Source organism: Eucalyptus grandis, chromosome 7 (assembly GCF_016545825.1).
Source record: "Eucalyptus grandis isolate ANBG69807.140 chromosome 7, ASM1654582v1, whole genome shotgun sequence".
Lineage (NCBI taxonomy): Eukaryota > Viridiplantae > Streptophyta > Magnoliopsida > Myrtales > Myrtaceae > Eucalyptus > Eucalyptus grandis.
In genome coordinates, this window is record NC_052618.1 from 7,144,002 (window position 1) to 7,216,090 (window position 72,089).

General features: G+C 36.0%; 1 protein-coding gene and 1 long non-coding RNA gene across 2 annotated transcripts; one reads left to right on the plus strand and one right to left on the minus strand.

The window, feature by feature from the left end:
- Positions 1–46,261: 46,261 nt before the first annotated feature.
- LOC108954138 lies at positions 46,262–59,066 on the minus strand. The gene is made up of 3 exons (XR_001979837.2): positions 58,420–59,066; positions 48,607–48,711; positions 46,262–47,904 (listed from the first exon to the last, which is right to left on the minus strand). It is a non-coding gene; the product is annotated as an uncharacterized LOC108954138 (long non-coding RNA).
- Positions 59,067–67,382: 8,316 nt separating this feature from the next.
- On the plus strand, positions 67,383–69,093 carry LOC104454860 ((+)-alpha-terpineol synthase-like). Its single transcript, XM_010069742.3, has 5 exons — positions 67,383–67,510; positions 67,581–67,796; positions 68,075–68,213; positions 68,395–68,643; positions 68,791–69,093. Exons 1-5 carry the CDS (start codon positions 67,383–67,385, stop codon positions 69,091–69,093), a joined length of 1,035 nt encoding a protein of 344 aa, XP_010068044.3.
- The last annotated feature ends 2,996 nt before the right edge of the window (positions 69,094–72,089 follow it).

Consider the following 72,089-nt stretch of genomic DNA (forward strand, 5'->3'; position numbering starts at 1 on the left):
TAAGGTGTTACCTACAACTTTCATTAAGACATCGAAGTCAAATCTTCAACAGAAATCAACATGCAGACAAGAATCTAGCAAGAGGTCAGTGAAGATTTCGCAGATCTAGGGTCTCCGTATGATAGAACTTTTGACCCCACAAATCTCAATCGTTTTCTACGAAATTTCAGTATGTAATACTACAAGATGTTAGCTTCAACTTTCATGAAGACACCGAAGCCAAAATCGGACTCCAAACACACATGCAAGCTCGAACAAGCTACTGACTTCCACAAACCGAACAAGAACAGTCACACGGTTTGAAAGTAACCAACCCTTACCTCGGTTTTTTCGCACAAATCACACCTAAAATCGAACATGCAGCCAACAAAACAAACATGCAAGAGAAGTTAAGGACTCCACTTGCCTCTAAGATGAGCAAACGACGGCGAACAGCGGCGAACACGGCGGACGGACGGCGGCAACCCCTCGGCTCCACCTCCTTCCTCTCTCTCTCGGCCGCACCCTCTTCCTCTCTATCTCGCACGGTTCTCTCTCTCTCTCTCTCTCCCTTTCTCTCTTGGCCGAACAAGCCACTCTCTCTCTCTTTCTTTTTAGTGGCTTTTATATTGCATGTGGCCGCCCAAGATGGCCAATGGGGGCAGCCACACCTTGCACAACCCCCATGCCACTTGGCAGCTCGCATGCAAGGCTTGTGGGCTTGGATTGGGCCGGCAAATGGGCTGGTCGACCACTCCTTTTGGGCCTCTATTGGGCCGGCCATCTTGGCCCATTAAAGGCTTAGGCCAATGGGCCTAAGGCCCAACCCAATTAAAAATCAATTTTTCCCCTTTCTTATTCTTTCTTTTAAGAATTAAATTACTAAATTCCACATGGCCAAAATCTTGTAATATTTTACATATAGGAATTTAATTTATGAGGTGCATAGCCAAGCATAGATTATTAATTTATCCTATAGTCCTAAATTCAAAATTCATAAACACAAGCACAATAACACCTAGCCTTAAGAAAACTAATGGCTAACACATAGGCCATAGGTAATTTCATTACCTAATTATAGCCTTTAATTTCTCTAGAGGATGACTTGAATTTTGGGATGCCACAAGCAGATACAAAAATGCTAACCCCATTGGAGAGCATTGATTAGAGTATAGCCTAAGAAACAAGATTAATAACCTCATCAGCTCTCCAACCCCACTCCAAAAAGGGGGAAAAAAAGGCAAGCTCTAGAAAAGGAAAATGTACGAAAAGTAAAAATGGCAGGAGAGCTTTTGACCTGTAGTTCCACATCAGAGAAACATTGTGCATGTTACAAATGAAAAGCTGCTGCTGCATAACAATTTAACATTCAAAAAAGGATGATGCAGTAGAAAGCCAATCCGGCAATCCAGCTTGTTGACTCGCACACTTACCTTCTTTCTTCAGCCCTTATGACTCCAATTACACACAGATTCATCTTGCCTTAACTCAAATTTCGAGCACATGGTTGTGATCACAAGGAGATTTTCATATTACAGTCACATTACTTGTTTAATTTCATCGCAACTTCAGATTAAGGAAAAAAAAAAGGTATAGCTTCTCCAAAAAAGTAGCATAGAGCATGCAATCCTCTCAACTTCACTGAAAATCACATCACGTTCTCTCTCACAATTAATCAAAAGTACACCTCAATGAGAATCAAAAGCTCGGTCACTCACTCTATTTGAAAAAGAAAAAAAGAAGAAGATAGGAAGGTGAAATCTTGACTTAAATGCATACTGGAGAGAAAACTATATGGAGGAAAATGAAATATATTTGATAGACTGAAGTAGCCTTTCTCTTTCTCTTGTTTCCTACTCCTCACGAAGGATACTCTTTTGGTTATAACTATATGTATCAGCAAACGATAACTTCCATTATTCATCTCTGACTTTGGAGAAACTTCTTTCAGTCCAAAATGAAGTAACTAAATTTCTCTTCCATTCCCTTCCCGTGTAGTAACCCAAATAATAGAATCATTGCAGGTGGGTTCTCTTTTACCCCTTTCAATATTTTCCATCCAAGATAAGAGTTAGAGTAAATCACAAATACTTATAAGTGAGTTGACAAGCAAGTAAAAGTGGGAACTGAAAGTACAATTAAACCATGCTAATATAAATTTGTTTCAACTGTACTTAATAGAAGTCACTTTTATTTCATGTTGACTAGGACATTTGTGGTTCTTGGTTCTGTTTGGTGTATACTGTATACAAAAAGAAAAAAATGATTTATTTCACCAAAATCAATCTAATAAGGGTAAAAGTCAAACCAAACTGTTGAGTTAGTTCGTCATTTATGAGATGCGGCACTAAACCAATAACATAGAAGAAGCTAAGGAGTAACTTAGCACTTTAATCGTTAACATCAAGCAAGAAAATTATTTCCTTAGAGGGAAAATTGCAAACTGCAAAGACATTGAACGACTATCAGCTACAACATTTTTTATCAGGTGCAGGAAGGATCATAGCCTTATTGTTGACAACAAAATTATTACCTTAACATATATTATTGATTTGGTTAGGTTTATCAAGTTAACACAATAAAGGGAACCAAACAAATAAGTTTAATAGGAAACTTCTCTACAACCCGAGACCAAATTATCAAATCAGCCTTATAAGATAAAAGTCATCAATTTCTAAAATTTTTACCACCACTACGGCTCATTAACTATGCCAAAGAACTACATTAACCTAAAGCAACAAACTTATTGAATTGCTCATCTGGGAATAATTTGCCTGGCATCAAGCACCAAGACAAACTAATTGATTGGTTGATTGATTCAATCCAGAGACACTAATTGATTGCACCGAAATCCCCAGCAAAGAACAAAAATGATGAACAATTCAGCATTGTCCGACTACATAAGGAGCTCCTCTCGACTCAACTCAAGATGAGATGAACCATTCGTCTACCTTTTGACTCAAATAAGTAGTATCACGACCAGGAGACCGGCATCTAAGATATGTTAAGAAACTTCAATATTTTTCTATCCATATATTTGTATGTTGACAATCGGAAGGTCAGGTACAAGCTATCATAAGTCAAACTGTAGCACCTTTATGAGTCAACCTGACCAGAAAAACCTGCACCATCTTCAGGAATCCACTCTCTACTTCCACCATGCAAAACATTTTGAAACCGTTGTCACCAATCTTGATCCACTTTCAAAGGGAACAGCCATACAGCTATTTTCGAAACAACTAAAAATCAAAATCATTTAAAGCAAAATGCTTACAAGGAGGTTTTGGAGTATCAACGGAATAAGTTTTTGTTATGAGATTGAGATCTAACTAGTCAAGCATGCGGTTTGTTCCTACTGCCGTTACAGCTCACTACATGAGCATTCAATTATTCGGTACATTTCAAGTATAAAAAAAAAGTACTCGAAAAATGTTTTCTACGTGCTATATCTTCTCTTTCGATCTCTCTGTTACTTCTCTACCCTCTTCTTTTTTTGTTCTCATCGACTTAATTCAACTTTGCAATAACATAGATAGACAAAGAGAGATAAATTATAAAACAAAACCACAATATCTTTATTTGACAAGGGAATAGCTTCAGCTAGTAGAACTTACTTAATAACTCAACATGGACATAATATGAATCTAAACGACAACTGAAAAGTTTACTTGACATCATCACGATCACCTCAAGCAACTGCCAACACTGAATGCATGAATCAAGTACGACCTCAATCTGCCCAAATACTAAACAGGAGTCATGTTAAACAGGAATGCCTACCATCTTTCTGACACTGTTGAGGCATCGAGCAAAACCCCAATTAAGCTTGGATCTCCAACATACTCAGCAATTTGACCAAGCTGCACGTTGAACAACTCCTGACTATCAGCATCGCGGACTACACCAGTATCTCAGTCAATATCCCTGTCCACTAGACTCCCATGGACACGCTTATAACCGCTAGACAAAATGCAAACCAGATGCCCACGCTTGCGTAATGCAATCTCAAGATATTCTTGATCTACACCTTAAATAAGTGTTTTGCTCCCATCCATCAGTATATCATAAATCTTCAGTCCAACGACATCAACTGCCCTTCCCCTCTTCAGATATAATTTCTCACTTTTCAATCTGCCAAACAGGAATCACATGGGGAGGTGGGGTCCCCATCTTTTCAAGAGATTGAGGTGGGGACGATTTAATTTCAAGTGTGGGTTTGGACTCCACGTCCTGCAAAGAGGACGGACAAAAATTCGAGAGTGAGAATTAAAGTAGAAATAAAATAAGACAGACCAAAAAAAAAATATGTCAGATAGGAAACATCTTCCTTGGCATTCTTCCCCCACCCCTTTCCCCTCTTTCCATCCATAACACCCCTCTAATATACGTCGCCGCCACAAATTCCTCCACGGGCATGCCCTCGTACCCCTGATCATCCCCCAACTTCACCACCTCCTCCCTCAGTTTTTAGCCGGGAATCATCTACGCTACCCGATTTTTCCGGACGCTTCTGGATTGACCTCATCGTCCCCAGACGGCTCGTTGGTCTTCGGCGTGATAAGCAGCAGGTTTCTGCAGTTCGCTTCATCCGTCGGGGCTATCGGAGTGAATTGAATTGGGTGATCTGCTCGCGCGAGAGCTTCATGCCTATCGACGACGGCGGCTAAACAAAACCTAACCGAGCAAAAGAGCGATGAGAGAGCGAAAGTCGACTAAGATGTCGGCACGACCGAGGAAACTTTGGATTTTTGAAATGCCGTCCACAAATTTGAGCGTCTGTTGCAATTGGGTCCCGATGCTCTTTTTAGTTCCTTGCCTGATTTTTTTTTTTCAATTACGTCCTTTCTCCCAAACGTTCCCGGAGCAATTTTTATGTGCCTATCTCTAATATCATCAACACAAGGTCGAATAACACTTCTAGTAATTCTTCTTTAATATCATCACAGGGGATGATCGCCGAAACCAAAACCCAAAATCGTCGCGCGATCCTATCAATCAATCTAGACTATTTTCGAGGTCCCTATGTATTTACACTAAAAAAATTATTAATTCATCATTTGTTAGTACCATCTACTTTCCATTCCAAAAATATAAAAAATTCGAAACTCAACTTTTACAACCGATACGGCTCATCAACGGTGCCAAAGAACTACATAAACCTAAAGCGACAAACTTATTGAATTGCCATCTAGGAATAATTTGCCCGGCACCAATCACCAGGCACCAAGCACCAAGCACCAAGCACCAAGACAAACAAATTGATTGTTGACTAATTCAATCCAAAGACACTGATTGATTGTACCGAAATCCCCAGCAAAGAGCAAAAATGATGAGCAATTCAGATTTTTTTTTCCTTTCAGTATGTGATTAACCCCTGACACGAATGTTAAAAAAAATGATAAATCGCGTACTGTATAATAATTTTAAAAAAGAATACAAGGTGTATCTTTCAAAGAAGATGAATTAAGAGCCACCATAACATAGTTTGTGGGCTCATCTTAGTGGACGGGCTTGAAAGTGATTGGGCCTGCTCAGGCCCAGTGTTATCTCTGATTGGAGCTTTACTGATCAGGATTGGAGCTTTACTCATTAAGTGAGCATAAGGGTAGTTGCTTAACTAAGTCTTTCTATTCCCTTTTGTTCTGGGTTTACCCTTTAAGAGTTTAAAAATCAGCAATGCCGTTGTCATCGTTCGGAGGTCGTGTAACAGGAACAATTTCTTGAAAATAATTAAATGTCCATGGTTTATATTCATGTGTATAATTCTGGATCAAACATCAGCTCTACATATTTACTGCTCTTGAAGTAACAGAACAGAGGGAACAAAATTGTCTGACCCCATGCATGTCAATTGTCATTGGATTGAAGAAATTATATCTTAACTTTTTAGCCTTGAAAAAGCTTTGTCTGCATTGGAAGTAACGTAAGTCATTAACTTGAGAATAGCAAGTCAATCAGCATTAGATATTTAAAGTCATATTCACACCATAGGTGTAATTCCTCGACAAGACACTTTGTCCTAAGCCACACTCCAGAGTGATGAAGCTGTGGTTTTTGGTGGATGGTTTGCTTACATTGTGGGGGTGAACACCCCTCGCCTCCTCCATCCTGCATGCATATACTGCTGGAAATTCTTTCGAGGGACTATATGACAAACAAAATGCCTGATTCAGGAAGAATGTTTTCTGCTGAAACTCAAATGCTATCGTTGGTTTCTGGTCTTTACCTTGTTTTCTAATATGTATTAGCTGTGCAAGGCGTCGAAAAACCTAATGAACAATTATGAAAACCTGTATTGCTTGTTTATTTAAGTGCGTAGTTTGCTGTCTTTCCCTTACAATCGTGAAAATTGATTGAATAGGATTACAAGGCCTCTTGTGTGCACATGATGTGCAGAAAAGGAACATCAGCAGGAAGTAAATAGGAAATGAAAGATCAGAAAATTGAGAAAACAATAAACTGAAGAAAGACAGCGGCCCACTCAATATGCGTTAATAAGCTTTTGAGGATGAACTCGTAATTGTCTCGAAGAATCTTCTAAGTGTTTCCTATGCAAGGTCCATTTGATGGAAACCCCGGATAGGCGTGTATATTTTTTTAATCAACAAATCATCTTTTTCCTACCAGCTTTTCAACGATTCTTTAACTGATTCTTTATGGATTTCTTGAGCTGTCTGGTTGTTGTAATGGCTTTGACAGGCAAAACTCAGCTATCACTGATCTTATTATGTCTGGCTCCCGAAAATGGCGATTTTGGTGGAATTCCATGTGACGTGAAGGGTGTAATCAGTTCATATCAGTTGAGTCCTTTTGAGGCAAAAGTGGGTTGTTTTCTTGTTAGCATTTCATGCTGATTGCCCCATATTTAACATTATCTTAACTTGTAGAGAGAACCATACGCGGCTTTGACAAGTTATGGTATCCGTGAGTAATAATGTTTACTTACTGAGCACCTTACGTTGCCATGGACCGCTAGCGTATTTGACAATGAACCGCTAGCATATTTGACATCTGTTCATGCCTTTTCTCTTCCCCATCTTCCAAATTCTATAACTTTCTTTCATGAATTCTCCCTCATATTTTTGGAGGGGACATCTCATTTAAGTAACTAATGCATATTGGGCGATATGTCTACATCGAAGTGTCTTTTAGACTCCATTCGTTTCGTGGAAAATGTAGCATTTTTAGAAAATATTTTCTAAGAAATCATTTCCAAGAAAATATAATTATTTTCCGATGTTCGAGGCGAAACTTGAAAATGAAGTGGAAAATATTTGCTGTTGTTCGGGAAGGAAAATATTTTCCTGTATACAATCTTTTTCATTTATTTTATTTTTTTAAAAATCGATTTTTAATTATTTTTATTCTTTTAAAAATCAATTATTAAATTATTTTCATTTTTATTTTTCTTGTATATATTTTTTCTTTTCTTTGTTTTCCTCCTCTTCTTCTTGGTTGGTTGTTAGCCACATCGACGGCTAACGATTGGCCACAAGTGAACCTAGGTTCGCTGCTCGCCAATCTAGCAAGGCTTGAGTCCGGCAAGCTCAAGGCTCACTAGATCAATGAGCGCGACCTATTAGCAAGTGTCTCATCACAAGCTCGCGCTCACCAATTTGGCGAGTGGTGAGCCTAAGCTTGCTAGAGGTGGGCAAGCTCGAGGTTCGCCCGTGGCCGGTCGCTGGCCGTGGCCATGGCCGGCAATTGGCCAAGATAGAACAAGAGGGTTTACCAAAAAAAAAGTAAAAATAAAAAGAAAGAAGAAGAGGAAAACGAAGAAAAAAAAGAAAAAAGAAAAAATAATTCGAATCAAAAGAAGGAGAAGAAAAAGGGGGAGGAAGCAAGGGTTTATAGGGATGCGAGATAAGATAGACTAAGTGAGGAAAATGTTTTCTGCTTTTGAAAAGGGGAAAACATGTTTCCCTAGTTTAGAAGACTTTTTTTTCCTCCATGGAAAATGTTTTCCCTAAGCAATTCACTTTTTGTGAAACGAATGCTAAAAATTTGAAAAATGTTTTCCTGGAAATTATTTTTTTGCGAAATGAATAAAGCCCTAGCTGAAAATAGTTCTTTCGCAATGATCTCCTTTCTGCTGCTTTAAGGGGTATAGTTGTGTTTACGACCAAAGTGGACAGATATTGGCTTTGCTTGGGAATTTCTTTTGGTCTTTGTAGTTTCCTTTTGGGTTAATATCTTGAAAGTACATATGTGATAAATTTACTTTGAACTAATTTTTTTACCATAAAAACCCCAAACTTGTTATTCTTTCTTTTTTTCAAAACCTTTCCTTTTTTTTTTAATTTCATTGGTATATCTTTAACAAATTTATCCCAAACTTGTATATTTATGACAAATTTACCCTCTAATAGTTCCATTGAATTTTACTATCAAATTGCTAAGTTTGATGACACATGACAGTTGACTAGTGTACCAATTTGAGATTTTACTCTTCTTATGTCACAATTGTACAATTCGTGTAGTTTTTTTTTTTTGGTGGTATTATTCTAATTTAACAAAGCGTATTAGTTTATCTTATAGGAAACAACATTTTTATGGACTTTTTTTAGAAAAAAATAAAAGTCGAAAGATGCAAAGTTGGGATTATTAGTATAATTCCTCAAATGTCCATATTTCTAGGATTATAAATATATATATATATATATATTCTTTAACTGTACATATCCTCGATTGAATGATGTTTAGACTTATATATATTCTCTCTTCCACATATTTCTTCTCTTGCTATAGATCTTTTTGTGGGGAAAAAGATACATAAGTGCCATCAAACTTTTCAATCAGTTTGGTACTATATCGCCATGTTCGTTAAATATTGATTACTACAATGCTTCTCGTGAGATATTCTAACTATTTGTCTTATGTGGTTTTTTAAATTAATTTTTCAGTCTGGCATGCCATTTTAAAAAGAAATTGAATTCTAGACATAGCACTAGAGGAGGGAAAATTACCAAAACAAACATAAACCTATTGCAATATTTCAAATTCAGTTCTAAACATTTTTTTTCTAGCCAATTTAGTCATAAATTATAATGCAATTGCCAATTCAATCCATTCGCCCGGTGCCAACCGTTTGGGCATGGACAATTTTTTAAATAATACTATATTTTTCGAATTTGTTATTCTTTTTGATTTTTTGATTTTTATTTTTTTTCACCTTCTTCCTCCTCCCTCCTTCCTCTGGCCAGCTAGCCAGAGGCGAGCGCCGATGATGCTCGCCCCTGTCGGCCACTAGTGAGGCCACCCTTGTCATGGTTAGGTGAGGCCCTGCCTGCCTCTAGCCTAGGCAAGCCTCATTAGCCATGGGTAAGTCGTGGCGAGGCTCGATTCTCGCTAGATCCGGCGAGGGTGAGCCTCGCCCAACAACTAGCAACCCTCGCTGAGGCCTCCGATGAGGTCAAGCCTTGCCCATGGCTGACGGGGCTTGACCCTTGCTAGATCCAATGAGGGCGAGCCTCGCCAGCCCAGCTAACGGCTTGGGCGAGGTTGTCTGGCCATCACCAAGCTTCCCTAAGGCCAGTGAGGTCCCTCGCTAGCCTTGCCTTTGGTGGTGACTTATTAGAAGAAGGAGAAGGAAGTGAAGAAAGAAAAAGAATAAAATTAATAAATTTTTTGTGTTTTTTTTGTCAAATGTTCGAAAGTTTGGATAGAATCCGACTTTAACATTAGTAGATGTAATTTCACTAATTTGACAATAAAAATGGTTGTAGATCTATGCCATTAAAATTGTGACTTTGGTATAGGAGTCTCATTCAAGGAATTAATAATGGAGGGAGAGATAGTATGGAGAGGAAAGAGAGGAAGTTTTGAAAACTCTAATGAGTATGACTCATTTCGAACACGTGATATTAGCGAGTGGAGCTTGCGAGGAAAGCCACAACTATCCAATAATTTCTCACATTTGTTAAATCATTTAAGAGTGACATGGCATCTCTTCGTTTATCCTCAATGCATGTCACCTAAATTTGAGAGGTGGAAGCACATTCAATTGATATGTGGAACCTCTAACAGCTACTATTATTGGATGCCATGGGGGGGACTGTTTTGGGTTGTGAGCCAAATTTTGCGTTTTTTTTTTTTTTTTTTTTTTGTGAGACATTTGAAGGTTCTTAGAATCTGACTTTATCATTAGTACGTGTGATTTCACTAGATTGACAATAATTTTGCTCCTAGATCCGTGCAATTAAGATTGTGACTTAGGTATTAGACTCCTTCGTTATGCTTCAATTGTAGCTCATCAATGGACAACGACCTTGCATTTTGATTATGATTTCTTAGTCTCAATAAATCACAATCATCAAAATTTACATGTGCAAAGCAGCTTTTTATATTTGTTGGCGTTGTAAGACAATACATATGATGGAAAGGGAGTTTGGTGAGTCCTAGTTTGAATGTGAGACATGTTCTATTATTCAAACCCACCCGAACCAAACTTACATCCATTTTGTACTAGTGACACCCTATTGATTAGGAGCGGCTGGATTTTGGAGGCATTAGTTTTGGTTCTTTGAGGGCATTTTGTGACATTTACAATCTGCGGCAAACCTAAAAAGCATTGACACTCTTTGGGAGTTTTTGTGTCGTGTCTAACACTCCAACAGTCTTGTGCACTCTTCGACACTCCGTCAACACGTGTCGGAAAATTCAATATCTGATCAATTTTTTCGACGCTCTCTAATACTCGAGTTGAAATTCCAACTTGTGAGTTTCCGACATGTGATTTAGACACACGAAGTCAATTTTAAAAATTTTTCAAAAAATGAGGAGTCAATATATATATATATGTTAAAAAAATTAAAAAATAATGATAAAAATAATAAATGGGAAAGAAGAAAAGTTAGTATTCTCTTTTGTTTCGACTCACGCTTCCCATGATACACAATTCATCCCCCAAGTTTTTTTTTCTCTTCCAACACATCTGGCACGCGAATCCAGAATGTGAATTGCTTGTTTTTCTTTTTTCTCTATGTTTTATGGATTGTTGAAATGAAGTTGAATTTATCAAGTTGAATCAATGAATGATATTAATTGGCCTAGGCAAGGTCGTTTGGCCATGGCTAGGCTTCCCCAAGGCTAGTGAGGTCCCTCGGCAACCCTACCTTTGGCAGTGACCGATTAGAGGAAGGAGAAGGAAGTGAAGAAAGAAAAAATTATAATAAAAAAATTGTGTTCTTTTGTGAAATGTTTGAAAGTTTGGATAGAATCCAACTTTGACATTAGTATATGTAATTTCACTAATTTGATAATAAAAATGGTTGTAGATCCGTGCCATTAAAATTGTGACTTAGGTATAGGAGTCTCGTTCAAGGAATTAATAATGGAGGGAGAGAGTAAGGAGAGGGAAGGGAGGAAATTTTGAAAACTCTAATGAGTACGACTCATTTCGAACACGTGGTAATTAGCAAGTGGAGCTTGTGCGGAAAGCCACAACTATTTAATAGTTTCTCACATTTATTAAATAATTTAAGAGTGACACGACATCTCTTCATTTATCCTCAATGCATGTCACCTAAATAGAGGTGTAAGCACATTTCTGTTGATATGTGGAACCTCTAACAGCTTCTATTGATGGATGCCAAAAGGGGGGATTGTTTTGGGTTGTAAGCCAAATTTTGCGTTCTTTTGTGAGACATTTGAAGGTTCTTAGAATCTGACTTTATCATTAGTACGTGTAATTTCACTAGATTGACAATAATTTTGCTCCTAGATCCGTGCAATTAAGGTCGTGACTTAGGTATTAGACTCCTTCGTGACGCTTCAATCATAGCTCATCCATGGACAGCAACCTTGCATTTTGATTATGATTTCTTAGTCTCAATAAATCACCACCACCAAAATTTACACGTGAAAAGCAGATTTTTCTATTTGTTGGCATTGTAAGACGGTACGTATGATGGAAAGGGAGTTTGGTGGAGTCCTAGTTTGAATGGGAGGCATGTTCTATTATTCAAACCCACCCAAACCAAACTTACATCCATCTTGTACTGGTGACACCCTATTGATTAGGGGTGGCTGGATTTTGGAGGCATTAGTTTTGGTTCTTTGGGGGGATTTTGTGACATTTACAATCTGCAACAAACCTAAAAAGCATTGACACTCTTCGGGAGTTTTCATATTGTGTCTAACACTCCGACAGTCCTTTGCACTCTTTGACACGTGTTGGAAAATTCAATACCTGGTCAACTTTTTTGACACTCTCTAACACTCGAGTCGAAATTCCGTCTTGCGAGTTTTAGACATGTGATTCCGACACGCAAGGTCAATTTTAAAATTTTTTAAAAAGAGGGTCAAAATATATATGTTAAAAATAAAAAAATAATGATAAAAATAATAAATGGGAAAGAAGAAAAGTTAGTATTCTCTTTTGTTCTGACTCACATTTCCTGTGATACACAATTCATCCCAAAAGTTTTTTTTTCTCCTCTTTTGACATGTCTGACACGCGAATTCAAAATGTAAATTGATTGTTTTTTTCCTCTAAGTTTTATGGATTATTGGAATGAAGTTGAATTTATCAACTTGAAACAATGAATGATATTAATAAATTCTAGATTAATGTTCATTCTAGGCTTTTGTTATTATTTATTTATTTATTTGTGAATTTGAATCAAATTAATTTGATTAAATAATCATAAAAATAATAATTTATCATGTATATATAAAAATATACATTTAATATACAACGTGTCAGAATTCTCTTTTTTTTATAAATGACCGATCGGTGTGTTGTGTCGTGTCACGTGTTGTGTGTCGATGTTGGTGTTGGTGTCGGTGCTATTTAGTAGTATACGACCTTCGGCTTCAATAGTGGAGATCTGAAAGTATGGGATTATATTTATTCCTGACCTAACATCGCAAAGACATTTTATGACGTTTTTTATTGTTTCTTCTTGAAATTTGGCGAGTTCTCACTCATTTTCTTTCATATTTTTGCTTTATTTTTTTGTTTATATTCGACGGTTTTTGAGAGAATGTTTTATAATTTGAGATACTGATTTTTACAAAAAGTAAAATAAAAAGTTAGAGGCTTTTCATGATATTTGGCCTTCAAATTATTTCCATTTTGTCCACTATTGCTAATACTTTTATTAGTTTATCTTAAAGGAAACAACATATTTAGTGACTTTTTTAGAAAAAAAAAAAGTCGGAAGGTGCATAGTTGGGGATTATCAGTAATTTCCTTAAATGTCCATATTTCTAGGATTATATATATGTCTGTGTGTATATATATATATATATATATATATATATATATCTTCTATAACTGTACATATCCTCAATTGAATGATGTTATTAGACTTATGTATTTTTCATTACAAGATAAAGAATAATTCTCTCTTCCACATATTTCTTCTCTTGCTATAGAGCTTTTTGTGGGGAAAAAAGATACATAAGTGCCATCTAACTTTTCAATCAGTTTGGTGCTATATCGCCATGTTGGTTGAATATTTGATTACTACAATGCTTCTCGTGAGATATTCTGGCTATTTGTCCTATGTTATTTTTAAAAAGAAACCAAAGTCTAGATAAAGCACTAGAGGAAGGAAAATTACCAAAATAAATCTAAATCTATTGCAATTTTTCCAATTCAATTTTAAATATTTTTTTTGGCTAATTTAGTTATAATTTTTGCAATTGTGCTAATTTAGTCCATTCGATCAATTTTGGCCGGCCGATGCTAATGTAGATAATTTTTTTTAATAATATTATATATTTTCGAAATTATTATTATTTTTTCTGTTTTTTTCATTTTCTTTTTCCTTTTTTCTCCTTCTTCTTTCTCCCTCCTTCCTCTGGCCAGCTAGCCAGAGGCGAGTGTCGGCAAGCTTGCCCCTGCTGGCCAATGCGAGGCCGCCCTCACCATGGCTAGGTGAGGCCCCACCTACCTCTAGCCTAGGCAAGAGGTGTAAGCACATTTCGATTGATATGTGAAACCTCTAACAGCTACTATTGATGGATGCCAAAGGAGGGACTTTTTTTGGGTTGTAAGCCAAATTTTGCGTTCTTTTTGAGACATTTGAAGGTTCTTAGAATATGACTTTATCATTAGTACTTGTAATTTCACTAGATTGACAATAATTATGCTTCTAGATCCGTGCAATTAAGATCATGACTTAGGTATTAGACTCCTTCGTTATGCTTCAATTGTAGCTCATCCATGGATAACAACCTTGCATTTTGATTATGATTTTTTAGTCACAATAAATCACAGCCATCAAACTTTACATGTGAAAAACAAACTTTTCTATTTGTTGGCATTGTAAGACAGCACGTATGATGGAAAGGGAGTTTGGCGAAGTCCTAATTTGAATGGGAGACATGTCTTATTATTCAAAGCCACCCCAACCAAACTTTCATCAATTTTGTACTAGTGGCACCTATTGATTAGGAGCGGTTGGATTTTGAGGGCATTAGTTTTGGTTCTTTTGGGGGATTTTATGACATTTGCAATCGATAGCAAACCTAGGAAGCATTGATACTTTTCGGGAGCTTTTGTATTGTGTCCGACATTTTGACACTCTCATGTACTCTTCGACACTCTATCAATATGTGTTGGAAAATCCAACACTTGGTTAGCTTTTTCAACATTCTCCAACACTCGAGTTGCAATTCTGACATGCGAGTTTCCGACATGTAATTCCGACACGTGAGGTCAATTTTAAAAATTTTCAAAAAATGATGGGTCAAAATATATATGTGTGTGTGTGTGTGTGTGTGTGTGTGTGTGTGTGGAAAAGTGAAAAGTAATTAAAAAATAATAAATGGAAAAGAAGAAAGTTAGTCTTATCTTTGTTCTAATTCTCACTTCCCGTAATACACAATTCATCCCCCAAGTTTTTTTTTTCCTTTTTTCTTCTAACATGTCTGACACGTGAATCCAGAATATGAATTGCTTGTTTTTTTCCTCTAAGTTTTATGAATTATTAGAATGAAGTTGAATTTATCAAATTGAAGCAATGAATGATATTAACAAATTATGGATTAATGTTTTTGATTTAAATTAATTCTAGGCTCTTATTTATTTATTTATTTGTGAATTTGAATCAAATTAATTTGATTGAAATAATCATAAAAATAATAATTTATTATGTATATATAAAAATATACACTTAATATACTACGTCTTAGAGTTCTCTTTTTTTTAGAAAGGATGTGTCGGCATGTGATGTCATATTATGTCATGTTGCGTGTCGGATGTTGATGTGGGTGTTAGTGCTACTTAGTAATAAACGACCTTTGGCTTCAAGAGCAGATATATGAAAGCATGGGATTGTAATTATTCTTGACCTGACATCGCAAAAACGTTCTATGACATTTTTCTTATTGTTTCTTCTTGAAATTTGGTTCTCACTCATTTTCTTTCATATTTTTGCTTTATTTTTTTGTTTATATTCGACAGTCTCCGAGAGAATGTTTTATAATTGGAGATAGTGATTTTTATAAAAAAGAAAAAAAAAGTTAGAGGCTTTTCATGATATTTGGCCTCAAATTATTTCTATTGTGCAACTGTTGCTAATACTTTTATTAGTTTATCTTAAAGGAGACAACATTTTGGGAAAATTGTTGTGGTATTGATACGAGCATTATATGAAAATTATGACACTTGGAAAGTCAGTCTGAGAATGTTTTTATAATTGGAGATAGTGATTTTTATAAAAAATAATAAATTAGAAAAAAAAAAAAATCCTAAACCGTTAGAGGACTTTTCATGAATTTGGCCTTCAAATTATTTCTATTGCAGCTTTTATTAGTTTATCTTAAAGGAGACAAATGTCTCCGGTGAAAAATCTGCTTGGGGTCTCCATACCAACCCCTATATAAAGGATAGTTGGCATACTAAGTGACTCGCCACAGAATTCGCAATGGCTCTTCAGGCATTGTCAACAAGCTTCCTCTCCTCCTCAATTCACCATAACTAGCCCTCTCTTTATTCTTTAGGCACCTCCGCTCCTCCTCCTCCACCGCCTCCAATGCTCAATTCGTGACATGTGCTTTGAAGATTGAAGTTCAAGAGATCGGGAGACATTCGGCGAATTGGCAACCTAGCGTTTGGGACTATGACTTCTTGCAGTCACTCAACGTTAATTACACGGTAACAAATTTTCTTTTGTTTTTTTTTTCAGCACAAAACCCAGCCTAGCTTAAGTACTATGGGAAATATTCACATTTGTTCCTCGAACTTGGAAAAATTTCCCAACAATTTTTCAGGTCTATGGTTCTGACAATTTCGGTAACAATTTATTCCATGATGGCACTGATTATTTGAGTATTATACTTTTGTTTGGCATCGATTAATACCTCGGCTTCACTTAGCCGTGCTCAAATTTAAGTTACCATGCCAACGACAGAAAAGAAATATAAAAAAATAAGTTTAGTGACCGAGGTGCACTGTTTCCCTATTTTCTACTTACTTTGGTGGGATGAGTCCATAAATCCCAAAACGACATGGAAACAAAGGACAAACTTTACTTTGAATCCGGTTTATGGATGTATACATCTTGTGTACTTCTGTATACGATTTATATATGACATTCGAGATATGTAAAATCAATTTGTACCTTCATCCATTACCAAAGTATCAAATGTACGGCCAACCGCAACAATATTCTATAGGAGATATCGATAAACCTAGTCAAAACGGCATATTCTCAACAAAAAGGCAAGAGCTCAACAGTGCTTGTGCATCAACTTTGATTAAGATCTCATTTTTCAGAGTTTTTCATGTGCTAGGAGGATAAATGTTCAAGTCCAAAGGTTGAAGAAAGAAGTCAAGGGTCTATTCGACGGGGAGATGAATCAGGTGGCCAAGCTCAAGTTCATTGACATAGTTCAAAGACTAGGACTAAGATACCAATTTGAGACGGAGATCAAGAATGCTCTAAGTTCCATCTATAACAACACCTAAGATGCTCAATTTTTGGACAATCTTGATGTAGTTTCCCTTCGATTCCGGCTACTCAGACAACATGGATACAACATACCGCAAGGTACTCGTATAGTTTCGACATCTTAGAGCTCACAGAGCCACCCTAAAATACTAAGACACATAAGATCATAGGGTCTCTCCACAAGCAAGACCGTTGGTCAATAATGCATGCCTAATCGAGGGGCACTGGTTCGTATATAGCCGACGCAAGATAGTCCTTGGTATCATTACTGGGTTGGCCGAATCCGTCTCCACGTCCGTAAAAAGTATGACAAATTTGTGCCATGTTTAAACAGGCACCAAGAAAAGGCCTAATCCGGGAATTCGGTAGTCTTCAAACACGGCTCTATTCATCCACTTCCAGGCCTCACGCACCATATGCATTATGTGTTCACGCAAAACCTTTTCCGACGCGCCGGTTTCATTTATGTAGCATTCCAATGCCTTCAAGTTGTCTCCTCGTGCCAATTCATGCTAAGCATGGACAATTATTGTTGAGTTATAACCATAAATCCAAATACTCTCCTCACTTTCGTATCGAAGAAATAAAAAAGAAGATGTACTCTTTTTTTCTTATGAGCCACTATTTGCAAGGAGAAGAACAATAAAAGTAAGTTACCGATGATGTACTGAAATCATTGATAAGTCGAGTCATCTTGCATGAACAACGCATGATGCTCGGGATTTTTGACACGTAATCAAGTCCCTCTTCCGTCAATAAATCCGTGGTTAGGAAGTAACTGGGCAACAACAAAACCACCCCTCCAGATGAATTCCTCGCAATGTCAATGTATTCCTTCAGGGTCGGTTTAATGCCCTTGCTGCGCCAATGGACCTCCTCCAGGTACGCCTTGCATTGATCGGCCCACTATAGGATTAAAATTCAGAAATGATTTCATGCAAGATGACTCGACTCATCAATGATTTCAGTACATCAATTCCCTCTTCCGTCAATATATCCGTGGTTAGGAAGTAACTAGGCAACAACAAAACCACCCCTCCAGATGAATTGCTCCCAACGTCAATGTATTCCTTCAGGGTCGGTTTAATTCCCTTGCTGCGCCAATGGACCTCCTCCAGGTACGCCTTGCATTGATCGGCCCACTATAGGATTAAAATTCGGAAAAGTGTGTCAATGACCAAGTCAAGGGACGTTCTTTTCTCATACTTTTTCGGACTCTCAAACGTTCCAAGAGAAGTCATAACGAAAGTTAGAAGTAGAAAAATGAATCGACTAACATGGACTAGAAATTATTAGGTGAAAGATTTAGCAAGTCAAAATTATCACTTTTCGCAGGTAAGGGATGGAGTTGATTCCTCGCTCTCTCATCATCCAATACCCAATTTCGTTGGTCTTGTTGTACATGGCCATGAAACTATCCCTTATTATTGGAGGAAGCCTATCGATGTCTGTGATGTCCCACTTTGATACGTTATCACAATTTCAGCAATTTTATGAAATTTACCACCATTCAATACACTTCTTAGTAACAATAATGAAGATTAATGTCAACCATTACTTTATTAGCCCAAACCACGAACATAAACCATGATATGTCTAAAATGCATTGAATAATTTATTTCATAATATATAATTTTTAGTATTTTTTTCCATCGCATTCATAGACTAATTAATTATGTTATTTTCTTGGTAGTCATAGTTACAAGGGAAAATTATGATAGTGGTGATACTAGACAAACCTGACAATGAAATCTATTATGAGATCAAGTTCTTCTGGCGTCCCATATATATCATAAACATCATCAATAAGTACCGCCATACTAGCAAGCTTCCCATTCATTTCTTTGAAAGCTGTATGTTGAGGTTCAAAAACCATACTATTACTCCAAAAATAGCTTTCCACTATCCTGTCCCTACATAAGGTCATCTTGTTCACCCCAAGTTCAACCCACCACTTGAAAAATTTTCATATGATGATTAAGTCAATCAAAATGCTCTCCCATGCTGCCAGATTGATTGTGTACCTTGCCAGACTGCTAACTTCATTCCTGTAGACTAACTGCACTAAATTGTGTTGAGAAAACTTCCTTATTATTTTGAAGTTGACAACACATTTCCATCAGTGTAATCTGAAGACTTACAGACTCTATTGTCAAAGTCTGAAGACCTCCAGATTTAAGATTTAAAGTCTACCCTCACTGATAGTTTCCAGACCGACGAAGAGAAGATTTTTTCAGATGCGAGTTTATCTTTAACGATTTAGTTTGTACAGTTGAAGAAGATCTTACGGCTGGAGATAGCATCTTGTGATCAATTATTCTTGTTGAAATCAATTCGGATAATTAGATCTATTGATTGGCGAAGTATACTTGGAAGGTTCTACTTATGGAAACCTATATCTTGATTGTATGGGCGAGCAGGATTGGTGGGCTATCATCACATTGCTTAAATAACTCGAGATCTCCTTGATTGATTCTGTCCAACGGGTAGATTAGAAAAACTCCTTTGGAAAGTGCCAACGGTTGTGAAGGCATGAAGGAGTATATAAGGAAGACGCTCAAGTTATTCGTGAGTGTGCATGGAAGAAAAATTCCAAAGTCTGAAGCTCCTAGTTCTTTGCTATTTCAATCGTTGAACTTAAGTTGTACTCAAAAGAGAGATCAAACACTTGTAAGACCTTGAGGAAGTGTAGTAGAGCTTCTACACTATGGAATCAAGGATGTGAGACTGTAAATCTCTTTTGATTCTTAGTGAAATCCAACTAGTAGGCCGTTAGTGCGGGAGAGTGGACGTAGGCTTGGTCTAAGCCGAACCACTATAAACCTTGTGTTTCAATTTTCTTTCCTTGAACTTTTTACTTTAATTCGTAACTTTATATAATTGTTTATAGTCTTCTACATCTTCAGTCTATTATTCTCAAAAGTCGAGTTAATCTTTTAAAGTCTTGCAAAACTTCTTTGAATACCTATTCACCCCCTCTAGGTGTCTTTTCTTGCCCTATCAATTGGTATCAAAGCCTGTGTGCTCATTCAATTGAAGTGTTTGTACTTTTGAGTTAAAGATCTATGGCTAGTATGTTGGCTCTAGGTTTGGTTGAAGGCCAGAGCAACATCAGATCTCCTTACTTTGATAGAAAGGAATACAACATATGGAAAAACAAGATGAAAGCATTCCTAAGATCGAAAGATCCTCTAGAATTGGATGTCGTAGAAAAATGAATCATTCCTAAAGTTGCATCAGTTTCAGAAAGAGGAAAAGAAGTTGCAGACGCTAGCAAGATGACACAAAAAGGAATAGCCAAGAGACAAGCTCTTGATACAAAAGCAATTTACTCTTTATATTGTGTTTTATCTCCTACTGAATATAATAGAATTTCTTCTTGTGAAATAGCCAAAGAAGTCTAGGATAGGCTGCATATTACCTATGAAGGAATTGATCGAGTAAAAGAAACAAATATCAATATTCTACTCGGACAGTATGAAGCCTTCAAGATGAAGCAAGGAGAATCTATCATTAACATATTTAGTCGTTTTACAAAGATTGTAAACGGTCTAGCATATCAGGGACAATCAATTTTAGGACCAATGAAGGTTAACAAATTGTTACGTGGACTCTCCAAAGACTAAAATCATGTAAAGACTTCAATAAGGGAAACTCAAAATATCATGCCGCTTTTTGTAGACGAGCTGGTTGGCACACTTCAGTCTTATGAAGTGGAGCAAATCAATGAGGAAGAAGATCCCAAAGGTAAGAAGTCAATTGCTTTAAAATCTAATGATGATTCTAATGATATAGACTCTAAAGATGATATGGATGATGAAGAGCTAACACTTATGATAAAGAGGTTTAAGAAACTGAACAAAAATGGAAGAAGATTCAATTGGAAGAAGCAAATTATTCAAAAGTTTCAAAACAAATCAACTAAGGATGATGAAGCCAACAAAGATGTGATTTGTTTTGAATGTAAGAAAAATGGACACATCAGACCCAATTGTCCTCTGTTGAAAAAAAAAAGAAAAGAAGGGAAGAGTTAAAGAAATACAAAAAATGCACTTAAAGTTGAGATATAGAGTGATACTGAATGCGAAGAAAGTGATGAAGATTATACCAATATTTGTCTAATGGCAAAATCATAATTAGACTCAAACTCTGAGATAGATCCAGACTCAGACTCAAACTCAGATAGCAAAATCGAAGTAAGCAATTTAAAAATTCCTACTAAAGTTTCGAAATAGATTGATGAACTATGTGTTAGTCTCAAAATCTCTTTTAAAAGGATTTCCAAGCTAAAAAGGGAAAATTCTACACTTAAGCAACATGAAAGTTCTTGGAAAGAAAATTTTGAAAATTTAGATAAAAGTTTTGTTGTTTTAAAAGAAAACGTAGACTCTCTTTCAAAAGAAAATACATTTTTAAAGATGGACATTTCAAATATCTCAAAAAGGTTTTTAATAGGATTTGAAAAGTTGGAAAAGATTCTTTCAGTACAAAGACCTTATTTCAACAAATCAGGCTTGGGAATGACTTCAGAAACTATTTCTCTAATTGATTTTCCAAAAGTAAAGGAAAGAATCAAATAAAGACCTATAAAAACTTTTTATAGAAACCATTTTCAAAAAAATTTTGTAAAACCCGTTGGCTGAAGTGCTCTCAAATATTCTAAATGCAACAGCTCTGAACATTTTGAAAAAGAATGTCCTATGGTTTGGAGACATGTTAAGAAAGAATGGGCAAAGACTATATATTGCGCTAACTCTCTTAGACCCAAGAAAATGTGGGTACCAAAGAAAGCTTGAATTCATTTTTTAATTGCAGGTCACTATCAAGAAAAAATGTTAAATGGCATTTGGATAGTGGCTGTTCGTGACACATGATTGGAGATTCAAGCTATTTTATAAAACTTGTGCAAATAAATGGTGGAAAAGTCTCTTTTGGTGGAAACGACAAATGAAGAATTGTTGGATGTGGAACTGTAAAGATTGAAAATCTCACAATCAACAATGTCTCCTCGGTGGAAGGACTAAATTACAATCTACTTAGCATTAGCCAATTGTGTGACACTGGATTCAAGATCAATTTCCAAGAATGAATATGTTCGGGAACTAGTAAAGATCTTTCTCAATCTTTTACTGGAAGAAGACATGGGAACATTTATTTTCTGTATATAAACCGGAAAGATCTCAATATCTAATATCAATTCAAGATTAAGCGAGTCTATGGCATCGAAAGCTTGGCCATGTCAACATGAAGCAAATTGCCAAGATATCATCCAAAAAACTTGTTCGTGGACTACCCAACCTAAAATATAAAAAATCTGACTTATGCACACCATGTGTGTTGGGAAAGTGGGTTAGATGTTCTTTTAAACCAATATCTCAGGTTTCTACTAATTGTATTTTGCAACTTCTGTATAAGGATCTCTTTGAACCAGCAAGAACTCAAAGCATTGGTGGAAAAATATATTGCCTAGTAATTGTGGATGATTATTCTCGATTTACTTGGGTTTACTTTCTGGCAAGTAAGTCTGAAACATTTTTTCATTTTTCAAAGTTTGCCAAGATAGTTCTGAATGAGAAAGGATATGCTATTTCAAGCATACGGACAGATCGTGGATGTGAGTTTGAAAATTAAGACTTTTCCAAATTCTATGATGAATCTAGTTTTCAGCAAGTTTTCTCTTCTCCATGCACTCCAGAACAGAATGGAGTTGTGGAAAGAAATAATAAATCTTTGCAAGAAATGGCAATAACTCTTTAATTGAAAGTAATATTTATTCTCGTTTTTGGGCTGAAGTAGTTTTTACAGCTTGTTATATTATTAACAGAGTATTCTTAAGGTCTATTATGGAGAAAACTCCCTATGAGTTCTTCAAATGAAATAAGCCAATTGTTTCTTATTTTCATGTGTTTAATTGCAAATGTTTTATCTTGAAAAATGCAAATGATCGAACTGGTAAGTTTAAAGAGAAATTAGACGAAAGAATTTTCCTTGGCTACTCAAATTCAAGCAAAGACTACAGAGTATTCAACAAGAAAACTCGGTTTGTGGAAGAATCTATGAATGTCAAATTCCAAGACTTCTTGCAAAATCAATTGATTCAGACTCAATCTAAAGAATCTGAACTTGCTTCAGACTTTACAAAGCCTACCTCCCTTGAAGTGGCTCAGACTTTTGAAGAACAACAACAAAAAGAAGTTGAAGAATCAATTGAAGTAGAAGATCATCAAACTATTAGACCGACTAATAACTAGAAGCACAAGTCTAGTCATCCCAAAGAACTTATCATCGGTGACATTGATGAAGGGATTCACACCAGATCCAAGAAACAAGAAAAGTCTAGCGTTGTGGCACTTATTTCCAAAATAGAAACCAAAAGAATAGAAGAAGCTTTAGTTGACGAAAGCTGGATTGAAGTTATGTAAGAAGAACTCAGATAGTTCAGCATTAACGATGTCTGGGAACTAACTCCTAAACTAAAAGGTAAATCAATTATTGGAGCTAAATGGGTTTTCAGGAACAAGATAGACGAAAAAGGAAATGTGGTTAGAAACAAAGCAAGACTCGTGGCCAATGGATATATGCAAGAAGAAGGGATATACTATGATGAGACCTACGCACCGGTAGTAAGGTTAGAAGCAATTAGATTATTGCTTGTTTTTGTATGTTATAAAAATTTCAGGTTATTCCAAATAGACGTCAAAAGTGCATTCCTAAATGGACTTATCCAAAAAGAAGTCTATGTGGAACAACCTCCCGGATTTGAAGACCCAAGGAGACTAGACTTAGTATTCAGACTGAAAAATGCTCTATATAGATTAAAGCAAGCACCTCAAACATGGTACGACAGGTTAAGTAAGTTTTTACTTCAAAATAGTTTTGTTAAAGGAAAAGTGGATACTACCTTGTTTATTAAAAGAGAAGGTAAAAACATTTTACTTATTCAAATCTATGTTGATGATATCATATTTGGATCACCTAATGAAAACCCGTGCAAGAAGTTTTCTAAATCTATGTAGGATGAATTTGAGATGAGCATGATTGGTGAACTATCTTTCTTTCTCGAATTACAAGTGAAACAATTGAAGGAATGAATTTTCATTCAAAAAAAAAATGTGCAAAAGATCTCGTTAAAAAATTCTGATTGGAGAATTGTGAGAAAACTGAGATACCAATGTCAAGTTCTTCGAAGCTGGACAAAGATGAAGGAGGAAAGAAAGTTAACCAGAAGCTTTACAAGAGTATTATTGGTTCACTTCTTTATCTTACTGCTTCTAAACCTGACATTTTGTTTAATGTTTACTTTTATGCTAGATTTCAATCAAATCCCAAAGAATCTCATCTAAGTACTGCAAAACATATCATCAAATACATTGCAACTACTTCAAAGTTAGGCTTGTGGTATCCCAAAGAAGGAGATTTTACTTTTCTTGGATATTTAGACGCAGATTTAGCAAGTTGCAGAGTTGATAGAAAGAGTACTTCTGGTACTTGTCAATTGCTGAGAAATAGGACAATATCTTGGTTCTCAATGAAGCAAAGTACTGTAGCTCTTTCAACAATAGAAGCAGAGTATGTGGCTCTTGGAAGTTGCTGTTCTGAAATCTTATGGATAAAACAACAACTGAGAGACTTTGGAATCGAAGACTCATGCATTGAGATCAAATGTGACAACACCAGCGCAATTAATCTCACAAAGAATCCAATTCTTCATTCAAGGGAAAAGCACATAGAGATTCGACATCATTTTATTAGAGATCATGTTCAAAATGAAGAAGTTATGATTCAGTTCATTGATTCAAAGAATCAACTGACAGACATATTTACAAAGCCACTAGAGAAAAACCTATTTGAGTCTACTCGCTCCAGACTGAACATCACATCTTTTATCCAGTAAAATCTAAAGGTTATCAAACTCAAAGGTAAAGTCTGAAAGTGTTCAGACTTAGAAGACCAAAAGTTACGACTGTAAGTTATTTTGATACTAACTATTTTAATTTCTGGTTAAAGACTTGAAAATGTGCAGTTACTTTTTAATTGCTAATTGATTGAAATTATCTTTCCAAGTACTTGAACTTATAGCATTTATTCATTTTCAAAAAGGCAGTTAATCATTTTCGAAAAGGCATTTCTATGGCGATTTGTTTACCTTGCTTCACTTGCTTTATATGCTATTGAATTTCGTCTTCTCTGTTTTCACTCTCAAACCCTAAAATACTAAACTCCCATTTGCTTTCCCTTTCACTCTCGATTAACCCAAAAAGTCTTCACCTTTTTGAGCAAGTTTAAGAATTTCCCCCTTGAAGTGATAATGTCTTCAAGAAAGTTTTCGAGAATCGCAAGCAGGGGACCATGACACATGCCTAAGGGTCCTACTCACTTCGACTTGACCGAGGAAGAAGATTCTTCTCATCAGCAACAACCAAGTGAGCAACAACATTCTCAACAGCATCAATCTTCTCCACCGCCTCAACTAGAAGAAGAAATAATGGAAGAAATTGAACCTGTAAGAATGTTGAGCTAATGTTGCTTTCTCACTTTATTCTAAGTTGAAAGAAGGAGGTACTGCGGTGTCCTTGATTGACGAGTTTCTTAGAGAAAGAGGATTAAAAAATGAAACCTTATTTTTGCGAGAGATGGAAAAGTTAAGAGTTACAGAAAAATGAACGGTTGAAAAGACTTTTGCAAATTTTCCAAGTGACCCGCGATTTGATACTGCTAATCAACCACAAGGACAGGATGAAGATGAATGAATGTTTGCACATTTTCAATCAAGGATGTGAGTGGCTATTAATGTTGTTGGTGATGGAGCAAGCATTTTCCGCTCTAAGGAGCACAAGAAAGTTTACTTGAATTTTCTAAAAAGAGAAGTGATGAACCCTAGGAGTGTTGACTTTGATTTTCTCGATTCAGTAAAAGTAAATCTGTGAGAAAAGTTTGCACTTCTTCAATTGGAGCGTTTTTGTTTTGAATCTACAATTGCTTATTCGGAACTCACAGCATACTTCTATTCGAATTTATCCTTTTTGGATACAAATAGTTTCTCTTTCACAATAAGGGATAAGGAATTTTTGGTGGATATGGACACTTAGGCTGACCTAATTGGGGGTGGAAAGAGGGTGTTTCCAACCAATTAGTGTGTCTTTTGCTCATGCTACTTTGGAATTGGTACAAGACGAGGATATTGATCGCAAGATCTCCTACTCTAAGATGAATGCCTTAAATATCTTGCTGCACAAAATTGTGATTAATTGCATCCATCCAAAATCTACATCAAAGACTGATGTTTCTCGTTCTGAAGCAAAGCTGATGTATGCCATCAATGCTGGCTACAAATTCTCTCTACCTCACACCCTCCCGTTTCATATATATAGGATAGTGGTGAAAGACAAGAGACAACTCCCTTATTCTGCTTTTATCACGCGCCTCTTTAGACATTTTAAAATCCACATTCCTGTACCTTTATGTATGGCAAACATTACTCCAATGGTGACTGGATTTAAAATGGTCACCAAGATGCATCTAAAAGAGCTTAAAAGGGTGTTGGAGTGCATGAAGAAAAAGTCTCCCGTCAAAACGAAACAAGACTCTATAGCAGTCAAAAGGAAAGGCAAGGAGCCTATGGATGCTCCAGTGAAGAGAAAGAGAACTCTCTTCTTGTAGTATGAAGAGGATGAGGATGAGATGACTCTTTCAGCCTTAAGAGATTTGAAGAGTTTTGTCAGTTTTCAAGGGCCAAGAGAATAGCCAAAAGCAAGAGAGGAGACATAGAAGGAAGATGAAGAACAGAGAAGGACCGAATAAGAAGAAGAAATAAGAGAAGAGGAAGAAGAGGAAGAAGAGACTCAAGATAATTCTTTTGAGCCAACTTTGGCTATATCCTTATCGAGTTACTCTGAGAGGATAGGAAATGGAACTGCTGAAGAGCATGACAAAGAAAAACATCAATCTGAAGCTGAAGTTGAACAAGAAGAAGAATTCACTACTCCACCATAAGGCAAATAAATAAGGAGAGCTGTCGAAAAACGAGGTATCTCTCCACCTATATTTACTAGTGATGTGAGTCGTTCTGCAGCAAACCCAAAAGATGTGTATGCCTCTCACTATCCAAAAGTATCCACTCCTAGTCATGGTGGACAAATTGCTAAAGATCCATCCATTCTCAAAAGTCCTGGATTAGACTCGGTTGGACATAATGCTGCACCAGAACAAACAGCAAACTTTTCAAGACTGCTTGATATCATGTTAGATTTAAGGAGACAACAATATGGTTTGGAGTATGATATGAAGGATCTCAAGAAAGCTTTCATGGCCACTTCAGTGTCATTGCAAGAATGGCTACTCGCCCTAAAGACTCAAGTTCAGACTAATGTGAAGGATGAAGATTTACAACCGCTGAAGGAGACTATATCAAATCTTGAGAAGACAGTGAATTTTATGGGAGAATTCCAGCTTGCTCGCTTGCCCAAACAGCCTTGACTCTCACTCTACTATTTTCAAACAACTCTTGTTATTTGTTCTCCACTTTTTGCTGTTGACAAAAAGGGGAGAAGTTTGACGCAGATTTGACTTTGGTTTGGATTATTTTACCTTTGAAATTATCTTTTGTTTGGTTGTGGATTGGACAGACTTTTTGACTTTGGACTGGTTGATTTGACCTTTTGATGCTTACAATAACTTAAGTCGCGATAATGATTATGGAATGATAGTTATTTTACAGGACTAGCATGTTTTCTATGGTTGCAAAATCTTTACTATGCATGTCCTAATCTACTTATCTTTTATGAGATATCTTGTTTTGCTTAAGTATTGTTTTGCATGACAAAAGTGTTCAAATCTACGGGAAAATTTTGTCACCATCAAAAATGGAGAGATTGTTGGAGAAAACTTTCTTATTATTTTGAAGTTGACAAAACGTTTCATTAGTATTAGTCTGAAGACTTGCAACTCTATTGTCAAAGTCTGAAGACCTCTAGACTCAAAATTTAAAAATCTACCATCACTGATAGTTTCCAGACGACGAAGAGAAGATTTATTCAGATGTGAGTTTATCTTTAAGGATTTGGTTCGTACGGTTGAAGAAGATCTTACGGCTGGAGATAGCATCTTGTGATCAATTATTCTTGTTGAAATCAATTTGGATAATTAGATCTGTTGATTGGCAAAGTATACTTGGAAAGTTCTACTTATGGAAACCTAGATCCTGATTGTATGGGCGAGTAGGATTGGTGGGCTATCATCACATTTCTTAAATAACTCGAGATCTCTTTGATTGATTCTGTCCAACGGGTAGAGTGGAATAACTTCTTTGAAAAGTGCCAACGGTTATGAAGGCATGAAGGAGTATATAAGGAAGACGCTTAAGTTATTCGTGAGTGTGCGTGAAAAAAAAATTCCAAAGTCTGAAACTCCTAGTTCTTTGCTATTTCAATTGCTGAACTTAAGTTGTACTCAAAAGAGAGATCAAACACTTGTGAGACCTTGAAGAAGTGTAGTAGAGCTTCTACACTGTGGAATCTAAGACGTGAGACTGTAAAATTTCTTTTGATTCTTACTGAGATCTAGTCAATAAACTGTCGGTGCGGGAGAGTGGACGTAGGCTTGGTCTAAGCCGAACCACTATAAACCTTGTGTTTCAATTTTCTTTCCTTGAACTCTTTGCTTTAATTCATAACTTTATATAACTGTTTATAGTCTTCTACATCTTCAGTCTATTATTCTCAAAAGTCAAGTTAATCTATTAAAGTCTTGCAAAACTTTTTAGAACATCTATTCACCCCCCTCTAGGTGTCCTTTCTAGCCTTATCAAATTGAAGTCTAATTTAGCCAATTGTAGCAAAGAGGGGATCATGTCTTGCTGTTTCATGTACATGTCAATGAACCACCGAGCCTCCAACTTGTTTAGCCTCCAGTGGATTGGCATATCTAATGCATGACTCACATGACTCGCTAAATTAGTGGGAATTTCATTGAGGTTTAGATCCCTCAAATGCTTAGAAGCAAAGGTCCAAGCTTCATCGAGTATGGTTTCACCTTCCAATCCATGAAAAGAAGCTTCATAAAGACCAAGAAGCCCCTTCACATCTTCATTGAGTGATTCATTGAATGTGCCCAGCTTGCTCATAAATCTTTGAAATACATCTATATGTTCAACAAAAGGAATGGAATGGTAAATTTTGATGCATTGACATGATTTACAAAAATTTTATAGTACACAAAGTCTATTGTTGGGCTTCAGCAGAGAAGCACATGCTATTCCGTGCTTTGTGTGGTGGCTGATTATGTATCACAAACAATAAATATATTCGTGATGATCGAATTTTATTCTATGTTGAATATTTAGCTTTTTGTATTGGAGAAAAATTGAAAAGAAAATGATTATATAGAAGAAAATGAAAAATCGTTTGACTTCGACCAACGGTGGTTCAATGGAATTTGAAACGGTGGCTGCGCAGAAAGTTTTTATTTCTACCATCGAGTTTCATTGAAACGGCGTCCCAAAGATTCTCCAACGTCCAGAACAGTGCGAGGCTATTTTGGAAGGTTGAAATGTCGATGAATTAGATTGGACCGAGTATTTTCTTCTTCTCTAACGATTATACTATCTTTCCATATCGTTCTTTGCGTTTGAATTCAGAAAAATGAACACTTTGGAGTGCATCATTGTACGGATAAAAAAAGAAGTACGTTATTGCATTCTTATGGAAGACATCATATCTTGTAGAAAGTTTCCTGAAAAGTGTCTTGACTCATTACATCTTTTGTCTTTAATTTTGTTTTTGGTTTAATTGTCCAAAAAATCCTAAATTTATTGTACGGTGGTCAATTCAATCATAAGTTTTTCAATTGTATCAATTCAGTTATAAATATTTCAATTGTGTCAGCTTAGTCAAACATTTTGAAGATTTATCAATTTAATTCTAAAACTATTATTTGGATATTTAATCAAAATGTCTACATTTTCAAACTGTCAAAAGGTTTAGGACATGAATATTATGATGGGAATAGGACATGGATATTATGATGTGAATGTTATATATCTAATCTCTATAGCTTAGTTGAAATATTGTCAAAAGGTTTTAAAAAATTCCAAATAAAGGCCCTAAATGTCATTGATTTTTCAAATAAAGGTTTGAAGTGAACCTTACCTTAAATAAAGACATAAAGTGTCCTCATTTTATTAAATAAGGGCCTAAAATGGACATTATTTCAAATAATGACTTAAAGTGGCCATGGCAATATCAAAGAATGACTTTAAACTTTTCGGCCGATCAAGGGCATTTCTGTCCTTTGCTTTTTCTTTTTCTTTTCCTTTTCTCTTTATGTTCATAAAAAGACAAACTAAAAAAAAGGCTAAAACTTAAAAAAAAAAATTAGTTAACATTACCAAATAGATTTCTGTTATATTTTAAAAAAAAAAAATAGAAAACAAAAATATTGGAACGTTAATAAATAGGTCCTTAGTTACGTTATTCGCACAATTCAATATCTTTTAGATCATTGTAAACGGTTCACAATAAACTATATTCCTATCGAATGATCATCGCATGAGTATTTCATTGAAAAAATTGTCAAATCGCAATTAGAACTTTATCATCCGTGAAGGTTTTTTCTTAATTTTGTTTTCTTTTTTAAAATTCCAAAGCTTTGATTTTTTGATGAAATTTAATTTTACTGAGAAATTGATACAAACGAATTAATATACTGTGTGAAAAAGCTCGAATCGAAAAAACATCACTTGAGAGAATCAAATGATTGACTCCACGCACACATGACGTGGCCATGACATAGGATTGAATTATGATGATAGAGTATTAGGACATCTTGGTTCCGAACAAAGACCAAATGGAGTAGAGATTCATATTTTAGCGTTCCCATTGATTCTTCTTTAGGTATTGTCAAAGTTACGGAGATCTCGAACACATATAGCATCTTCGAATTAAAGTTGTAGAGGATCATAAGCAATATAGCAACCTATGCAAGCTCATACAATCAGACATATTTATTGATGATTTGATTGTTGAGGGACGTCAACAAGACTTGGACTCCGCCCATTGGCTAATAAGGAATTTTGACATTAACATTAGAGGAACTATTTAATATGCATCCAATGCATGAACACTTGTGAGTCCTCCTATCGTAGAGTGCCAATTTGCACCTCCAACTTTGAAACACACAATCGACATCTTGCTGGCATTTTGCGTCGACTCTTGTCGCTATCCATGGCTCATCTAAAAAAGTGAAAAAAATAAAAAATAAAATGAGGATTGTCACGACCTGACTGCTCGCAAGGGAGAGATCATTAAGTTTAGAGGTATTGTCAACCCATTAATTCAAGCTCTTCCAAGCTTATATCTCACGCAACATCAGACATTCAAATCTTTAATCACTCTAAGCCTATGCAAATTTTAACTAATGAGTCACTACTAGCACTTTTTGAGGTCGGTTAGAAATCAAATAAGATATAGAGGGATATTTTACCATTTACGCAATCAGATATTCTAAACTTCAAGACTTGATTATGTTAGTCTCAATACTAACACCATTTTGATGCCTAACTTGATCATATGCTAACTAACACCACAAATAGCCTATCCAAAAGAAATCTAAGGTTCGTCCTAACCATTCTAGGGTAAGAAAGTAACACCCGAAATATTGAAATGCACAATCAATTATAAATCATAAAGAAAATCACATAAGTATCATAATATCGTCCCTAAAAATAAAAAGATAATCCAAAACAAAGAACTCTATTGTAAAACCCTACGGCTACATTTGACAATCATGATAAAATTCAGAATATAATAAAATTTATTATTTTGCGTTTAGTGCTTGCTCAAAATAAGATAAAGTCAGATATAAATAGGATATAGATTGGATAAAATTATAGAGGATGTGAGATAAAGACGGATAAGATTTTTAGTATTCATAACAAAAAAAAAAAAAATTCTCAGATAACAAATTTCTTAAATTAACAAATTTAAATTATATTCCAATATATAATGCATAATAAAAAAATGAAAATTATTTTTAATTTATTCTTATTTTTATTCATATATTTGGATTTAAGTCTATCTTATAATATAAATTCAATATATAAATATATATTTATTACATATTTTAGGTGTTTTAGTATTTTAGATATATCAGTACAATTTTCTATCTAATAAAATTTTATTGAGATGAATGAAGGGGAAGAAAGAAATATAAAATAAATTAATTAAAAAGAGGGAAAATAAAATAAAATAAAAAAATAAAATAAAATAAAAATAAATTAGACAATAGTATCGCGAGAGATTTTTACCACTTTTGTTTGTAAAATTTGTGATTCATATAAGCGTTTATACCAAACAATATATATATATATATATATATATATAATAATGTAAATATATCCGATTTTATTATTACAATTACTAAATAGTGGATAGAATATAGTATAATCCCATAGATTTCATATTATATCCTATTTAATCCTATCATGTTTAAAAATCCGAACAACTAAACGTAGCTAAAGGCTTATCCAATTCTAGGTTTTCAGTTTTTAAAGGTTTCTAATATTTCTGAATGTTTCTGATTTTTTTAGAATTTTTTAAAATTGTTAATTGTTTTCTAAATTTTCTGATTTTTTAATGATTTTATGAAATTCTAAATTTTTATTAACTTTCGAATTTTTCAAATTTTTTATTATTTCCTAAAATTTTCAAAATTTTTATCATTTTCAGAATTTTTGATTTTTTAAGTATTTTTTCGAATTTTATAATTTTACTTATTGATTTATTTATTATATTCGGGGAACGGGTTGGGACCAGATTCCCGATCTGGCCATTTGACCCGGTCAAATTAAAATCAAAATTTTAAAAACATTTATATATATATATATATATATATATATATTTTTAATTTTTTTTTGAGTTTTTATTGATTTTCCTATTTTTTATTTCTTTTTCTCTTTTTGTTCTTTTCCTTATTTTGTTATTTCCACTGCACTTCTTCTCCTTCCTCTTGATCTCTTCTTTCCCGAAGCCTTCCTTCCCTGCAACTTCAACTTCTTCACTTTTTATTTTTCAAACCCATACAACCAGACACCATACCATCCTCTACGGACACCTCCGCACCCCACCGGTCGTCTGTTCTGCCCGGCATTGACCACTGCTGGCCCCCCGCTCCATCTACCGCAAAACATAACAAAAACCATCCTACCGAATGCACACTTTTCACGGCAGCATCCCAAAAAATCATCAAGAAACAATACAATAGAATTAAGCGAGATGGGCTTAACTAGTTTGTCCATGAAACACTGACTTCGCTGGGGCGAGGCGATTCTCCGACGAAAAGCTTCTCATCCTTGAAGACATGCAAGCGCGTCAGATTCGTGCAAAGATTCTCATCAAATCGCATAGAAACTCAGAAAAAATGCTAGTATTAGATATGATTTAAGGGAAAAAAAAACAGCAAGTATGAATCGATCTTGAATTTAGACGTGACTTAACATTCGGCCCTCTTTTAGGCATTTTATCAAACAAGCGATGTGCAGATCTTTCAATGGCTTTCCATTTTGATTTTTAAAAAACATTCTCGGCCTCACACGTCACGTACAGACTCAAAACACCATGTTTACAACGAAACAAGTTCGTTTTATGAAGATCTCTTCAAGAAAATCGATCGAACCGAGCACATCTTCCTCGGCCAAAGCAGAGACAAAGTAGAGCGTTTCTTTGGTGATTCGAACTCTCGCTTGACGACGATGAAGAGCGTCTGGTTAGAGCTTTTCCTCCGCTTGCAGTAGAAATCTCAGTATTCGTCTGATCTGTGAAGAACGACTTAGGGATCGGCCTTTGACCGGCGCTCTGGAAAACCGACGGCTAACCCCGGCGATGCGGTTTTCCGCTACTCCGAAACGGGGACGCACTCTCTCTTCCTCTAAGATTTCTCCTTTCTCCTTGGCTGTTTCCAGCGAGCTCGAGCAGTCCCTTCCTATTTACCAAAAACCAACCGAAGCTCTCCCTGGTTCCTCTCACTTTGTTCGCGTTCTCTTCCTTTCCTGTCCTTCTTCTTCTTTGGCTGGCCCTCCCCCGCAAAACAGACTGCTCTCTGATGTATCTCTCTGTGGAAAAACTGTCCCCAGCCCCCTCTGCAATGGCCGCGCCCCTCTTTCTTCTTCCTTTCGCTCAGCCGAAGAACTCTCACGCCAAACTTCTACTACTGCTCCGTCACCCCTTGCTCGAGCAAATAGATGTGTATTCCTTGTACTTCCTTAACCTTTGAGATGGTTGGACTAATGGAAGGAGGGGCTTAGAAGGTTGAAAAGTTTGCGTAGTGGCTGGCCCACACGATTTCTTTTCATATTTTTTTTTTCGTTTCCTTTTTTTATATGTTTTATATATATTTTTTTCAAAATAAGTGGATATTTAAAATGTTGACAAAAATTGGGGTGTCAACAAGGATATTTTCGTCATTCTATTTTTCTTTTTGGGAGATATATATTTTAAAATAGCATGCGCCATGTATATTAAGAAAAGTAATTACAAAGTTAATCAAATAGATGTGTATTCCTTGTACTTCCTTAACCTTTCGTTAGCTTTTTAAAAATAGTTATAAAAACTTTCCATTAAATTTGTATTGCATAATGGTGTTTTAGCAATATATTCCGAGTTGGTGTGTGTGGATTCAAGTATTTTGTTTTTTGTTTTTTTTGGGAATGAATAATTGTGGAGTTATTCTTTACCAAAACAAAAAAGAATAATTGTGGAGTTATTTATTCACCAAAAAAAAAAAAGTAATTGTGGAGTTACGGTAGAGGTGTCAAAATGGGTCATGGACCTATTTTTGAACTCATATTTTATTTATATGGATTGTATATGAATTAGACCTATCAAATGGGTGGGTCAAATCGGGTTTGGGTCAGGTCAAAAATGGGTCGACCCATATTTAACATATTTAATCCATTTTGATCCATATTCATGTAGTGTAAATCAAGTGACCCATAGCCGACTGGACCCATACCCAACTCATACCTGACTCGACCCGTATTGCTAAAACCTATTAATATTCTAGGAAAACTCGCACCTACTATATGCTAGTTAGATTAAAACTTCAAATTAAATTAAAAATAGTAAATAGAATAAAAAAATTAAAAAAACCTATAAATTGTAACATTAAAAATCTTTAACTAATCCATACCAAAAAAAAAAAAAAAAAAAAAAAAAAATCTTTAACTAAACTTAAGAAAGCTCATTTTTATGATTTTTTTAATAAAATAAAAGGTATTGCTAAAACACTTTTACGCAATGCAAATTTAATGAAAAAAATCAAATTTTTAGTTATTTTTTATTTTTTTAAATATATTTTGTTATTTTTATTATTTTTTTAAAAATATATTTTTTTATTATTTTTAAAAAATATTTTTTTTTTTTTTTTAATATAATTTTTAATTATTATTTTTCTTTTTCACTTTTCTTTTTTCTTCTTCTTTGGTCGGCAACGACGATGCCCGGCGACCGACCACAAGCGAGCTCAAGTCTTGCCAGATCCGGTGAGATCGAGCCTAGCCGATGACTGGCGAGGCTTGATCTTGCCAATTTGGCAAGGTCGAGGCCTTGCCCGACGCCGGCAAGCTTGAGTCTTACTAGATCCGGGACTCAAGCTTGTTGGCATCGAGTGGGGCTTGATCTCACCAATTTGGCGAGGCTGAGGCCTCACCAAATGTTAGCAACCTTGAGTCTTGCTAGATTCGACGAGGCTCGAGTCTCGCTAGTCGTCGGCGACCAAGAGCTTACATGCCGGTGAACTTGAGCCTCACCTGGCCTGTCACTAGCCGTTGTCGTGCTGGCCACCAAGTAAGGAAGGAGGAAAAAGAAAGAAAAAAAAATTAAAATATGAAAAATAATTATAATTACGATTTTTTATTTTAAAAATATTTTTATAAAGTTAAAAAAGGGAAAAATAGTGTGGGGCTTGGGTTGTAAATTTAGAAATGGATTTTAAGGTTTCAATTCACTTGATATTTTAAATAGGTTGAAAATTGGTCACAAGTTCTTACCCATTTAAATCGGACTCACTTTTTTGACCCATTTTTAGTTGGGTTATTAAAAGCCTATAACCCATATACAATCCATATAAATAAAATATGAGTCCAAAAATGACCCATTTTTACACCTCTACCTCGCTAGCACTTCGCCCTGACATTCTCTTTGCAGGCCTCAACCAAAACCGACCCAAAAACGGGTTCTAAGTCCCTGACAGCACACTTACTGCTCAGCTCCATGCCTCCTCCCTCACTGCCTTGCTGGCATCCGCCGCCTTCATCTCCCAAAAACGGCTCCGCCAACGACAACTTGGATGGTGAATCTCCTTCCCCTTCAACGACGAGAAGGCCACTGCCATCAAGATCCTCCTCTCCATGGCCGCCGCCCCCTCCAAGTTCTACCAATGGCGGCGGTGGCGGTCTGCCAGTGGGAACTCTAATTAGTTTATACTTAAAAAATTTAATTAAGGTAAAAATTGCCTTTTTTAATACATTAAAGGGGGTTCACTTAATTCATTTAGTAGGAAAAAGTAATCAATGATAATTAAAATTTTATCTACCAATCATGATTCTATGTTTGGAAAGAAATTATAGATATATAGTGACAGTCAAAAAACTATTTCTTTCATGTTTAACACTTGAAGATTATTAACACTTCAAATGAGCTCTTTAAATTCTTAACACCGATTTCTCAATATATGCATACAAATCAATGCATTCATATAGATAGAATAAGACTCTAAAAGTGTAGTCAACGTAATTCAAAATTATTTTGAACCTGAGACGTAATACAATCAAGCGTTTATTCATGCAACTCTCTCCAATTTATTTATTTTCTTGTCATTTACACATAAAACAATATATACATATTGTTGATTGGCTAAAGGCAAGGAATGCATAAAAACGTTAACGTATGGGCTCTTTGTAAATGCGTGAGCGTGGCCTAGCGTCACCCTTCGCATATCACAGGTTTCAACAAAATTAATTGAAATTTAACATGGTAATTGTGGTCGCAATTTCCTCGATATTGTAAATTTGAAATAACCCATATTTTTCTTTCGCCTCACTAGTAAAAAGTTCTACGTCCATGCGGTAATCATGGATCCGGTTTTTATTAATTCTTTTGTCATTACGACTAATGTATGGTTTTTTTTTTTTTTTTGGACATATGCTAGCATGACCTGGGTCATCCATTTTTGTATAATGGGCAAGTGGACATAAATTTGCTGTGGAAAACCATTCTGTTTTGCATGTTTGGCAATATTTGAAGAAACAAATCTAATGATGTCCAAGAAAGAGAAATTCATGAGGAATTGACTCCCTATTTCATATGGTGGATATTAGTCCAAAATCAAAAAATTGATATCACTTAAGTCAAACGTTGAAAATTTACATATTATAAATAAAAATATTCACATTTCATAAAGTTTTGCTCTTATAACATAAAATCGGAAATTCTTTGTCTACTATCATAACCATTATATTAAAAAAGAAAAACAAATTCATTGTTGCACTTTGTTACAATAAAAGTTTGTCAAACGCCTTCATGAAATGCTGGAAAGTTTTGAAAATATTGAAATATCAAATACTGAAGGGTACAAATGGTTTTTTTTCCCTTTCTTTCTTTAAATTTTACGACATTATCTCTTTGACTTTTATTTATTATGAAACATTTGGAAATTTTCAAAAATATTCAATACCAAATACTGAATTGTACAATTGATGAGTTTTTAGAACTTAGAGAAGGAGTCTAAGTAGTAAGTCTTTACTATAAATAGAAAATTTTTATCCCAAACGACTATCTTATTATTATTGTTGCTATTGTTATTATTAGTAGCAGTAGTATTTTACATTTTCTTCGCATTATTTCTTAAGTCGCATCTGAAATGAAAGGACAATGTTGCACGATCTTTGGACACGTGGACCCACCTATACATGCTTGCAAAGTCCAAGCCACACATGCAAAATTGCCGAGACATTCTACATTCTTTGTGGAAATCGGAAAGTTTTCAAAGATCCTATTTAGCATATGTATTAAGGATATATAAAATGAGATGTTCATCGATTACGAGGGTCATTCAAGGTAATGCCGCGTTTTTTAAATTTGAAAATAAAAATTAACTTGTTAGTTAGATTGACTACAATAATTAATTAGAGATAGTTTCAATTTTTAATTAGCCAATGAGTGATTTATCAAACACTTTACGTCGAAATGCAAACTCGTTAGCAGAATTCTCAATTTTTTTCAAATGAAATATGTAAATTGATTTATAATTATATGGTATGTATATTTTTTGTAATAGTTAAAATAAATGATCAATTTTAATGTGTTGCACAAACTCATTACATAAGACTCAGGCGTTGAGAGTGCCGAATAATAATCATAATCTTCGAGTTTATTTGAAAAAGCAAATCATCGCTTCCAAGTCTTGGTAATTTGTATACATGAAATGAACGTATTATCGTTGAAGAATTCCTGTTACATAGCCAAATGTGAAATCGAACTTTTAATTTTAGTTTGAAAATTGACAAAAAGAAAAATGGCATGACTTTATTTTCCAATTTGATAAAGATATTTAAAAACAAAATTAGTCTTAAAGATCGCCTACCAACTATAACACTAAAAAATAAAAATAAAGGTAATGACTATGCTCTAACAAACAAAAGGGGAAAAGACCACAAAAAACCCCAAATTTTACTTAAAGTGACAAATTTACCCCTAACTTTTTTTTTTGACGTGAAAATTCCCGAACTTTACCGACCATGACACGTTTATCTCAAACTTTCTTTCGCGACACAAAAAACCCTGAACTTCTATTCGTGTGATATATTTACTCTAAACTATAGGGCATTTTGCTCTTTTTACTTTTTAATTTTTTTTTATTATTCTTCTTCTCTCTTCCCTCTGCCAGCCATGGCGAAGCCGACAGAAGGAAACCAGCGTCCAGCGAGGGTCGCCCTCGCCTGGGCTGGCTAGGGCCGCCCTCGCCGGCGTCAGGCGAGGGCGGCCCTTGGCTGGGATGGGCGAGGTGCCCTCGCCAGATCTGGGAGGGAGGCTCTCCCCCGACCCAGCTGAGGGCCACCCTAGTTCGACATTGGCGAGGGTCGCCCTAGCCAACCTAGGTGAGGGTGACCCTCTCTTGATGCCAGCGAGGGCAGCCCTTGTTGGACGCCTGCTTCCCTCTGTCGGCTAGGAAGAGAGAAGAAGAAAAAAAAAACATGAAAAGTAAGTTGAAAATGCCCTTGGTGGGGTAAATGAGTCACCGTTTTGGGGTTTTTCATGTCACAAAAAAAGTTTTGGATAAATTTATCATTTTGGGCAAAACTTGAGATTTTTTGTGGTCTTTTCCCTTATTAATGTAATGAATAAACAAAAACATCGAACCAGAAGTTTCTTACATTCTCATTCTTTATAAGTATTCTTCTAGATTTAGGAATTAAGGAATTAAAAAAAAAAAACCACGAAATTTAGTTAACTATATCAATATGGGATCTAACTCAAAATTTGTAATAGCTAATATAAAATTAAAATTTTTAAAATGCTCAAACATTATTTAATTTAATAGCTAAGATAAGAAAGGACTGCAGACAAGTAAAGTACATAGGAGGGCTTGTCCATTACATCCGATCAGACAATTTGGTTCCGTCATATCCAGACTTCTCACTCTCAAATCGTAAGGAGTGAAAACCGATGTTAAAGAGCCTTCGGTGAAGACTTGACGTTGTCCGACACGTGTCGGCCGGGTCCCACCACCCCCTTCTCTCTTCCTTCCTACTATCTCTCTCCTTTATGCGAGAAAATATTGGGTGGTCCGAGACCTCCACGTCAGCGTGATCCCTGGCCACTCACGAGATGTCATGTGGAGGGGTGGGCCCCACTTGGTGTCTTCTGCCTTCTTCCCCTCTCTCTCCTCTTCCTAGCCGATGCCCTCTCTCCTCCTAGCTTGCACGCTCTCTCTCCACAGAGAGCATTTATTGCGGAAACTTTTCTCTTTCCTTCATTTGAGAAAGAAAACGGCCGTTCGGATGCACGTCCCTCTCCATTTCTTTCCTTTCGAATTTTTGAATCTAAAATTCTCTCTCCGCGCTCGTTCCCTTGCCGTCGCCAAGCATCAAGCGGCCGTTCCCTTGCCGTTGCCAATGAACCACATTACGGTCGCTACTACTTCGATGCTCGCTCGCTTCTCTCTCCGAGCTCGTTGCTGCTCCGTCGTTCGTTCCGGCGTTCCCGGGATCGCAGACGCAGCACGCAGAGGAGAAGCAGGCCTCTTCGAGCTGCCCTCAACGTCGCGAGCGAGACCCCCACACACCAAAAGGCTCGGAGGCGAGGTTGTTGTAGAAGCTGGTGCCGTACGCGAAACGCGACGCCGACGGCACTCCACCTCTGCCTCCGCCGGTTCACTCCGTCGCCCTCGACTCCGACGCTGACGCTGACGCCCCTCCACCGGTTGCCTCCGTCGGCATCGGAGTCCGTCGCCCCCGACTCCGACGCCGACGCCGACGCCCCTCCGCCGGTTGCCTCTGTCGGCGTCGGAGTCTGTCGCCCCCGACTCTGACGCCGACGCCCCTTCGCCTCCCTCTCACGCCCTCCGCTCCGCTCTCTCCCTCTTTCCTCTGCGGAGCGCCCTTACTGGCCAACCCCGCGAGCAACCTCTCTTCGAGTCTCCGTCTCCTTCACGGCCAGGTAGACGTCGTCCATCTCTCTCTCTCTCTTTCTGGTGTCACGGATTCTTCTTTCTTATTTCTGTTCCATGTTGATGAGCAAGTGTACTCTTGCTTGATGATGCATCATGGGTAGGTTCGTTTCATGAGATTGAGATTAAGCTACACTGGTGCGGAGGTTGTTCGTAATGGGATGTGCGTCTCTTGTGCCGAATAGAGTGTTGGGTCATGCCTTGGAAGCTCAAAAGATGAACTTTAGTTGTTTCCTTGTTCTGATTATGCTATTAGTCTGTGATATCACAAGTTCATTCGATGTTGTGATTGAAGTTTCGGTGTCAGGTTATGTTAATATTGGGAAGGTTCATGCTCTGTGTTAGTTTTTGTTCACACACTGGATTCTCTCTGTGGTGGGTTTGCAGCTTCGGTTTGATCAATCGGCTGGGGCGTGCTCGAGGGGCTTTGCTCAACTCGATTCTTGCTCTGCTGGCCATCCTCTTAGAAAAAAGGCGGCTCGTAATTAGTTGTTTCTTGGCTTTGTAATGGACCAAGAGTCCCAAGTGGATGAGGACTTCCCCCTCTTCCAGAAATGCTCCAAACAACCTAAAGCGCCACCATCATCATCGATAACTACTTCCTCCTCCTCCAATCTTGCAGCCGAGACATCAATAAAGCAAGTGGAGAAAGTGAAGGAGGATACTAGCCTTACTAGCACTAATGTCTGGGTAACAAGATTTGAAGCTTTCAATCACAGCAAGAGTGAAATCACATGGAGTTTTAGATTTGAGGATGACATCTACTTCAACCGTTCCTGCGTTAAATCTTTTTGACATTGCATTCGGATTTGCATTTTTGTGCCTATGTACTTCATCGTAAGTTTTTATCTTCTATATTCAATGGTAGGATAGAAGAAGGCTGAAAATAAAGTCTTGGTGCTAAAGAAACAATTGGAGGCTGCAACACAAAGGAACTCGACACTAGAAGATTGAATCAGTCATCTTGATGGAGCACTTAAGGAATGTGTGAGGCAGCTCAGACAGGTGAGGGAACAGCAAGAGCAGAAGATCCAAGAAACTGTGGTCAAGAAAACTCGTGAGTGGGAATAAACAAAGGCCGAGCTTGAGACTAAGCTTTCCAATGTCCATGCCCAGCTTCAAGCAGCCAAGAGTGAAGCTTCTTTAGTTATATGTTCTGATCTCGGCCCTAAGCTTGATGCTGCTGAAAAAGAGAACGTGGCCCTCAAAGCCAAAGTCCTTTCTATGTTGGAAGAGCTAGAACTTAGGATTATTAAGCGTGATTTGAGCACCCAAGCAGCAGAAATAGTTAGCAAACGGCATTTAGAGAGCATAAGAAGGTAGCTAGGCTAGAAGCCGAATGCTGCAGACTCAGATCTTGAAAAATAAAGCTTTCGGCTTGCACCTTGCGTGTTGGCGTTACTTGTACATGCGCAAACATTTATTTTGGTCTTGTGCCAGAGGATGAAGGCTTTTGATTTAATTCAAGTAGGTTGTTAGTAATTACTTTCGAATTTTTTTGCAGGAATTATGTACCGGTATCGTTATTTTACTGACCATGGGAATGAAAAGCTCCCATCTCTTAGTGTTTAGTGAAGATCTCTTCTTCATATATCTTCTGCCACCTATCATATTCAATGCGGGGTAAGTTAATTTCCAATTGGAGCGGTGAAGAACTTTTCTCAGATCATCTTACATAGTAGCATTTAGGCATCATTCTTTTTACGTGGTAACTTTTAGGCATCATTTGTTGCTACATGTTTGTATTTTTCGAATTTGTCTTCAAATACAAGTAACTCCACTGATTGAGATTGGGTTGGATTTTTCCATAATGGTAAATAGTTCCTCGAACTGTAAACAGGCTTTGAAAGAATTGTGACATGGGCTTTATAAACTGTGAGGGATAGACTATATAGATGGACAGAAGAGTGATCATCGAAGATTTAAATAATTTGATAGTCAGCAAAATGTCCATGTATATTAATCTGTTATACTTTACAAAATATAGAGTTGACAGACAAGTTGTATAATTTAATTTACAGTCTCATCTTCGAACTTTACAGGAAGGTTGCCTATATCTTCTAGGGTTGAAAGTGTTCTGACTATTTTCTATGGGATTTATCTCATTTCTATTTTCTAATCTCTGTTGAGTGAATAAATAATTTCTTATAGGCTTCTGATATGGAGTTTTAATAAGTTATTTAATGGTGCTAATCATCCTTTTCAGGTTTCAGGTGAAAAAGAAGCAATTCTTTAGAAACTTTATGACCATCATGCTATTTGGCGCTATCGGTACCTTAGTTTCGTGCACTATTATTTCACTAGGTAAGTCAAAGGATTTTACTTCCATTTTTTGGCTCGCCATGTCAAAGGATAATTGTGTATATTGCTTCTTATATTCTTCAATGCCTTGAAGATCTATTCCACTGATCTTTTTTCCCCTAAAGAAAATTCAAGCAGCATTTTGAATTGTTTCCAGGGTTCATTTCTATATGCCTTCTCAGTCTTTAAACTGCATTAGAATTTAATGGCTTAGATAACTCCTCATTTCACTTTATGTGATGCACTGTCATTTTCCGGCAGAAATTTTGTTGTTGTAGCTAGGAACTGATATTGCAAGGGTGAACAGATATGTATGTTTGAAACCATTTTTTGTGATTAAGACATTGTTTGATGGATATTTTAGTATACAATGAATTGATTCCTCCCTTTTATGTAAATGACGTGGTATTTATTAGTGAAATTCACTTGTATGTGTATGTAACCATAGAAGAAGTCAATTTGCCTACTCGGAGTACTAAAGACTCTTAAGAACACATGGGTTTGTGTTTGTCGAATTGTGTATTTTACTTCCATCCTCATCATTTGTTTATTTAAGCAAATTCAAAACCCTTCTCAAATAAGGACACAAAAGGGAGAAATTCTTACATAGACAGATAAATTTTCTTTTGAGGTCATATGAGCTATTCTTGCATATTTTTCTTCGGACCTATGCTTGTTTAAGAACAATCTTGCCAATTGATGTACCTTGTGATGATCTCAGAACCACAGAAGTTTTCAAAAGATGGATATGAGCAACATATGCAAGTTAATCATCTTGCTCCAGCTTTGCTATCAGTATTGCTTTTGCCATCACTCCTTCGAGGCTCTCCAAGCAGAATTGTCAATGTAAATTCTGTGGTAAGTTTGTGCTTTCAATGACGCATTAAGTTGGTGCTGCATTATGTTAATCGGGCTGTTCTTGCCTCCATTTGATAATGGCAGATTTCTGAAAGAATGATTTTCTTGTCTTTGGTTCTTGAATGATGGAAATTTTGCTGAAGACTTGTGATGTTCGATGCTCCATTTAAATGTCATTGGATGGTTGACCTAAATCCATCTGGTTTGTATGTTGGGATGAATGGCCATATGCTAACTGTTTACTCTAGTTAGGCTGCAAACCTATCAATGTGACATTTTTACTGCTGTATTGTCCCGAAACTCCCTTTCTGGCTTTAAACCATTGCTCTTATTCCTTTTCATTTCCCTTAATACATTCCTGTTCGATTTTTTGCTTAGCAAGTTGTATATTTTCAGTACTTCATACTAATATATTATAGGTTATGAAGTGATACTTATTAGAATGTTGATTACGACCTGTAATTATTACTAACGAGGCGAGGTGGCCTCATTCAAGTTATTTTCAGCAATGTCCTCCATAAACGGCTGCCTGCTGAATCTGGAATGAGTGTATTATGTGTATCCCCTGGAGTAGTCCAAACCAACGTTGTAAGTATGCTAAAATAGTTTTTATTTTGAATACATAAAAGTGAGTATGTCAGTAGACTTTGGATGCATATATGTGGTGTCGTGTCCGTGTGCAATGAGTCAACGATTGACCCAACGAGGTGGGTGGCATGGCATTGTTGTCGGTTGCTCAATTCCTAATGAAATTTACTTCTGCTAATTTTTTCCATGTAAATTTTCATGAAACCACCGCCACTGGATCATCCAAGCCCTCTACTACCTTCATCTTGCATCTGCTGTGATTTGCTTATATGGTTGTCGTTGGCTATCCTATGTAGTTTTTCTTTGCTGAAATGATTGACATCATGATTTAATAGTTGATCTATCTTCCACTTATAATATAAAATAAAAGGACACTGATGGTGTAATTTTTTATGTACACCAGCTCTTTTGAGAACAAGATACGAGGAGATATTAAGAATTTATACAGATTGGTCATTTAACATGGTAATAAACCTGTGTTTGATTGGAGGAGTGCTTGTGTAAAATTATAAAAGCGGTGTTTCTCATATAAATCCTTGTAGGAAGTATTAACTTTCTCCTGTCATATGGATGGATATCTTCTTGTGTCATAATGAGGTATATGTATCATCATGACAAGCTACTGATAAGATATATCTTTTATATTTTCTCAATGAATTGAATGCTGGCGAGGGATCTTCCTAGAATTGTTCAAGCCGGTTATAATTTAATACCCTACTTCATATTTAATCCTCAAGAAGGTTGGTCCTCTCACATGCCAGATTGCTTGCAAAATTGGAAGTCATAGGGTCATTATGTTTCTTATTCATTTATTTCAGAAGGGGAGTAAACACTTGAATGGAGTTATGCAGGCATTATCCTCTTATCTAGTTTACTATGCTAGGCATTTATCTACCCATTTGTGATTTTTTTTTCTTTTTTATAATCAATAATCAATTAAAATCTCCTCTTTCCAATCTAAAATAATACGGGGTTAAATTTCATGTCTCACTGCTCATGCAGGTTCTAGGAGTTCACTTTTTGCTGCAACGGATCCTTAGGTTCCAGAGTATTGTGAGTTACTGAAAGCGGATGACTGGCCTGTTTGTGCTTTCATTTCCCAAGACCGACGTCCAACAAACCCTTCTGAAGAAGCACACAATGTTGAAACCTCTTACCGGGTATGGAAAAAGACATTAGATATGATTGACCTTCCTTCTGATTCTGGGGAGAGGCTTATAAAAGGGGAAGATATTAAATGCCGATACGATGGTCAATAGGGTGATTATCCTCTCTTTACAAGAAAGTGCTTGTTGACATGAAAGCCTCTACACAAAATGCTTGTGAATGGCATCTTCAAATGTATTCTGATAGTATTTCATGATTCATGAAGGAAGGAAAAGGCTGACTAAATAGAGCACTCTAGTGAAAAATTCTCTCTGGACAGTAATTGTTAGGATGAAGTCTTCCTTTCATACTTTGTAAGATAGTTTAACATCAGTGAGCCTTATTTTGGAAATGCAGGTGCTTGTTATAGGTGTTGTCATCACTGTTAATTTGACTATCACTAAGTTTCCCACTATACATTGTTTTGCCAAAGATTGATAAAAACATCGGGCAATTCTAGCATGCCTTTTGGCCATTTAACTGGATTTGTCATGGGTTGAGTCTAAAAAGATTGAAAAGGAGATGAATTGGCAATGAGGTTTAACAAAAAAAAAAGAAAGTTGAAAAAGGGTTGTTGGGCAAGAAATAGAGGAAAAAAAATGAGGTATCGGGTTTGGACGTCAAATTTTTTTTTGTTCAATAACACAATGGCGTTTTAAACTAGGTGCGTGCAAAGTTTGATGGATTAATTTTGAGTACGGGAACACGTACGAATTTATTTCCGAAAGCTTTAACAAAAAAAAAAAAAAAGTTGGGAAAGTGGATGGTAAAGGCACTAAGATATCCTCATTTGTTGGAACAAAAACGTCTGAAGTGAGTGGCTGCTGATTGGATGACCAATTCATGGTCGTCCTATCCAAAAGTTTTTATCATTTTAAGGAATCTCATGAGTGGGCATGCGAATAAAAGATCATTTAGGTTACGTAATCAAAGAAGAGAAGATTTAGCCAAGGACAGGAAAATAGAAGCTGGAAGCGTTTTAAACATATGCAAGAACTGCTCTGACAGTAGAAGCAGAATGTTCTATCACAGGAGGAAGATACAGTGAATGGAATCAGCAACTTCAAAATTCAAATTGAATTTTTTGAATGATTCAATCTAAAGACCTCACAGTTGATGGAATTATGTTTAGTCAAAATGTATTTGAACCTAACTAAAAGCTAGATATCCATATATCATGGAAAAGATTGAGTAGATTGAACATTTGCTGAAGCATATGTATTGAAGATTTTAACCATATGCATATACAACCATCCGAAGAAAGTGAAGATTATCACCATGCTTAACCTATTGATTAGATGGAACTTTAGGATATGCAGAAGGCCATATGAAGATTCATGGAACGAAATCTCATGAACCTATGAATTGACTTTGATTAATACAAGGCCATATGAAGATTCACACAAGGATGGAAGAGTGGAAGACAATGATTGCTGGCTAAGGGACCTCTGACATTTCAATCATAGAGAACTGAGTATTGGAATTCAGAGCAGGGGACAAGAATGAGGAATAACGAGAATACCACCAATATGAAGAGCCTATACCTTGGTTCTTGTACTTCCATTTGTGCCCAACTTAGCAAGACCTTGAGTGTATTTTGAACAATTCTTGTATCGCCTTCTCTCTAGTAAGCATTGCGGAGTGGGCTTAGAAATTTATATGAGAAGGAGAGGCTTAACTAAATAGGAGCATTGATAGGAGATCATTGTTCAAAGACTGCTGGTGCTGTACAAGGGTTTAACACAGAAGCAACTGATGTTGAAGTTATGTGGAACATATGGTATGAGTTGTAATATATTGGGTGGAAGCAGTGGATTTAGCTGTGATTGAAGGCTGGGCTGGTAGTACATGAAAAGAGAGGAGAAAGGTGGAAGGCTGAACCTCTCCTATACTTTACCTCAATTTTGTTATCTCTACTCCTTTATTTCTCGTTAATCACTTAAAGCACCTATGGTTTCAAGAATATTTCTGCTAAAATGATACCAGAGTGCTAAAAATTCAATCCTAACCAAATTTTGGTGATCGAAGATGCTAGAGGCTTGCCTAAATCTTGAACAATGCACTTGGATCTTGGTTAAACAAGGAATTTGTGACCCTCTTACCCCGGTCTTCCAGCAGATAACCAAATGCAAATTTTGGCAAACAAATGTAAGAGTTTCAAAAAGTGGCATGATGCAATCGCCTCTTGGTTTACTAGGGAGTATAGCTCTCCAGTTACCTAGGCCTTTGCAGCACGAAAAAAAAAGGTAAGAACAAAAGATTACATTAGCTAGAAGATTCCCTTCGAAGGTCTACTCACCAGAATCGGGCCAAAGTTCATGCTTAGAACCATCAACGGCTGTAAATGAGATAAAAGATTCTCTAGGGTGCAACAGGGTGAAAGTGAGGGTGTCCTCTCAAGTAGACCAACCTACAGCACAATACAAACAAAACACCATTACAAGTGATTATTGACAATCTGAAAGTCAGAAAAGAAACAAAAAGCATAAAAAGCAGTTCTCTGATGATTTCTCCATTTAATTTTCTGATTAAATAATTCACTGTAAGAAATATGCAAGCTAAACTTTAAGCATGTGTTCTCAATAGTTAGCAAGTAACATAATTAGCGACTCCCATCTGACTCGACTTGATCTGGACCCGAGTTGGCTCCAATTTTAACCATATTAAAAAAACCAATCAATTAAAAATAAATTAAGGATGCATTTATTTCTCGGAGTATGGATGATTTGCAAAACATTTTTCCAAAAATAATCGCTTATATCACTAGAAATAATTAATCAACAAAAAATATTTTTATTATCAAAACAATTTATGTATAAACATTTTCGTGGACGATAATAACATTTTTTATTGATTCATTTTTATAAGTAATATAAACAGTCATTTTCGGAAAATGTTTCTCAAATTATTCATTTTTGTGAAACAAATAGAACCAAAATATGAAAATCAATTAGTAAATAAGAAATTACTGAAAAAGGGATTAGTACGTTAGGAGTGTTATAACTTTTGTACTATGCTCACCTGAGTGTCACAACTTATTTTATTTTATTTTTCATTTATTTGTGCCACAAATTTAAAAAAGTCGTTCATTTGAGTGTCATTAGATATTTACCTCATGAGACAAGTTGACGTGGTGTTAATTTGTAATACATCATTTGACGTGATACGTTGGAAAATTGAAGTCATCACTTGACAAGGCTTGAAAGTGCTTTTTTTCCTTGAAACCAATTCAAACACTCAATTTCATATTCAAGTACCATCAATCACAATTACAGCATCACTTCTTAAGGAACTAAGAAGCACTCGAAAGCCCATCACTTCATATATCCAACTAGTGCCAAAAGTCCTTCACACGGCAATCAGAACGAAGGAATGTCAACAACTCTCTCTTTTTTACCAGAAGCGCGGAAGCCACTGTGCTTAGGGCCCCTCCTCCTACCCTACACCTTTCCTTTATTTCCTGGAGAAAGGGCTAAAGCCACTGTGGGGGCCAGCGGGCCTGTCGCCCTTCCCACCACAGCAGCCCACCGCTCGGTGCTTAATATTATTTCCAGCAAATTCACACCAAGTTTTCTATGATTAATATTTTTATTACTAAGTATAAATATAATTAATCAATAGAATTTCTATGATTTGATAAAATTTTAGAATGGAATAGAATTCTAAGTTCGAATTCTTTTGAAATTGAAAATATAATAAAATATAATATGATTTCTTCACTCATAAGAAGATAATTATATTGGTGAGTGGTCCATGAGAATTCAATATCAAATTTACACTCATCTAAAAAGGTAATTGAAAAGGAATTGGAATAAAAATTTTATGTAGTTACCAAACGCATTTCTATTCTTTTTATATTTTAGAATCAAAATTTTGTGTAGTTACCAAACGCGTTCTTTTGTTTAGAAATTGTTCTCAGAAATAGAATAAAAAAGAATCATTTCTTATCAGAAATTGTTCTCGGGAACAAAATGGTTACCAAACGCGCCCTAAGTGAGCATAAGGGTAGTTGCTTAACTAGGTCTTTCTATTGCCTTTTGTTCATTGGTTTACCCTTTACGAGTTTAAAAAATCAACAATGACGTTGTCATCGTGCAGAGGTCGTGTAATAGGAACAATTTCATGAAAATAATTAAATGTCTGTGGTTTATATTCATGTGTGTAGTTCTTGATCAGACATCAGTTCTGCGTATTTACTACTCTTTAAGTAACAGAACAGAGGGAACAAAATTGTCTGAACCCATGCATGTCAATTGTCATTGGATCGAAGAAATTATATCTTAACTTTTTAGCCTTAAAAAGCTTTTTTTGCATTGGAAGCAGCGTAAGTCATTAACTTGAGTATAGCAAGTCAATCAGCAAAGTCATATTCACACCATAGGTGTAATTCCTCGACAAGACACTTCGTCCTAAGCCTCACTCTAGAGTGATGAAGCTGTGGTTTTCGATGGATGGTTTGCTTACATTGTGGGGTGAACACTCCTCGCCTCGTCCATTTTGCATACATATCCTAAATTTTCTCCTTCTAACGCTGGAAATTCTTTTGAGGGGCTATATTACAAACAAAATGCCTGATTCAGGAAGAATATTTTTTGCTGAAACTCAAATGCTATCGTTGGTTTCTGGTCTTTAGTTTGTTTTCTAATATGTACTAGCTATGCAAGGCATTGAAAAACCTAACGAACAATTATAAACCTGTATTGCTTGTTTATTTTGTAAGAGTTTTCCTAATGTGGACTGCATTAATTGGTATTATAATTTACTATTTTTACAGCTACCGTAAAACAAGGTTGGTCTAAAGTGAGATATAAGGTTTCTTAATTAGTCTAATATGGAACTGGCTAGTGTAGGCCGAGTTGAGCCTGGCCCGTAATAAGGGGGTCTGGCTGGAAACTTTATAAATAGTACTCAAGTCTTTCCTCTAACCCTAATTCTCACATTATCCTCACTTAAGGGGCATTTACCTAATGCTAAACGTGAGAGGGCCGCCTCATTGAGCTAGTGATACAGATGGAAATAGAGGAGAATGATTTGATGTGTGGATCCCCATGATGAGTGGGTAGTCCATTTTCTGCTTTCGCTTTATGTTCGATTGATTTCAAAACATGTGCGTTAATATTTCCATTCAATTAAGCATGTTCTTGTTCTAGTTATGGAGATCTTGGGGTTGCGCAATTTATATTCAACATGTGGTATCAAAGCAATTATAACCCTAGAACTTGAACACATAAAGTTTTTGCCATAATTTGTGATTTTCGAGATTTTTTTATCAATAAAAATTAAATTAAATTATATATTCGGACTGGGCCCAACAAGACGAAAAGAACCGTAGGCGGCACGTCGCCGGAGGAGGCCGCACGCCCCCCATGCGCGGCCATGCGCCGCGCGTGAGCTCCACATGCCTCGCACTCAGGTGGCGCGTTTGGGCGTGTGGAGCCTCTGTTCAGCGCGTGGGCAGCGGCGTTGGATTCGTATGATCATCCTCTACGTCGTGGTGTATTTATTTTACATGTTTGATATTTTTATGGATATGAAATTACATACAAAGCCCTAAATACGTGTATTTTTAGTGTATCTTTACGTATTTTTTTGTATTTTCTATGATTTTGGAAATACAAATGTTGGGTTACAAATATGTTATCATTTAAACATTATAATGGTGTAATTCATTAATAAAATCAAACTTTATTATAAATTGAAACTGACTTAATGAGATATAATCAGTATGGGATAATATTTAAGCTATCTATTGAGGTGATGAGAAACAGTAAAGATTATGAAACTTTTATTGATCAAGTATACTCCTTGACACGCTGGTAATTTTTGAATAATGGACGTCTTAAGAACTCATGACCAAAATGATTGTACTGATTAACACATCTGCTGAATGTGAGTAATGCATGTCAGTTAAGTTATTGCATATTGTATCTAAACTCATTTGGTCACTGGTTAATGTCTATCAAGTTGAATATTTTTTATGGTTAAGAAGTATGACGGCATTTACACAGAGCAATTGTATCTATTGTTATAGTTTAGATATGTGGTTCTGTGTTTTGACTTAATTTATAGGCCACTGGTTGATGCAATGATAATTGGCTAATAAATCAGCTATTGGCCTTAGAATCATGTTTTGCCTTATGAAACTTGTGAGCAATAATTGATCAGCTATCAAGCTTGTTAATCTTGAGTATCCCATATTACTATTGATATTAATTTGTGAGGGATCTTTTGGATCGGCATTCTTTTAATGTTGTTCCAGTAATCAGTAATCGAGGTGTACAAGAGATACTTGCTTCTATGTTATGAGAATTTTCTTATGTTGTTGTGATCAGTGATCTCATTGGAATCTGTCTTTCAGATTCGCTATATACATATATATATATATATATGTATATATATATAAAGATTTTATTAATGAACAAAGAAATGTAATTAACATAATATGTGATTTTGGTGATATGCTGCCCCTATCACTAAAGTTAAAATCATATGTATATGGTGTATGTGAGGAGTAAAGTTTATATCCCTAGTATGAGAAAGTTTCAATGATTAAATTGAGTAGTGACCACCAAAGTGGCACGCTTAATTGGGTTTGAGAAATTTCAGTCTCGTATGATGATTGAGATGTCTCCTGGTCTAATGCGTAGTCATACTCCCAAAAGAGGTAATTGTGTATTAGTTCATGGAGGGATACATAATAATGTGGTGGAGGAGTGACAGATTCTAGTGATTCATATGCCCAAAAGTGATGAATTCACGAAGAATTGGTATACTCATAACCGCTATCATGTGGGGAGTGTACAACTGCATGTCATGTATTCTGCCCAAAGATGATTATATGAGTATGCGTGTAACTCTCTAGATGTGTACTTGTACGTCAAGTTACACGGTGCTCACATGATGCTAATTATATACATTACTTGTTTTTTCAATCACATTTTTCTGTAATTAATAACCCCACTATTATTGAGGTTTTTACTATTTCAAATTTTAAGTTGTGGACATATGATTTATTTCTTGAGAAAAGAGCAATTGAATTTGCTTACTGTCCATGAAGCGTTCCATTCTAGAACACTTGAAAAGAGGTTTGCTTGCGGACTACACTGCTATAAGATAATAGAAGCCTTAATTGCTTGAAATTATGTCTTGTATGATATTGAAATTAGGACACATCTGCAAAGATTGTGTTTAAGTCCTAATGACATATACATCTTGTATATGGTTAAAAGGTTATTTTCGAAATTTTTCTATTTAAGAAAAATGACCGAGATAAAGAATAAGACAATTACAATTAGTCTTAAAAGGTTGTCAGGCTTAATAGTAGCCGTGAGTATTTTGGCGAGTATGACAATACGAAATAGCTTAAAGGTCATTTGTCAAATACTTGGTAGATTCTAGGGTGGTAACTTAATTATTATACTTGAAATTCTTGAGAAAAAGATTTGGCCGAAAGGTATAAAAGCACCATATTGAACATGGTGATGAGTATGATTAGTAAGACTAATTAATCCGGTCTTCTGTGGGCTGATATTTTGAAAGCAACCTTTTAACATACAAAATGTGTTTCTTATCAAAGTTATTTCATAAACTTTTTTTGAGTTATAGACTTGATATAAATTACTTAAATCATATTAAATTTAGAGGTGTCATGCAGAAATGAGGTTATCTAATTCAATATTAAGTGTGTTGAAATTTAGATCCACTTGGAATTATTTTGTATTTTACTCAAATTGTTCAAAGGGGTATCAATTTTATGACCCTAAAGAAAGTACAAGTATTATGGAATCACATACTGTAAAGTTTCTACAGTTCAACGTAATTGTAGATAATAGATGCTCTCAGACTATTAAGGATAATAGCACAATGAAAAATCACTATTTATTTGTTTTTACCTATACAGATAATTATGGTCCAGACAATTATTGAATCTCATATACCATAAATTAAACTTGTTGAGGTTTAAGGTGCTATTCTTGATATAGTTTATGATGAAATATTTTCAAACCTCTCAAGTATAGAATGAAGTGGTAGTAACTTTACTCGGAAGATTTGTTAGGGAAAAATGATCAATTATTCCATTAAATTATATAGTCGATTTATGAGAGCATGATTGCAATATCCGCTATATGGTTGATGTAGTGGCATATTTATATGTCGTTTTTTTTTGTTCTCAATCAAGTATGTGATTAGATGCCATAAATTGCGATATACAATCTGTGAAACATCATAGTATTTGGAAACTAACTTACTTGTCTAAAGATCACAAGTTCATTAGTTGCAAATTGGCATACAAAATTAAAAGGATTTCAAAGGAAAATTGTGAAGTTTAAAACTAAACTTGTAGCTAAAATTTTCACTCTGAAAGAAGGGTAGATAGTTTATAGTGAAGAAATAATTATTTATTTACATATTCTTTCAGAGTGAACGTGGTATTAATAGCTCTTTTTGATATAGAGTTATATCAAATAGATACAAAATCTATATAGTGTAACTTGAGGATTTTGCAGGAGATTCAAGTAAACTTGTGTGTAAACTGAAAATTTTTATTAATAGTTTTTAAGTAAGTTTCCAAACATTATTATCAAAGTTTTATAGTGTTGTTATTTTGTTCAATTGAGAACAAAGTAATTTAATATACTACAAGGTTAGTGGGAGGAAATTTGTTTTTTATATACTCTATGTACATGATATTTTATTTACAAGTATTGACCTTGAGGCATCTTTTGTCTTGTAATGAATTTTTTTTTTTTTATATTATATTAGATTTTCTCGAAGGATATCTGCTGATTGTATAGTGGAAATATTCAATATACATCATTGCAAGTCAGGAATTGCTCCTGTTGTTAAGGGTGATAGACTAAATCTATCACATTGTCATTATTTAGATATTGAGAAAATCTAATTAAAGGTGTACCTTATGTCAGTGCACTTGAAAGTATAATGTATACTCAAATTTGCACTAGACTAAATATCATCTTTACGACGGGACTTCTAGGCGAATATCAATTATATTCAGGACTGTCAAGAAGATTTTAAGGTACTTAAATAAGACAAGAGATTATATGCTAATTTACAGACATGTTCAATTATTGCAGGTTGTACGGTATTTAGATGTAAACTTTGCTGGTTGTTCTAATGACATGCAATCAATAACGGAATACATATTTATGTTAGCAGGAAGTGCAGTAAATAAAGTTTTATGTCATCTTCTACTATGTAAGCAATAGTAGTAACATTCTTTTAGGCTGTTACTTGGGCTTTTAGGGCTCCAGAACCTCATGAAGAAGTTAATCGTTTTAACTTTAAGGATAGACTCATACGGTTGTATTGGAATAATAAATTTGTAGTATTATTTATTTACTACTGAGGTCTCAAGGGGTCTAAATAAATGGTGATCAAAATTTTTGACCAAAAGGAAATGATACAGAAATGTGACGTAATAATATAACATATTTCTGCAGATGATATGGTTGCAGATCCACTAATTAAAGACTTATGTCCATGTGTATTTGAGCAACACGTCATTAGCATGGGCCTAAGAGCATCATGAGATATTGTTATTTAGTGGGAGCTATTTTGGCTTTACTCTGATAAATTTTTCATCTGTGTTCATTACATTTTCTAACGGTTTGATATGTATCAACTTTTGCATTCCATAAAATATTTTTGAATGTGTTGTTATTATGTTGAATACATATTAATAAAATCTCAAGGGATTGTATAAACCTTGAGTGAAGGCTAGGGACATCCGGGCATCCAATTATTAGCCTTGTGCATATGTATTGTGATACATAAAGAAAAGTTAACCATAAGGACAAGACATATGTAGGTTCATTGGAACTATAAAGCATTTTCTAGTGGCACAAGTTTTTGTGACACCTAAGGTAAGAGAATGGTGACTGACAAATGGGATCTCTCTATGAGAGATGTTATCCATTTGCCACACTACCATATTGAATCCATATCAATAAAGTTGAGAGCACTCGTGACCATGGAAGACTCTGTGTGTATACATGCAGTTACCGCCATGATTCGGTGTTTAAGACTTTATGGGATATGATTGACTATTAAGAGTTATCTCTGGACCAATGTGCGCACATAAGGTACGATTTCAATTAATATAGTCCAAGTGGGAGAATGTAAGAGTTTTCCTAATGTGGACTACATTAATTGATATTGTAATTTACTGTTTTTACAGCTACCATTGTCGCGACCCGATCTCGCCGCCCCTCGAAAGGTATCCAAGGAGGGGAAAGGTCGGGTTTAGGGATACTTGATCTCAAGATCGCGAGCTCTCCCAAGCTCGTACCTCGCGTGACAGTAGGTTTATTATGCGATCTAGTTGTTTATAACAACCTAAAAATATACGGGAGTCGCCACTAGCCTCATTTTTTTTTTTTTTGGGTTGGCTAGAAACCCAATCGAGGGTTGAGAGTATTCCCTCGATTCCTACGCAACCAGATATCTAGGTTCGGGGACTTGGGTTACGCTAATATTGCTATTAGCGCCCTTTCGGTACCTAAACAGTATGTTGTGTTTTTCCTAACATGTCCATGTATTTTTTATATTTTCAGAATCGTCAATTCTAGACTAAGTGATCATGCGCGGTGGATCATTTTCATGCTATTCTATTTCTAAAAAAAATAAAAAGGAAAACAACCAATGAAATTGAAATTACAAAACATGAAGTAAACAATCAAGAAAAGCAGTTAAACCTATCAGGTAGTCCTAAAAAAAAAAGAAAACAATTAAAAATAAAAGAAAGAAAACCCGTAACTCGTCGGGTTTTATAATGCAAGGAACCGACACATATGTCGGGAAAAGAAATAGTACATGACAATGGTCGGAATGGACATCGATCTCCACCATCTTCACGCCTTACACCTTCTCCATCTTCGGGGTCCTAATCTAAACCTAGCTTAGGAAACTTCTAGCTAAATGCATACAATGGAAAAAGACGAGCAAACGCATCAAAACAATCAAAAGCAAGACATTTTTTATATTCAAAAAGAGTGACTAAAGTCACAAGGTCTCTGGATCAAATTCTAGGTGATATCCCAAATAAATTTCATAGAGACACTATCATCATATCAACACATGAATTTCTAAAAATCTAAAAAAAAAACAAGTCAATCAAGAATAGAGCATAGTAACATGTCACACCGTCATTCTACAACATATTGAAAGCAATTGGACAAATCTACTATCTCATCTTAAGACTAACAGCAACTAGCCACAGAAAAGATAGCATTTCTATAATCGAATCAACTTCAAAAATCAAAGACAGCACTTCATTATATATTGTAACAAAAAGCACGTGAATTTATAAAATCCTAGAAGAGATCAAGGTCAATCAAAAGTAGAACAGAGCAGCAAGGCAAACATACAACCATTTTTATGCAGTTTTTATGTGAAGGACAACTTTCATGAAGGACCTAATCCCAAACTCCTCACACAAAAAATTCATACCAAATTCACAAGTATTTGAAGCTATAAAAACAAAGCATGTATTCTAAATCAAGACTATTTCCAAATTTCAATATCAGCAAATTCACGCATGAACAGCAAATATCAATTGCAATTAGCCAAATGGGTGCATGATATTCACATCAAACGGGGTTCAAATACGATAATGACTCTCACGAAAGATTCAACTCCAGCAAAGCATGTTTACTAACTCAAATTTGAACACATGCATCAGGTCTCAAACAGGACAGATTCTGGACTGAACTTTGGACATGTGAAAATCATATCAAATGAGATTCAATCAGGGCATTCTATAGCTCATTGGAAATATATTTGAACCATCTTCTACTTTCATGAATACTTCGAACACAGAAAACCACAACAACCAGCTCATATTAAGTCATTTGCACAGAAGGTCAGATCAGCGAAAGAAACAGAATATATCAGCAGATTAGTGCTCTTTGCAAGAAGCATCAGGCAGGGCAAATGATGGCCAAATCGCACATATAATATGTCATTAGAAAGCTTGAGAAGTCTATTACAAATCTCTAGAAGACATTAAATCCTAATAGCATCATCTACCTGTTCATATCAAGCGATTTACACAGCAGGTCATCCGAAACAGAAAAACAAATATTTGGCAGATTCTGGACCTAACTTTGGACAGGCAAAAACCATATTAAATGAAGTCCAATTAGGGCATTCTATAGCTCATTGGAAAAATAATCGAACCGTCTTCGACCTCCATGAAGACTTCGAACACAAAAAACCACAACAACCAGCTCATATCAAGTCATTTGCATAGAAAGTTATTCAGTTAATAGAACAGCAAACAGTTAACAAACAGAAATGTGATCGGTTCAATGCCATTCTAATGCCAATCCCACATTCTCCTCTGTCCATTCTCTCTGTTCACTCTCTACGCAGCTCACAGAAGACCACAGAACAAGCACTGACCCTGCTCTTCTCTAATGACTGAAAACATTTGATGGTTCGAGCAACTAAAGGAACCTAAGCCTAATCAGAATAATTCAGGTTTCATACAAACCACATCTAGCCACCATGCGAATGCCACTCATGGCCACAAATACCACCAACCTTCAACTTTGACAGCTGAGAACTAGTTACGCAGAAGCATAACACGCGCACAAAATCGTCGAAACAAAAACATACAAAACACAAGGAGGCGGTAGACATCTATCAGAATTTATCTGACAAACTACGAACCCAAAAACACATAGAGGACTAAGAACAAAAGCGTAGACTTTACTCAGGCATTTCCCCAAACATGTGATATGCATTTCCATCAAGGAGTTTATACAAGAATCTGAATCAACGATTCACTTTTATTTCCATCACAACAACATCAGAGCAAGCTTATTTTAGGTCGATCATGCTATTTAAGCACATCCTAATCTATGCCATCAGAATCGTTCAAATAGAGCACAGAAACACATACCTCGAAAGTGTAGATGTCGAGTGATGGGATTGAAGAATGTATATCCCGGAATCGTCAATGCCACCGCTGTCTTTGCGGATGTCGCCGCGATCGAGCAAACTAGAGAGAATCAGAGCGAGAGGGAGTCCGAGAGAGAAAACCCCAGCGAATCCCCTACCACCGGCCTCCGATCTTCGATCCCTCGCCAATGGAGTAAAAACCCTAACCGATCGAACCGTAGAGAGAGAACACTCGATGGAGAGAAAAATCGTTGGCGAACCTTCTCTGAACTCAACGCAGACCCGAGCCACCACAACCCTTAGGAACGTCAAAGACTGTCCAAAAGGGACTAAGATTGCCGGAGATGCTGAAGATGACACCGAATTTGCTCCGGTTTGCTGCTGGACAGAACAGCCACCAGATTGGATACAAAAAGATCACCGGCGACTTTTCCGGTTAATCACAGCCACCTGGGACTTGAGGAAGGGCAGAAGAGCGTTGAGGACGGTTGGCAACGCCGGAGAGTTCGCCGGCGAGAGGCTGAATGCCGACGAGGGGTGGTGCGGCCAAAGAAAAAAAAACGCGAAGACGAGAAGGGAAAGTCGGTGGGAGAGAGAAACGTCGAGAGAGAATTTTAGAGAGAGATAGTAAGAGAAAAACGATCTGGAAAAATGCCCCCTAAAACCGTTCGCCCAGCCCCCTTTTCTATTTTTTTCTTTTTTTTTTTTTTTCTTCTTCTCTCCTTTTTTTTTTTTTTCGTTTTCCTTTTATTTCTAATTTTTTTCTTTTCATTTCATTTCATTTTTTTCTTTTTGTTTTGTTTTGTTTTCTTTTTCTTCTCTTTCTTTTTTTTTTTTTCTTTGTTTTCTTTTTGGCTCTTTATTTTTTTATATTTTTGCAAGCGATGGATGATTAAAATGTCGACGAAAATTTCGGATGTCGACAACCGTAAAACATGGTTGGTCTAAAGTGAGATATAAGGTTTCTTAATTAGTCTAATATGGAATTGGTTAGTGTGGGCCGAGTTGACTGAAAACTCTATAAATAGTGCTCAAGTCTCTCTTCTAACCCTAGTTCTCACATTATCCTCACCTAAGGGGCATTTACCTAACGCTAAATGTGAGGGGCCGCCTCATTGAGCTAGTGATACGGAGGGCAATAGAGGAGAAAGACTTGATGTGTGGATTCCCTGGATGAGTGGGTAATTCATTTTCTGCTTCCGCTTTATGTTCGATTGATCCCAAAACATGCGCGTTAATCTTTCCACTCAATTATGCATATTCTTGTTCTAGTTATGGAGATCTTGGGATTGTGCAAATTGTGTTCAACATATTTAAGTGCGCAGTTTGTTGTTTTTCCCTTACAATCGTGAAAATTGATTGAATAGGATTACAAGGCCTCTTGTGTACACATGATGTGCAGAAAGGAACATCAGCAGGAAGTAAATAGGAAATGAAAGACCAGAAAATTGAGAAAACAAGAAATCGGTGAAAGACAGCGGCCCAACTCAATATGTATTAATAAGCTTTTGAGGATGAACTCGTAATTGTCTCGAAGAATCTTCTAATTGTTTCCTATGCAAGGTCCATTTGATGGAAACCCCGGATAGGCGTCTATATTTTTTTTCATCAACAAATCATCTTTTTTTCCTACCAGCTTTTCAACGATTCCTTAACTGATTCTTTATGGATTTCTTGAGCTGTCTGGTTGTTATAATGGCTTTGACAGGAAAAACTCATCTATCACTGATCTTATGTCTGGCTCCCGAAAATGGCGATTTTCATGGAACCATGTGACATGAAGGGTGTAATCAATTCATATCAGTTGAGTCCATTTGTGGCAAAAGTGGGTTGTTTTCTTATTAGCATTTCATGCTGATTGCCCCATATTTAACATTATCTTAGCTTGTAGAGAGAACCATACGCAGCTTTGACAAGTTATGGTATCCGTGAGTAATAATGTTTACTCATTGAGCATCTTACATTGCCATGGATCGCTAGCGTATTTGACAATGAACCGATAGCATATTTGACATCTGTTCATGCCTTTTTCTCTTCCCCATATTCCAAATTCTATAACTTTCTTTCATGAATTCTCCCTCATTTTTTTGGAGGGGACATCTCATTTAAGTAACTAATGCATATTGGGTGATATGTCTACATCAAAGTGTCTTTTAGACTCCATTCATTTCGTGGAAAATGTAGCATTTTTAGAAAATATTTTCTAAGAAATCATTTCCAAGAAAATATAATTATTTTCTGATGTTCGGGCGAAACTTGAAAATGAAGTTAAAAATATTTACCACTGTTTGGGAAGGAAAAAATTTTCCTGTATACACTCTTTTTCATTTATTTTATTTTTAAAAAAATCAATTTTTAATTCTTTTTATTCTTTTAAAAATCAATTATTAGATTATTTTCTTTTTTCATTTTTCTTTTTCTTATTATTTTTTCTTTTTCTTTTCTTTGTTTACCTCCTCTTCTTCTTGGACGGTTATCAGCCATGGCAATGGCTGACGATTGGCCACAAGTGAGCCTAGGTTCACCGCTCGCCGATCTAGCAAGGCTCAAGTCCAGCGAGCTTGAGGCTCACTAGATCAATGAGCGTGACCTATAAGCAAGCGCCTCACCACAAGCTCGCGCTCACCAATCTGGTGAGTGGTGAGCCTAAGCTTGCCAGAGGTGGGCAAGCTCAAGGTTTGCCCGTGGCCGGTCACTGGCCGTGACCATGGCCGGCAATCGGCCAAGATAGAAGAAGAGGGTTTACCCAAAAACAAAAAAAAATTAAAAAGAAAGAAGAAGAGGAAAACAAAGAAAAAAAGAAAAAAAAAAAAATAATTCGAATTAAAAGAAGGAGAAGAAAAGGGGGAGGAAGCAAGGGTTTATAGGGATGTGAGATAAGAGAGATTAAGTGAGGAAAATGTTTTCCTCTTTTGAAAAGGGGAAAACATGTTTCCCTAGTTTAGAAGACTTTTTTTCCTTCATGGAAAATGCTTTCCCCAAGCAATTCACTTTCTGTGAGATGAATGCCCAAAAATTCGAAAAATGTTTTCCTAGAAATTATTTTTTCGCAAAACGAATAAAGCCCTAGCTATAAATAGTTCTTTCGCAATGATCTCCTTTCTGCTGCTTTAAGGGGTATAGTTGTGTTTATGACCAAAGTGGACTGATATGGGCTTCGCTTGGGAATTTCTTTTGGTCTTTGTAGTTTCTTTTTGGGTTAATATCTTGAAAGTACATATGTGATCAATTTACTTTGAACTAATTTTTTCACCATAAAAAACCCCCAAACTTATACATCTTTGACAAATTTATCCCAAATTGATATATTTATGACAAATTTACCTTCTAATAGTTTCTATTGAAACTATCAAATTGCTAAGTTTGATGACACGTGACAATTGACTAGTGTACCAATTTGGGATTTTACTCTTCTTATGTCACAATTGTACAATTCATGTGGTTTTTTTTTGTGGTATTAATCTAATTTAACAAAGCGTATTAGTTTATCTTAAAGGAAACAACATTTTTATTGACTTTTTTTTAGAAAAAAAATAAAAGTCAGAAGATGCAAAGTTGGTGATTATCAGTATAATTCCTCAAATGTCCATATTTCTAGGATTATATATATATATATATATATATATATATATATATATATTCTTTAATTGTACATATCCTCGATTAAATGATGTTATTAGACTTACATATTTTTCATTACAAGATAGAGAATAATTCTCTCTTCCACATATTTCTTCTCTTGCTATAGAGCTTTTTGTGGGGAAAAAGATACATAAGTGCCATAAAAAATTTTCAATCAGTTTGGTGCTATATCGCCATGTTGGTTAAATATTGATTACTACAATGCTTCTCGTGAGATATTCCAGCTATTTGTCTTATGTGGTTTTTTAAATTATTTTTTCAGTCTAGCGTAGCATTTAAAAAAGAAACTAAAGTTTAGACATAGCACTAGAGGAGGGAAAATTACCAAAACATACATAAATCTATTGCAATTTTTCCAATTCAGTTCTAAACATTTATTTTTCTGGCCAATTTAGTCATAAATTTTATGCAATTACGCTAATTCAATCCATTCACCAGCACTAACCATTTGGCCAACACTGACGTGGACAAATTTTTTAATAATATTATATTTTTCGAATTTGTTATTTTTTTTTCTTTTTTCTTTTTCTTTTTTTCGCCATCTTCCTCCTCCCTCCTTCCTCTGGCCAGATAGCCAGAGGTGAGCGCTGGCGAGGCTTGCCCCTGCCGGCCACTGGTGAGGCCACCCTTGTCATGGCTAGGTGAGGCCTTGCCTACCTCTGGCCTAGGCAAGCCTCATTAGCCATGGGTAAGTCGTGGCGAGGCTCGATTCTCGCCAGATCCGGCGAGGGTGAGCCTCACCCAACAACTAGCAACCCTCGCCGACGCCTTTGGCGAGGTCAAGCCTTGCCCATCGCCGATGGGGCTTGACCCTCGCTAGATCCGATGAGGGCAAGCCTCGCCAGCCCAGCTAACGGCTTGGGCGAGGTCGTCTGGCCATCACCAGGCTTCCCTGAGGCTAGTGAGGTCCCTCCCTAGCCCTACCTTTGGTGGTGATCGGTTAGAAGAAGGAAAAGGAAGTGAAGAAAGAAAAAGAATAAAATTAATAAAAATGTTGTGTTTTTTTGTTAATTGTTTGAAAGTTTGGATAGAATCCGACTTTAACATTAGTAGATGTAATTTCACTAATTTGACAATAAAAATGGTTGTAGATCTATGCCATTAAAATTGTGACTTTGGTATAGGAGTCTCGTTCAAGGAATCAATAATTGAGGGAGAGATAGTAAGGAGAGGGACGAGAGGAAGTTTTGAAAACTCTAATGAGTATGACTCATTTCGAACATGTGATAATTAGCAAGTGGAGCTTGCGTGGAAAGCCACAACTATCCACTAATTTCTCACATTTATTAAATAATTTAAGATTGACACGGCATCTCTTCGTTTATCCTCAATGCATGTCACATAAATTTGAGAGGTGTAAGCACATTTCGATTGATATGTGGAACCTCTAACAGCTACTATTATTAGATGCCAGAAGGGGGGGGGGGACTGTTTTGGGTTGTGAGCCAAATTTTGCATTTTTTTGTGAGACATTTGAAGGTTCTTAGAATCTGACTTTATCATTAGTACATGTGATTTCACTAGATTGATAATAATTTTGCTCCTAGATCCATGCAATTACGATCGTGACTTGGGTATTAGACTCCTTTGTTATGCTTCAATCGTAGCTCATCAATGGACAACTACCTTGCATTTTGATTATGATTTCTTAGTCTCAATAAATCACAACCATCAAAATTTACATGTGAAAAGCAGCTATTTATATTTGTTGGCATTGTAAAACAGTACGTATGATGGAAAGGGAGTTTGGTGGAGTCCTAGTTTGAATGGGAAACATGTTCTATTATTCAAACCCACCCGAACCAAACTTACATCTATTTTGTACTAGTGACACTCTATTGATTAGGAGCAGCTGGATTTTGGAGGCATTAGTTTTGGTTCTTTGGGGCGATCTTGTGACATTTACAATCCATAGCAAACCAAAGAAGCACTAACACTCTTTGGGAGTTTTCATATCGTGTCTAACACTCCGATAGTCTCGTGCACTCTTCGACGCTCCGTCAACACATGTCGGAAATTCAACATCTGATCACTTTTTTCGACACTCTCTGACACTCGAGTCGAAATTCCGACTTGTGAGTTTCCGACATGTGACTTACACACGTGAGGTCAATTTTAAAAATTTTAAAAAAATGAGGGGTCAAAATATATATATGTTAAAAAACAAAAAATAATGATAAAAATAATAAATGGGAAAGAAGAAAAGTTAGTATTCTCTTTTGTTTCGACTCACGTTTCCCGTGATACACAATTCATCCCATAAGTTTCTTTTTCTTTTTTCTTCTGACACGTTTGACATGCGAATTCAGAATGTGAATTGCTTGTTTTTTTTTTCTCTAAGTTTTATGGATTATTGGAATGAAGTTGAATTTATCAAGCTGAAACAATGAATGATATTAATTGGCCTAGGCAAGGTTGTCTGGCCATGGCCAGGCTTCCCTGAGGCTGGTGAGGTCCCTTGGCAACCCTGCCTTTAGCAGCAACCGGTTAGAGGAAGGAGAAGGAAGTGAAGAAAGAAAAAGAAAAAAATAATAAAAAAAATTGTGTTCTTTTGTGAAATGTTTGAAAGTTTGGATAGAATCCAACTTTGACATTAGTAGATGTAATTTCACTAATTTGATAATAAAAATGGTTGTAGATCCGTGCCATTAAAATTGTGACTTAGGTATGGGAGTCTCGTTCAAGGAATTAATAATGGAGGGAGAGAGTAAGGAGAGGGAAAGGAGGAAATTTTGAAAACTCTAATGAGTATGACTCATTTCGAACATGTGGTAATTAGCGAGTGGAGCACAACTATTTAGTAGTTTCTCACATTTATTAAATAATTTAAGAGTGACACGACATCTCTTCGTTTATCCTCAATGCTTGTCACCTAAATTCTAGAGGTGTATGCACATTTCTATTGATATGTGGAACCTCTAATAGCTTCTATTGATGGATACCGAAAGGGGGGACTGTTTTGGGTTGTAAGTCAAATTTTGCGTTTTGTGAAACGTTTGAAGGTTCTTAGAATCTGACTTTATCATAGTACGTGTGATTTCACTAGATTGATAATAATTTTGCTCCTAGATCCGTGCAATTAAGATCATGACTTGGGTATTAGACTCCTTTGTTATGCTTCAATCGTAGCTCATCCATGGACAATGACCTTGCATTTTGATTATGATTTCTTAGTCTCAATAAATCATAACCACCAAAATTTACATGTGAAAAACAGATTTTTCTATTTGTTGGCATTGTAAGAAGGTACATATGATGGAAAGGGAGTTTGGTGGAGTTCTAGTTTGAACAGGAGACATGTTCTATTATTCAAACCCACCCAAACCAAACTTACATCCATTTTGTACTTGTGACACCCTATTGATTAGGAGCGGCTGGATTTTGGAGGCATTAGTTTTGGTTCTTTGGGGGGATTTTGTGACATTTACAATCCGCAGCAAACCTAAAAAGCACTGACACTCTTCGGGAGTTTTCGAGTCATGTCTAACACTCCGACAATTTCGTGCACTCTTCAACACGTGTTGGAAAATCCAATACCTGGTCAACTTTTTTGACACTCTCTAACACTCGAGTTGAAATTTCGTCTTGCGGGTTTTCGACATGTGATTCCGACACGCGAGGTTAATTTTAAAAATTTTCAAAAAATGATGGGTCAAAATATATACGTTAAAAATAAATAATAATAATAATAATAATAATAATAATAATAATAATAATAATAATAATAATAATAATAATAATAATAATAATAATAATAATAATAATACTAAAATTAATAAATGGGAAAGAAGAAAAGTTAGTATTCTCTTCTGTTCCGACTCACATTTCCTATGATACACAATTCATCCCAAATTTTTTTTCTCTTCTCTTCCAACATGTCTGACACACGAATTCAAAATGTGAATTGCTTGTTTTTTTCCACTAAGTTTTGTGGATTATTGGAATGAAGTTGAATTTATCAAATTGAAACAATGAATGATATTAATAAATTCTGGATTATTTCTTTTAGTGTAAATTCATTCTAGGTTTTTATTATTATTTATTTATTTATCTGTGAATTTAAATCAAATTAATTTAATTGAAATAATCATAAAAATAATAATTTGTTATGTATATATGAAAATATACAGTTAATATACAACGTGTCCCAACGTGTTATAATTCTCTTTTTAGAGAAATGACGTATCATGTCTAGTCGTGTCACGTGTCGTGTATCCGTATGAGTGTCAGTGTCAGCGTTGTTTAGTAGTAAACAACCTTCGGCTTCAATAGCGAAGATCTAAAAGCATGGGATTGTATTTATTCCTAACCTCACATTGAAAATATGTTTTATGACATTTTTCTTATTGTTTCTTCTTATAATTTGGCGAGTTCTCACTCATTTCTTTTCATATTTTTGCTTTATTTTTTTGTTTATATTCAACGTTCTCCAAGAGAACGTTTTATAATTTGAGATACTGATTTTTATTAAAAGGAAAATAAAAAGTTAGAGGATTTTCATGATATTCGACCTTCAAACTATTTCTATTATGTCTACTGTTGCTAATACTTTTATTAGTTTATCTTCAAGGAAACAACATTTTTATTGACTTTTTTTAGAAAAAAATAAAATTCGGGAGATGCATCATTGGGGATTATCAGTATATTTCCTTAAATGTCCATATTTCTAGGATAATATATATCTTCTTTAACATATCTTCTTTAATTGTACATATCCTCAATTGAATGATGTTATTAGACTTATGTATTTTTTATTAAAAGATAAACAATAATTCTCTCTTCCACATATTTCTTCTCTTGCTATAGAGCTTTTTGTGGGCAAAACATATACATAAGTGCCATCTAACTTTTTCGATCAGTTTGGTGCTATATCGCCATGTTGGTCAATTATTGATTACTACAATGCTTCTCGTGAGATATTCCGGCCATTTGTCTTATGTTGTTTTTTAAATTAATTTTTCAGTCTGGCATGGCATTTTAAAAAGAAACCAAAGTCTAGACAAAGCACTAGAGAAGGGAAAATTATCAAAACTGACTAAACCTATTGTAAATTTTCCAATTCAATTCTAAACATTTTTTTTAGCTGATTTAGTCATAAGCCTTCTGTAATTGTGCTAATTCAGTCTATTCAGCCAATTTTGGCTAGTAGACACCAATCGTCCAGTTAACATTGACGTGAACAATTTTTTAAATTATATTATATTTTTTGAATTTATTATTCTTTTTTTTTCCTTTTCTTTTTTTCCTTTTTCTCCTTCTTCTTTCTCCCTCCTTCCTCTGGCTAGCCATGTACAACCTGGTTGTACTAATATGAGTCAAAAAATGGCTCGGTGGTTCATTGACATGTACAAGAAACAGCAAGACATGATCCCCTCTTTGCTACGATTGGCTAAATTAGACTTCAATTTAGTGCAGTCAGTCTATAGGAAGGAAGTCAGCAATCTAGCAAGGTACACAATCAGTCTGGCAGTGTGGGAGCGCATTTTGATCGACTTAATCATCAGATGACAATTTTTTCAGGTGGTGGGTTGAACTTGGGGCGAACAAGATGACCTTTTGTAGGGATAGGATGGTGGAAAGCTATTTTTGGAGCAATAGTATGGTTTTCAAACCTCAACATACAGCTTTCAGAGAAATGAATGGGAAGATTGCTAGTATGGTGGTACTTATTGATGATGTTTATGATATATATGGGACGCCAGAAGAACTTGAGCTCTTAACAGATTTCATTGTCAGGTTTGCCTAGTATCACCACCGTCATCATTTTCCCTTGTAACTATGACTACCAAGAAAAAAGACAATTATTTAGCCTATGAATGAGATGGAAAAAAAAATACTAAAATGTTTATATTATGAAATAAATTCTTCAATGCGTTTTGGACATATCATGGTTTATGTTGTTGGTTTGGCCTAATAAAGTTATGGTTGGCATTAATCTTCGTTATTGTTACTAAGAAGTGTATTGAATGGCGGTAAATTTCGTAGAATTGCTGAAATTGTGATAACTTATCAAGGTGGGACATCACAGACATCGATAGGCTTCCTCCAATAATAAGGGATAGTTTCATGGCCATGTACAACACGACCAACGAAATTGGGTATTGGACGATGAGAGAGCGAGGAGTCAACCCCATCCCTTACCTGCGGAAAGTGGTAATTTTGACTTGCTAAATCTTTCACCTGATAATTTCTAGTCCATGTCAGTTGATTCATTTTTCTACTTCTAACTTTCGTTATGACTTCTCTTTGAATGTTTGAGAGTTCGAAAAAGTATAAGAAAAGTACGTCCCTTGACTTGGTCATTGACACACTTTTCCAAATTTCAATCCTATAGTGGGCCGATCAATGCAAGGCGTACCTGAAGGAGGTCCATTGGCGCAGCAAGGGCATTAAACCGACCCTGAAGGAATACATTGACGTTGCAACGAATTCATCCGGAGGGCTGGTTTTGTTGTTGCCCAGTTACTTCCTAACCACGGATAAATTGACAGAAGAGGGACTTGATTACGTGTCTAAAATCCCGAGCATCATGTGTTGTTCATGCAAGATGACTCGACTCATCAATGATTTCAGTACATCATCGGTAACTTACTTTTATATTGTTCTTCTCCTTGCAAATAGTGGCTCATAAGAAAAAAAGAGTACATCTTCTTTCTTATTTCTTCGATACGAAAGTGAGAAGAGTATTTGGACTTATGGTTATAACCCAACAATGATTGTCCATGCTTAGCATGAATTGGTACGAGGAGACAACTTGAAGGCGTTGGAATGCTACATGAATGAAACCGGTGCATCGGAAGAGGCTGCACGTGAACACATCATGCATATGGTGCGTGAGGCCTGGAAGTGGATGAATAGAGCCGTGTTTGAAGACTACCGAATTCCCGGATTAAGGCCTTTTCTTGGTGCCTGTTTAAACATGGCACGAATTTGTCATACTTTTTACGGATGTGGAGACGGATTCGGCCAACCCAGTAATGATTTCAAGGATTCTCTTGCGTCGGCTATATACGAACCCGTGCCCCTCGATTAGGCATGCATTATTGACCAACGGTCTTGCTTGTGGAGAGACCCTTTGATCTTATGAGTCTTTCTTTGTTTTTTTGGGTGGCTCTGTGAGCTCTAAGTTGTCGAAACTGTTTTACATAAAGTCTATTGTTGGGCTTCGGCAGAGAAGCACATGCCATTCCGTGCTTCGTGTGGTGGCTGATTATGTAATCACAAACGACAAACAATATTCGTGATGATCGAATTTTATTTTATGTTGAATATTTAGCTTTTTGTATTGGAGAAAAATTGAAAAGAAAAGGACTTTATAGGAGAAAATAAAAAATCGTTTGACTTCGACCAACGCTGGTTCAATGGAATTTTAAACGGTGGCTGTGCGGAAAGTTTTTATTTCTACCATCGAGTTTCATTGAAACGGTGTCCCAAAGATTCTCCAACGTCCAGAACAGTGCGAGGCTATTTCGGAAGGTTGGAATGAATGTCGATGAATTAGATTGGACCGAGTATTTTCTTCTTCTCTAACGATTATACTATCTTTCTATATCGTTCTTTGCGTTTGAATTCATAAACAAATATCACTTTGGAGTGCATCATTGTACAGATAAAAAAAGAAGTACGTTATTGCATTCTTATGGAGGACATCATATCTTCTAGAAAGTTTCCTGAAAAGTGTCTTGACTCATTACATCTTTTGTCTTTAATTTTTTTTTTTTTCGGTTTAATTGTCCAAAAAATCCTAAATTTATTGTACGTTGATCAATTCAATCATAAATTTTTCAATTGTACGAATTTAATTATAAGCCTTTCAATTGTGTCAGTTTAGTTAAGTATTTTGAAGATTTGTCAATTTAATTCTAAAACTATTATTTGGATATTTAGCCGGAATGTCTACAATTTCAAACTGTCAAAAGGTTTGGGACATGAATATTATGACAGGAATAGGACATGGATATTATGATGTGAATGTTATATATCTAATCTCTACAGCTTAGTTGAAATATTGTCAAAAGGTTTTAAAAGAATTCCAAATAAAGGCCCTAAATATCATTGATTTTTCAAATAAGGGTTTGAAGTGAACCTCACCTCAAATAAAGACATAAAGTGCCCTCATTTTATTAAGTAAAGACCTAAAATGAACATTGTTTCAAATAATGGTCTGAAGTAGTCATGTCAATATCAAAGAAAGACTTGACTTTTTCAGTCGGTCAAGGGCATTTACATCCTTTTTCTTTTTCTAATTTTCTTTCCTTTCCTTTTTTTGTTTTTTACTTTTCTCTTCTTCTTTTTTTTGTTGGTAAGTACTTTTCTCTTTTTGCTCATAAAAAGACAAACTAAAAAAAGGCTATAACTTTAAAAAAAAAACTTTGGCGGAGGGTTGGCAACTAGCCCTCCCTCACTTGTAGCTGCTGCCCTATCACCAGTAGGGCATCGGACATGGTTGATGGGGTCGCTGACCAAGCATGAGAGCTTGGGCCTAGCCAAATTCGGGAGAGGGTTGCCACCCTTCCTCAAGTCTAGGCAAGAGTTGTCCACCTTACCCAGTCGCTGGCGATCTCGCTAGCCATGGCCAACACCCCACTGATGACAACGTGGTAGCCACAAGCGACTGGACCTCCTCCTAAGTTTTTTTTTTTTGTCTTTATTTTTTATTTTCTTAGTTTGTCTTTTTTAATGCCAAAAAAGAGAAAAGAAAAAAGAAAAAAGAAAGAAAATAAAGAAAGCAAAAGGATGGGAATGCCCTTGATCGGCCTATGAGGTTAGGTCATTCATTTAGATTAACATGGACACTTAAAGCCCTTATTTGAGAAAATGAGAGTATTTCTAGTTCTTATTTGAGATAGGATTTACTTTATGCCATTATTTAAGAAATTGAGAGCATTTTGAGCCATTTTTTGGAATTTTTCTAAAGGTGTATGACTAAATTGATAAATCATCAAAATGTTTGGGATATGGATATTATGACATATCCAATCTCTACATCTTAGCCGGAAGAATTACTACCTTGGCATATCCAAAGTGATTGGTAAAAAATGCTTAAACCATTTAAGTGCAATTAATCAAGTTTTGCAAGCTTGTTAACAAGTAGTGATCCAACGATTATCCAGTTTTCCACTCTAACAACTTTGAATCGATTTACCTCACTCAATTAGTTATAGCATTCCAAGAAACAAAACTTACATATTACCTCACATTTTGCGATTTTTCTTTTTCTGCATTTATGAGTTGTCACACAGCATGAGATATTTAAGCAAGCCAAAAGCTCCTTCATAACACAATGGTTCCAAAATATACCAACTCCTGTTCACCACCAAGTGATTTATAAGCCGAGTCTTGCTTGCAAAATACATCAATCAGCTCATCTCTAGCGACCAAAGTAAAACCATAAGAAAGAAAAAGGACCTGGTTTATTGGATGTAACTGTAACTTCCTTCTTCCGAACCAGAGCATTGATATGGGAAGACTTGCCCAAATTAGACGAACTAATGATCACAAAATAGGGCCTCACATTTTGGGACAGTTCTTGGCCCTCCCACTGCTCTTCATGAACTCCACTTCCTTAATCTGTGTGTGACCCTTGGCTGGATCAAACCGGTGTAGGAAGAAAAAAACTTTCCGGACAATCCTGGGTGAGTCAGAGGTTGTGGGGCTTGCGGTTTTGGAAGCGGAGGCATGGAAGCTAAGGCCATGGTGAGTGGGCTGCAAGAGAGGAGGGCTCTTGGGAGAGAACGAGAAGAGCGAGGGATTCGGTGATGGCCGAAGTGAGGGTTGAAGAAGAGAGGTTAAGTGCAAAGAAAAGAGGCGTAATAGCCATTGTTGGATAGAGATTATTTGCTTAGCAGTTGAGGAAGCGAAGAAAAAGAGATGAGGAAGCAAAGAGGCAAAGGGAGAGAGAGTGTGTATCAAAAAGGAGGTTGAGAATGGTCTGGGTGGGCGGTTCCCACCTTGAAATCAAGAACAAACCATTAAGGACTGGTTCCAGAAAATTGGAACCGGGAACGCTCATTGGTTCTATGGATCCAC

Coding starts and splice junctions, on each gene's coding strand:
- LOC104454860 (XM_010069742.3), top strand. CDS start 67,383: ATGGCTCGGTGGTTCATTGACATGTACAAGAAACAGCAAGACATGATC. Junction 68,214..68,394: donor TCCCTTACCTGCGGAAAGTG/GTAATTTTGACT, acceptor TCAATCCTATAG/TGGGCCGATCAATGCAAGGC. Junction 68,644..68,790: donor ATGATTTCAGTACATCATCG/GTAACTTACTTT, acceptor GTCCATGCTTAG/CATGAATTGGTACGAGGAGA.